This window comes from Callospermophilus lateralis, chromosome X (genome assembly GCF_048772815.1).
Source record: "Callospermophilus lateralis isolate mCalLat2 chromosome X, mCalLat2.hap1, whole genome shotgun sequence".
NCBI lineage: Eukaryota > Metazoa > Chordata > Mammalia > Rodentia > Sciuridae > Callospermophilus > Callospermophilus lateralis.
This window is the reverse complement of record NC_135325.1, coordinates 97,225,122-97,280,438: the sequence shown is the minus strand read 5'-3', so window position 1 is coordinate 97,280,438 and position 55,317 is coordinate 97,225,122. Positions and strand designations below refer to the sequence as shown.

General features: G+C 39.9%; 2 protein-coding genes across 3 annotated transcripts; both read right to left on the bottom strand.

Moving 5' to 3' along the window:
* Positions 1-13,546: 13,546 nt before the first annotated feature.
* Positions 13,547-15,675, bottom strand: LOC143638658 (testis-expressed protein 13C-1-like). The gene is made up of 2 exons (XM_077106497.1): positions 15,075-15,675; positions 13,547-13,596 (listed from the first exon to the last, which is right to left on the bottom strand). The coding sequence occupies exons 1-2, from the start codon at positions 15,673-15,675 to the stop codon at positions 13,547-13,549; spliced, it is 651 nt and encodes a 216-aa protein (XP_076962612.1).
* A 13,217-nt stretch (positions 15,676-28,892) lies between these two features.
* Positions 28,893-47,709, bottom strand: Atp1b4 (ATPase Na+/K+ transporting family member beta 4). 2 transcript variants are annotated; one of them, XM_077106807.1, is made up of 8 exons: positions 47,558-47,709; positions 43,508-43,775; positions 39,774-39,902; positions 39,409-39,513; positions 35,857-36,053; positions 35,144-35,200; positions 32,788-32,883; positions 28,893-32,084 (listed from the first exon to the last, which is right to left on the bottom strand). In XM_077106807.1, exons 1-8 carry the CDS (start codon positions 47,618-47,620, stop codon positions 31,923-31,925), a joined length of 1,077 nt encoding a protein of 358 aa, XP_076962922.1. In that variant the 5' UTR covers positions 47,621-47,709; the 3' UTR covers positions 28,893-31,922. The 2 variants fall into 2 exon arrangements, with proteins under 2 accessions (XP_076962922.1, XP_076962923.1); XM_077106808.1 differs by having other exon boundaries at positions 43,520-43,775.
* Between the last annotated feature and the right edge of the window lie 7,608 nt (positions 47,710-55,317).

Here is a 55,317-nt window from a genome sequence, read left to right as displayed (position 1 = left end):
TAATTGTTGTATTTATCTCTTATATGATTGGAAGAAGGAAAAGTCGCACTGGTTATCAGTCTGTATAGTCACTGAGATCTCATGCTTTTTTTTTCTTTTTGCAATCAAAAGTTATGTTTCCATTGGCTAAAAGCCAGGAAATGCTTTATAGTAGATTGATTAAGATCTATCACAGACTAACCTCAATGAGTTGCCAGCTAATTTGGGCATGAGTAGCACTTACTTAAGAAAAAAATATATTAGGACCATTGTTTCTATTTTTCTTTCCTCCTTTTTTGTTAAAATGTAACTGAAAGAAAAATTATGGCACAGAATATGTCTTTTTAAAGTAAATAATTATTTTAAGCCTCTGGATCCAATTATGAAAGCATTTCTACTGAAGTATAATTTTATATGTTGCAGTTACTTGTATTTTGCTACTTTGATGTTATTTGCAAAATCAAAGCTGTAAGAGAATTTAATGTGCTTCCGGAAATTCAAGAACATAATGAATTCATTTTCACTGGTGACAAACATAAAATTTGGTTCACAATAAGACTTCCTTTCCAATTTTCTAATGAGGATTATTAAAATCTGTGTTTTTCTTTTAGTTTTAAAAGAAGGCTGGTAGTGTAGAGGTAGAATACTTGCCTAGCATGAATGAGACCATGGGTTTAATCCCCAGTACTGCAATAATGTATTTAATAGCAAAAATCTGGAGGTTTTCTCTATTACCATTAGTGGCTACTATATTTTAACAAGAGTGTCTTTTTTTCCTTCCCTTCTGGAGTTTGAAATATATTGATGATTTCAGATTTGACATTTATGCTGAAGGATGAAGTAAGAAATTCAGCTTTTGTAAGGTGTTAATTTAGAACAGACTATTTTTTAAGGTTATGATTTAGAATTTTTTCCCCTCAGAGCCTTAACTTGTTCAGAAAGTTAATTCATCCTGCACTTTAAAAAGCCTTCTGTATACTTTTATCATGTGTCTCCTGTACTTTTCTATTCCCTGTATGAATAAGTTCAAATTGATATTTTTAACACATTGATTTCTTTTTTTCTCACAGCAGCAAGTGCTAATTCTAGAGGCTAGTGGGCCCTGACGTATAATCAGTCAATTGGTTGCCTAGCCAAAGCTGGACTGGGATTTGTTCTGTAAATTTGTTGATCCTGATAAAGACTTATATCCCTGTAGGGAACTCTAATGGCTCTGGCATCTGGAGTAAAATACTAGAGACCACTCATCCCTTTGTCTGTTTGATTGGTTCAGCTGCTGAGTTGCCCTTTTATTCGGAAGCACAGTGCTGTGGTTGTGCAGTACCCAAATAGCAGCTTTACACACCTGTCCTCAGCATAAGGCAGATGTTTATTTTACCAACCTATTTTATCTCTACAGTGAACTAAAAGCAGAAATTCTTCAAGATCTGCCTTCATTTCAGAAATTTTCAAAATTAAGGTTAAGCCTAAACAAACTGAGTTTAAACCTTAAAGCTAGTTTGTTATTAAATCCAAGAATTAAGTCCCAGTCTACCTCTCAGCACAATGTAGATGCTCACCACTGTATTGCTGCTGATGTCAAAACTCTGCCAATAACTGGAATTACAAATTTTTCTTACAAAGAAAAAGTTCATCAATATCCTTCCTTATGGTCTTATCTATTCACACATTTACTCCAGACTGGAGTAGAAAGTCAGATTGCTCAATTACAACTCCTTTCAAATTCTGTAGCTCTGTCTTGCAGATGCAAGTTCTCTGTTTGCTATGGCATATAAGAATGTTTTCTTTTAAAAATGTTCTCCTTTGAAAACATCTGCTTATTTGTTATTCGGTAAAAGGCATTTGGTTAATATAATACCATAAAGAATAGTGGCTTCATTTCAGTAGATATTTTTGAGATGATTTTCTAAAAGCCAGATTCATTATCCTTGCTAATTCTATGAATGGTATATTCAGATATGTTCAAATTATGAATTCATTTCAAAGTTTTCTATCTTTTAGGTAGGAGACTAGTATCACTGATTCTTCATTAGGTATCATGGCTTTTTCTGAGATAATTAGCAAACATGTTTAATTCCTTGATAATTAAAATACAGAATATTGGGGCTGGGGATATAGCTCAGTTAATAGAGTGCTTGCCTCATATGCATAAGGCCCTGAATTCAATCAATTCCCAGCACCACACACACACACACACACACACACAAAAAAAAAAAAAAAAAAAAAAAAAAAAACCCTAAAATATTTACCAAGGGTTCATTGCTTCAACTCCAATAAAATATAGGAGTCTCAAAATATATGAACTGAGCATTCAATTAGCTTTTCTCACTGAGTTCATTTTTTTGTTAGTACAACAGTGGATCAAACAGCAGGGCTTTAAACTCATGGATAGAATGAATTGTTTTTCACCTAAGCTTATTTGGGAGAACTGATGTTTGCTGCTACTTAAAGTTTTGTACATAGAAATTTAGAGAACTCATTAATACCTGAAAAATAAAGCATATTGTGGTACTCCTGTTTGATCTGATAGTGTGATTTTAGATTGATGTATTAAAAATAATAAAGATCATGCATTCCGTGTTATTATGGCTAACTCTATTTTAATTCCATATGCTCAGGTTTAAGAGCATAAATTGATTTGTATAATCTAAGTTCCTTAAAAAATCTATTCTCTTGAATTGTCAGTCGGAATCATGATCTCATAGGTCTTTCATCTTACTAAGTCCCATCATTAGGAAGACAGTAGAACCTCTTGTACAGACATTTCAAATATGGGGGCTTACATGGTCATGAAATTTCCAAGAAAACATTAAAAACAAAATGTGGAAGTCTAATGATTATATGAGTTTCATGATAAATATACTTTTAGCAATTGTCTATCTGCACTGATGACCTGTACTCTTGCATTTGTGGGACTAGTGACAGGGATCTCAATAGAAACTGTTTTTCTTGTCTCAGCTCCTTCATTGAATAAGTTCACAGCTCTGTGCCTCCCTTTAAGATTACTACTTGCAAGAAGAGTGGTTATGTATATGTTTCTTGTAAGAGTTACCATGTATCTTAAAAGGTCAATTTGAAGGTTCATCTTTAAGTTAAATATGTCTACTTTCTGAATGCTAGTATTGCCTTTAGAACTCCGAGGAAATGTTTTTCTTTCCCTTTTCTTTTATTGTCTGTATTTTGATGGCACTATGAATTTGGGTTGCTTTCTTTCAAGATGTATGTACAATGAATAACAAATTTTGATATACAATGTATTTTTAGGAGAAAGCAGCTATAGTTTTATTGAGTGGTCCCAGTGCTATGTACTTCACACACATTATTTAATAATCATAGCAACTCTCTGAGGTCAAATGGTATTCCCAATTTACAGATGAGATAACTGAGGCTTGAGTTGGTTACTTAACTAAAGTGACATAGAAGTAGCAAAAGTGACATTTGAACCAGCTTGGTCTGCCTCCAAAGACCATGCTCTTAACCACTATACATCTTGCCTTTCTAGGAAACAGTAGATTTATAAAAGCATATGCCTTACATTAAAACAGTTATAGAAATCTAGCTTCTGTACTTTACTATCTTATATGTAGTCACTTTATAAATGTTTTCAATATTCTTAAAATAATTTGAATTTTGTCCAACCCACTTGAAGGGCAGGCGGATGTTGTGGCAGCATGACTTGAAAAGTCGAAACCAAGGCCAGTTTGAACTGTACCTCATCAATAGTGTTGAACCCTGAGTGTCACTTTTTTCAGAGTAGCCTCAGCTTGTTATTCTGATCACATATTATTATCATTCTGCCCTCAAACTCTTCTGCACCATGAATCATTCTGACTGTGCATTAGTGTGTTTAAAAAGAGACTAAATGGAACTGTCTCTCCTCACATTCCTTAAATTAATGCCATCTCTATCCTTGCTCCCAGTCATCCCTTGGCTTCAAGTGCAGTGTAGACATGATACTCAGCAGCCCCTACTAGGTAGTTATGAACCCCAATACACAGTTTCTACTCAAATCTAAAGCCTTTTTGAAAGGGTTTCCAAAAAATTCTTACCTGGGCTAGGGTTGTGGTTTAGTGGTAGAGTACTTGCTTAGCATGAGGGAGGCACTGGGTTCAATCCTTAGCACCACATTAAAAAAGAGGTAAAAAAAGACCTGCCAGGCATGGTGGCACATGCCTGTAATCCCAGCAACTCTGGAGACTGAGGCAGGAGAATCGGGAGTTCAAAGCCAGCCTCAGCAAAAGTGAGGTGCTAAGCAACTCAGTGAGACCCTGTCTCTAAATAAAATACAAAATAGGGCTGAGGATGTGGCTCAGTGGTCAAGTGCCCCTGAGTTCAATCCTCAATAGCCGCCCCCCAAAAGTCCTTACCTGCATATTTCAAATTCTCCCTCATAGTCTTTACCCCCACCTTACTTTGCCTACTACTTTCTTGTACTCTGCACTTAAGCAATACTAGCCCCCTTGCCACTCTTCAAAGACTCTAAGGGTGCTCTCATGTCAAGGCCCTTATACTTGCTGTGCCTTGCCCCTGGAAAGGTCTTCCTCCAGCTCTCTTCATGGCTCTCCCTTTCACTCCTTTCACCCCAGCCAAGTTTCTTGTCGCATGAATATTCCATGACCACCCTGTTTAGGATAGCACTCCCAGCCACTTTCCATTCACCTTATCCCTTTTCACTTATCACTATCTGACATTGTTAATCTGTTTTTTTCACGTTTCCCACTAAAAGGTAAACTTCATGAGTAGAGTTGTTTCTTTACTTACTACTCTGTCCCAGTTCCTAGAACAGTGCTTGACACATAGTTCATAGGACAAATATTTTCTGAATGAATAACTCATCATCTCATTTAAAAACTAGACATTTATTAAGCACTTAATGCCTTATTTCATCAAATCTAAAATGCCATCAATTGTAAGATTAATACTGACAATTAAACTGTAGTCATGGAAGGCCTACTGATTTCAAAGATGTTAAAAATGTGGAAAAAAATATGCATTTTGGAATTGCTATGTACCAGGAACTGTGGAGAGTGTTGTACATGGATATCATCTACTATCCATAATTAATTATTGATCAATTAACTAATAACTGATCATATATCATCCAAGCAGTCCAGCCAATGCCTTTAAGCCTTCTTTTAGTATAACTGATTCTTGTGTCATTTGCAATTCCAAAAATAAGCCAAGTGCTATATAGTATAGCATGGTCGGTATGTCAAAACAGAATTTGAATCTTGGCTCTCTCAAATATTGCAGTGTTTTGTGACATTAGACAAGTTATTTAACCTATCTAAGCCTAGGTTTCCCCATCTCTAAATGAGAACACTATTTTCTATATTGTAGGATTTTAAAGAGAATTAAGATAGTGCTACCAAGTACACAGTAAGCAATAAATGTTAGCTTTTTAATAATATCAATCTGAATCTTTTTCCTAAAGATGATAAATATTAGATGTTTAGATAATATCATAGAAGAACAAAGTGGAGAGAGAGTGTAGGGCTCAGATAAAACCTTAAGGAACAGAAAGCTACTCAAACTAGGTTAAAAGAATAAACTGTTAAGTTACAGGGTCGTCTCACAGAATCTAGTTGAAGGAAGCAAATCTGGGACTCAAAGGAATAGAGAATTAAATTTTGAGAGAGAGTATACAGGTGATGACTACCAAAAAAGGTCAGAAAAATATGAATAATGATGAAACCACAGCTAGAATGGCTGTATAAAAAGACAATAACAAATTCTGGCAAAGGATGTAAAGAAAGGGGAATTCTCATATACTATTGATGGGAATATAAATTAGTTCAGCTATTATGGAAAGCAGTATGGAGGTTGCTTGAACAACTATCAATAGATCTACTAGATGATCCAGCAATTCCACTATGGTGTATATATTCAAAGGGAATGAAATCTTAATGTCAAGGAGACATATGACCTCCAATGTTCATTGCAACACTATTCACGATAGCCAAGAAATGGAAATAACCTAAATGTCCTAAATGTTCATCAGCTGATGAATGGATAAAGAAAATATGGTCCATGTACACAATAGAATGTTATCCAACTTATTTTTAAAAATATGAAATTCTGTCATTTGCAGCAATATGGATGGAACTAAAGGACATTGTATTAAGTAAAATAAAATAGACACAGAGAGACAAGTACCATGTGTTCTCACAAGCATGTGAAAGCTAAAAAGTTGATCTAATAGAAGTAGGAAATAGAATAGTGGCTACCAGAGCCTGGGAAGGATGTGGGGAATGGGAAGATAGAGAATGGTTAACAGGTACAGGGGTGCAGTTGGATAGGAGGAATAACCTCTAATGTTCTATAGCATAGTAGATTAGCTATAATTGACAACAATTAATTGAATATTTCAAGATAGCTAATAGGATTTTGGATGTTCTTAACACAAAAATGATACATGAGGTGATGGATATGCCAATTACCCTGATTTGATCACTACATACTGTATAGTAAAATGTATTAAAATGTAACACTGTATCCTATAAATATTTACAATTGTATGTCAATTAAAAATTTTAAATAAAATGTGTTCTTAAGATTAATAAAAAGATGAATAGTGAGTACTAACTTGCACTACATTTACTCAAAAAGCTGGAAACAGCCGGGTGCAGTGGCACACACCTATAATCCCAGCAGCTCGGGAGGCTGAGACAGGAGGATCTCAAGTTCAAAGCCAGCCTCAGCAACAGCAAGGTGCTAAGCAACTCATTGAGACCCTATCTCTAAATAAAATACAAAATCTGGCTGAGGATGTGGCTCAGTGGTTGGGTGCCCCTGAGTTCAATCCCCAGTAACCGCCCCCCACCCCAAAAAGGTGGAAACAAATATTAGGTGGGTATAAGAATACAACAGCTCATAGGGTAAAACAGTATATACACATATATACTGTGTGTGTGTGTGTGTGTGTGTGTGTGTGTGTGTGTCTGTCTGTCTGTCTGTCTAGTATTTGTTAAAGATGTTTTTTCAGATCAGTAGAGAAAGAATGGAATATTGAAAGATGATGCTGAGATACTAAGATACTAGATTAATTATTTAGTGAAGGGCTGGGGATGTGGCTCAAGTGGTAGTGCGCTCGCCTGGCATGCGTGCGGCCCGGGTTCGATCCTCCGCATCACATACAAAGATGTTGTGTCTGCCGAAAACTAAAAAATAAATATTAATATTCTCTCTCTTTCTCTCTCTCCCTTTCTCTTTAAAAAAAATATTTAGTGAAAAAATACATTTAGACACCTACCTCTCAACACCAAAATAAGTTCAAGTATGATTAAAGAATTAAATTTTTAAGGTATAAATATAATAGACTCAAATATAGATGGCTGTATATATTATTTCCAAGAAGACCTATGAATAAAAGGAAAAGAAATAACAGTTGAAAAGATTTTAATATGTAAAAATTAATATTTCTAGCCATTATAATGCCATCAGACACAAATTTAAAAACAAATGTAAAAACAAGAAAAAATACTTGTATCTTAAGTATGACAAAGGGTTAGGATAATACTCTATCAAATACTGACAAAACAAGATAAGATGAATATTCCATGAGTGACCTAGAATAGAGGTTTTAATAGCTAAATTATTACAGAAGAAATACAGATGGATAAGCAATGTGAAAAATGTTCTGTCTTCTTAATAAACAAAAGCAAATTAAAATAAGATTGAATCAAAGTGTGAAATATGATATATCAAGAACTATGTAATGTTTTGAACAACCAACAATAAAAATTAAAAAAATAAATAAAATAAAATAAGATACCTTTCAAACCAGCTATCATATTTTTAATGATATAATATTCACTCTTGGCCATGTACAGAGAACTGCATGCTAATATAATTTTGAGAGTGAAAATGAAAATTTGGATACAGTTAAAATGCCCAATTAGATAGAACTAGTTAACTATATTATGAAACATTGACATGACAGAATGTTACACAGTCACTTAAAATCACATTCTCAAGAATATGAGAACACTGTCATGTCTTACTGTTAAGTTAAAAAATGAACATTGAAAAGATATATGTCCCATTCTGGTTTTGGTAAGTAAAACTGTCTCTACCCCTGTCCTCCTCCTGTATTATAGTTTGGATATGAGTTGTTCCACAAAAGCTCCTCCTAATGCTGGATTATTCAGAGGTGAAATCATTGGACTGTGAGGTGAAATGATTGAACTGTCCATCCTAGTTTGAAAGGATGACTGGGTGGTAACTGTAGGTAAGTGGAGCATGACTAGAGGAGGTGTCACTGGGGTCATGCCCTGGAAGGGTGCATCTTCCCTGTGTCTCCTTATCCCCACTCCTCTGTCTCTGCTTCATGGCTGCCTTGAGGTGAACTGCTTTCCTCCAATGCATCCTTTAGCCATGATGCTCTACCTCATCTTGGGCCTGAGAGCAATGGAGTCAGCCATCTATGGACTGAGAACTATTAAACTGTGAGCCCCAAATAAACTTTTCCTCCTCTAAGTTGTTTTTGTCAAATATTTGTGTCACAGTGATGAAAAAGTTAACACCCTGCCTCTCTATATAACTGCTCTACCACCAGAAAAGTGTTTCTCCCTATGCCTATACTTTCCTACATGCTGGGTAGAGTTCACTACTGGAGGTTCCAGATTGGAGCCAGTACATTTGAGGCATCTATAAAAGAATTTATTCTTTTTTAAAAAAATTATTTGGGGCTGGGGATGTGGCTCAAGCGGTAGCGCGCTCGCCTGGCATGCGTGCGGCCCGGGTTCGATCCTCAGCACCACATACAAACAAAGATGTTGTGTCCGCCGAAAACTAAAAAATAAATATTAAAAAATTCTCTCTCTTAAAAAAATAAAAAAAAATTATTTGTATACATATTTTTAGTTGTTGATGGACCCTATTTTATTCATTTATTTATATGTGGTGCCGAGGATCAAACCCAGTGCCTCATACATGCTGGGCAAGCACTCTACCGTGTATCCACAACCCCAGCCCAAGAATTTATTCTTTATTCTGTCTTTTGTGTATATTTATAAGGAGAGGGTAGATTTTATGTGTAAAAAGTAAATACATCAAAGTACAAACAGCAGTCACATCCAGGTTTTCAATTTATGGGTGGTTTTAACTGCTTTTCATAGTTCTGTTTTACTGAATCCAGTTTGCTTTGATAATCAGAAAGTTCTTAGGACAATGATTTCTTTAGAGTGGGTTTTGAATCTCCTTGGTTCGTTCTTGCATTTTTCACATGAGTAAGAGTTGGCCCCAGGAAGGAACAAAGTCTCCACTTCTACCTGATATCAAGACAGTCTTCATTTGAAACATGTTTTTATCAAGAAAAAAATTCTGGGGCTGAGGCTATGGTCAGTGGTAAAGCACTTGCCTAGCATGTGTGAGGCACTGGGTTCAATTCTAAGCACCACATATAAATGAATAAAATAAAAATAAAGCTCCATCAACATCTAAAAAAAATTTTTTTAAAAAGTAAAAAAGTCCTTTGTTTTACATGGATTATTAGTCCAGTCACCTGGCCCTAATCCTGTATAGTCCTCACCCCGAAGAGATGCAGAAGCACACATTTTTGGTCTATTGTTGCGTTCTATGACAGGTAAGAGGTGCTTCTCATCCTTATACCTTTCCATATGTTGTCTGTGGATGCCTTTACAAGAAGGGTCTAGGTTGGAGCCAGTACCTGAAGTTGAGAGAGACAAACAGGAGTGGAATTGTTGATGGCAAGGGCCTCCATGGGGGTGTGGGTAGGGAACATGCCAACCGCCACATGTTTCTCTGCCTCTTAATTTCTGTATCTGAAGGTTTTGCAAGGCCAACACCCCTAGTAGTCATGTGTGCAATTCTCCTTGCACCACTTATGTCCTTTTCTGGTACCAACTCTAGCAACGAAGCTTGATTCTTTCACCACCTCCACTCACTTCCCTTTTCACCATAAGATTCTCTGCAACTCAAAGTCCTTCCACTATTTTCACAACTGTGGGTCAAGGTATTTATTGGCAGACACTGTTAACTGTTATTAATTATTAAGGGTAAAAAGTTAAGGCATTGTGCTATAGTAGAAAGAGCATGAAGTTCAATACCAGGCAAGTTGGGATTGGAATCCAGGCTTCACTAACTCTCAACTTTGGATGAGTGATTGAGTTGCATATCTGTAAAATGGAGTCAAATATCTTTCCTGAAGAACTTAGTGGGGGTATCTATTATACTTATAACTTATGTAGCTGTGGAGATCACTGTATGAGTTCATTTTTTGCAGTGTTACAATGTTATGCTTGAGGCAAGCAAACTTTATAAAGAAAATAAGTTTACTTAGCTCTCAGTTTTGGAGTTTCAAGGGCATGGCACTGACATCTGTTCAGCTCTGGTTAGGGCCCTGTTGGCTGCATTACATGGCTGGAGCACTTGTGTGAGGAAGAAATCTCATCTTGAAACAGGAAGCTAGAGAGTGACTTGGGCTCAGGCTTCTATAACAAATTGCTCTGGCAAGAACTCCAGGAAACCAGTATCCCCTTCTGAGCGTGATTCCCCCAGTGGTCAAAGGACCTCCCACTAGGCCACCTCTTAAAGGTTCCACCACCTCTCAATATTGCAACCCTGGGTACCAAGCTTTTAACACATTAACCTTTGTGGGGACAAACAACACCCAAGCCTTAGCAGTCACCAATAGGATAATAGCCATAAAGTCTCACATAGTAGACACTCAATGATATGAGTAGGCCCTCAGTGAATATCCATTATATCCATTACCTCATCATTACAGAACAGAACCCAGAGGGCAGGGAAAGGAGCCAACACTTGTGGGGGCTTGGAAAAATTCAGTAACTTGTTTGAGGTCACACAGCTAGTGAATAGCAGAGCAGGTGTCTGAACAAAGTTCTCTGGATTCAAAACCCAGGCTCTTCCAACAGACATTTCACTGCCCTTACCTTCTTGTGCTCAACCCAGAATTAAGGGAGAATCAGGCAGTTTACCATGAAAAATGTCTTCTCCCAAAATTGGGTAATCTCATCAAACTTTATAAAAGTTAACACACAGAACTACAGACATTCTAGTGGACATTAGAGTGTATTGGCTTATTTAGCCAACCAGAATGAGATCTAGGGTGATTTGTTCACATTACACTAGGGATTAAAGCAAAGGTCCTGGTGGGAAGGCTGGGTTGTGACTCAGTGGTAGAATGCTTGCCTAGCACGTACAAGGTGCTGGGTTCGATCCTCAGCACCACTTTAAAAAAAAATAAACAAATAAAATAAAAGTATTGTGCCCAACTATAACTAAAAATAAAAATATTTTTTTTAAAAAAGGTCTTCAAATTTCAGCTATGCCCAATTTCCAGCACTGCTAGAGACAGAAGAGGAGGAGCCTGAGAATTTGCATTCATAACAAGTTCCCAAGTGATCCTGATGCTGCTGGGCCATTAAAAACCACATTAAAATGTACCATAATACTCTCAAATATCATCTGTGTCTCACCTTCCTCAAATTCCAATGAACTATCAGTACGTACAAGAATATCACAAGGGCTGGGTCTGTAGCTCAGTGGTAGAGTGCCCGCCTCTTCATGTGTGAAGCTTTGGGTTCAATCCTCAGCACCACATAAAAATAAATAAAAATATTGTGTTCAACTACAACTAAAAAAATTTTAAAAAGGATATCACAAAAACATACCCTAATTCAGAAAATCTAGCTTTAAGATCTGATGTTCCTGATGGACCCTTTTGTCTATAACACTCCCCTCCCAAGTAACCAAGACCCTTTCAATATCACAACTCTGAGGAAAGTGAGAATGTTGGTAAGGTAGGATCACTTTTTATTCTCTTCCCCCATTCCTGTCCCTATTCCAAGTAGGTAGCCAGCATCTAACCCTTTTTGCCTCATGAAATTTTTATCTTGTGACCAGATAGTCTAGAATCAAGAGCACTTTGATAGGATTACACATAGGATGGAGGGGATGGTCATGCCTTGGAGGGCAGAAAGGCAGGAAGGAAATTTCTGTGCATGAGATATCAAGGGACATTGGAGAATCAAGGCTTCAGGAAAATGACTTTTGCATACAGAGGGAAGCTGTAGGCTTTAGTGATCAAGTTACACACAGAACTACAGACAGGTAAGACAGACAGTAACTACCTAGGCTTTAGGGATCAAGCTTAAGCGGAAGCAGCACCTTCCCACCTAAGTCCCCTTTCCCCCCACATGCCCCACCAGTCCTGCAGCAGCAGACATGCCCACCTGAAGGGACCATGTAGACTTGGATAGTGAAGGCCTCAAAGAGGTGCCTCCAATTCTTGGGTGACTGGCAAGAAAAGAAGGGGCCCTCTAATAGGAAATGAGATTGAAATTCCCTTCACCTCACTCAGATGGAAGGAAGGATTTAATCTGCCATCTCTCACAAGCCTTCTATACACACTACACAGAAGACATGAGACAAGTATAAACTCTTTATTACTAGTTAGGATCAGAAAACACCCAACAATGGTTGATCTTGGCAAGCTGTGCTGGATCTCCAGGGGACCTCTGGGAAACCTGTTCAGAATGGCACCTCCCACTCCCTGGGCTCTACCCTGGCTCCTCCTTGTTTTGCAGCTGTCTTGGTGAAGCAAAGAATCTGCAGATAACAGTGGAAGGCAAGGGGCCCAGGGGCATTCTGGAGCTTGCTGGCCTCCTTCAGTTCTATTTATAGTCCAATTAGTCCTTCCAAGAGAAGCACCATACACACATAGTACAGCAGCCCTGAAGTCTGTCTTTGGAATGCATTTTGTTCTTCATCCACTGTTCATTGGAAAGGAACCTGGGATGGGGATAATCGGGGGCTGAGGACTAGAGTATGTAGCAAATACGTCCCCCAGCACTGTCTTTTTACAACACAGTCCAGTGATCTTTCAGGCAGGCTGCAATGCAGCCAGGAAAAATAGATGAGTCTCAAGAAAGGAAAGCAGCAGAGGATCAGAAAAGCCCTGCCTGTCTTTTTGCCAGGATACTTTCCTGATTTTTTGCCACTGCTCATTCATCTTCTTTGGGATTAATGTGATAAACAATTGCTCACTCAAGCCCTTTCATGAAATGTCTATGACATGCCCCCAGAACCACAAAAGTGAAACCTTTTTTTTATCCCAAAATTGGATCTTGATATTATTTCAATTGGGTTTATCCAAAGGTCACATTTCATGCAAGACAAAGGGGACAACCTGATCCACATATCTCAAATTAGGCTCACTTTTGTCATCTAACCAATCTCACCCAATGGATTATAATGTGAAAACTAGATATTAACATAGTTATAGTTTCTAACACATACTAGGCCAACAGTAACTTTTTGTTCAATAAACTAATGAATGAAATTAAACAAATTTGCTACAATCTCTAAGATTACCATTCTTCTCTCAATTGGACTCTGCAATGTCAATCCCTTTTCTTCAACAGAAGGATTGAGTTCTAACAAAATTGGTCTGCTCTGTCTTGTTCCAAAATGTGTGACAGAATGTGTCCTTCTCCATGATGCCTTCGTTCTCTTTTTAGCTCCAGCCAGTTGAGGTCATAGGTGAAGGCTGCTGAGAGCCAGAAGTATGTATCATGAGGAGTCACACACTGGGAGCCAGAGCTTCTTCAGCTTCACCCAAAGTTCCTGGAGCTTAGAGACACAAAGAACAGACACTATGAATGTTATAAAAACAAACTGAGAAAAAAAATGTGAACACTGCTCTAATCTACAGTACAACAATAACATTGTCAGGAAAAAAAAAAAACAACACCAGTGTTCCTAGAACATAATGTATCTTATGTTCTGAAAACATTGTTATTCCCAGCAGAAGACCTGGTGTTATGGAAGAAGGAGGTTAAGGAGAGTACAGAAAGGAGAAAAAGAGAGTGTTCTACAATATTAGCTTCTTCAGAATGTAAACCAACAGCAGCCATCCAGAGTCCACCTGTGAACTTAAATGCAATTGGAGAAATTTTCCTTTCAAAGATTAATTAACATATTCAGCAGAATCTCATATTTTTCAAAAATAATACAAGTTATATACACACATGTATGATATTAAACTCTTTCTCCAATTTGTATTAATGTGTTAAAAATGGTTATTGCAGGTTGGTGATGTAGGCCAGTGGTAGAGTGCTTGCCTAGCATTTGGAATGCCCTGGGTTCGATTTCCAGCACTGAAATAAATACTAGTACTGCTTGATGGTGGGATAATGGAATTTTTGTTTGTGTTTCATCTTTTTTATGATGTAAATAAAGGAGATCTTTTTATTTGAAAGGGGCCTCCAAAAAATGATTTATCTTTGGAATATATCTCCATTCTTTTTCTACCTCCTTGAATTCAGTAGGGAACTTGTTTTGGTGAAGACGTCCCATCTCACTGGTTATCTAGATTTTTCTTACATTTATAGCAGGCCAAATATCAGGAAAAATTAATCATACTTTACATCTCAGGCAGTCCCAAACCCTCCTTCTGATGTCTGAACAAGTTTCTCCTCTTGCTGGGATTCAAAGGCTTTCTTATCTTTTGGCATTCTGGCCATCTGTCCCTAAGGCTGTTGTTTCCTTGGCTTCAGTTAAGCTCAGAGAAGTCTACAGAAGTGAGGCCTCACAGGACTTTCCTCCTGGCTTTAGTACCCTGAGGCTTCACAGGACTACTCCCTGACCTTGGCTCCTCTGATCCCACCACTAAACTAAGGCCTGAATGAGCCGACTGTAGGCCAGGTGAATAGATGAACCCAATGGGCATCTGGACTGCAGCTCCAGCCACTTCTATTGAGATTACTCTGGGTGGGGAGGTATTGGTCCTGGGAATGCCAATGGGAATGGTGTGAAGAATGGCACTGGGACTGGGTGGGGTGGTGCAACACCAGTGATCTCAGCGGCTGGGAGGTGGAGGCAGGAGTTCAAAGCTAGCCTCCGCAATTTAGAAGGGGCTAATCAACTCAGAGAGACCCTGTCTCTAAATAAAATACAAAACAGGGCTGGGGATGTGGCTCAGTGGTTGAGTGCCCCTGAGTTCAATCCCCAGTACCAAATAAATAAATAAATAAATAAACAAAAAATAAAGAATGCATTGACAGAGAGGGGTTGAGCAACCTGGGCCCAAGTACAATGGGGTGCCATACCTGTTGGGGATGCCATCTGGGCCTCAGACTCCACATCCTGCGTACCCTGCGACCCTGTGGCAAGCGCCTCTCTCCGTCCCCCTGCATCCACAGGCCATGCCCCAATCCTGTGCTGCTCATCTGGCGACTCAGGAGCGACTTCCTGGGACAGCTCCAACTGGCTCAGCCTCTCACGCAGGGCATCGCGCTCCCCCAGCGCTTGCTTCAGGTCATCTCTGGCACTATGCAACTGAGAAACCACGTCGTCCCTCTCCTCACGCAGCCGCTGCAGTTCCGAGGCCAGAGCCCAGGCGGTTCCTTCGCACTCCTTCACCTGCCCCCTCAGTCGCCGGACCCGTCGCGCCTGCTGCTCCCGCTGCCTCGCGGCCACTCGCACCCCAAGGGCCAGGGCACTCCAGGCGCACGCCCTCTTAATGGTGCGCGGCACCTGAGGGTCGGCCACGACGGACTGCAGGTTGTCTTCCACCTCGTTCCAGGGCCGTGAACGGAAGGTCAGGTAGAAGTCTGGGTTACCACCATTACTGAGCACCTCTTCGTTGATAAACACCACCACCTCGCTGTGGCGGAAACCGCTCCTGGGGTCTCCGAAGTCGACGGCCATGGCCACTGAGGCCTAGTCAGCAGAGCTGCGGCCTCTTCTGTAGTAAGCCTTGGGCTACCAACTGGCCCGCCTCTCAATTCCTCTCTCTGTGGTGTTTCAGTCCCTGCCCAATCCTATAGCCTCTTCCTTAACCTCCTACCCCCTCCTTTCTCTTCACAAAGCCCCAAGCCTTAAAACCAGTTCTCTCTCACATCAACCCCTTAGGCGGCTAAAGCGTCAACGACTTAGCACGTCACAGATAATGGATACTGAGGCTGGCCGCAAGGCCTGTTGGGACCAACATTCCTTGGCAGAGCTCTTCCTGTCAGTCGACTAGTTGGGCTGCTGCTCTACTGCTCTACGGGGCAAGCTAGATGGGGCACTGCGGAGAGTGCAGAGAGGACCCCTGTTTCTAAGAGTTTCTGAAGGACAACACGCAGCCACATAGTATGGATTTCTAACCTGGTGAGGTAGGAGAGTGCACGGGTGCACTCTTTGGCTCAACTCCCTCTCCCATTACTCTCAGTTGCTCTATCAAACCTTCTATACAGTCTCGAGCTGTGTGCACTGTTCCCTTCTCATCTTAAGCAAATGACCTTGGAGTCTTGCTTGTCAAGAAAATCAAGGGAATGAGCTATGAAGGCCTCCAGCTTTCCTTGCTAAGCCCTATCTCCAGTGCTCCAGATGTCAGTACTTCCTGTTCTATTTTCTCAGGGGTTTTATTTCCCTCTTGACTTTCCTGCATTTCCCTCATGTCCTGTGTTACTAGATATGCCATACAGTAAATCTGTTATAGTTCCTTCCATTCTTAAAATAATTTTCTCCCTCTAGCCCATGTCTTGCTTTTCTCATCACCACCTTTTTTTTTTTTTCATTAGGAGAATTGTCTGTGCTATGTCCACTTCACTATGTTCCCTCCACCATTCAACCTACTGCACTTTAGTTTTCACCCCCAATGCTCTAGTGAAAATTCTAAAGGTCTTCAGCAGTTCCAACTTTAGTAGAAACACTAGTGGATACTTTGAAAGTTAGTTCTCATATCATCTTTTAGCAGAGTGCAGTGGTGTTGAACATTCCCTCCATTACACTCTATCCTGGCTTAGTTTCTGCAACATCAAATTCTACTGATGTTCTTCCTTTGCCTCTGGCTTATCTTTCTCAGTTTCTTTGAACTCCTTGTTCTTCTACCCAAGGCTCCAATTTTGGTTTTCTCCAGTATCATCTTCAGATCCCTCTTCTTTTCATTCTCTGTGTTGTCCTTAGATGTGCTTATTCACTCCTATAATTTAAAATGCTACCTCTATCACAACTCTGTATTTCCAATTTAGACTACTTTCTTGGTTATCAGATCCATAATCTTTTGTTCCTTTGGCAGATAGTTATTGAACACATAATAATTTTGCTTGAAAAAAGTGGTGAAAAATATTGAAAAATCCCTAACCCTCATAATATTATATCCTGTTGGTGAAATAATAAATGAAAAAAGCCAAACAAGTAAGCAAGATATTTATAAATTGTTATGAGTGCTGAGAAGTTAATATACAAGGTGATGTGAAAGATTGGGACTCCACAGGGGTTTGAGATTGTTGTGTGTACATAAGAAGTTCAGAGGAGCTACAGTTGTAGTTCAGTGGTAGAGCACTTGCCTAGCTGTGTGAGGCACTGGGTTTGATCCTCAGCACCACATAAAAATAAATAAATAGGTCTGGGATATAGATCAGTTGGTAGAGTCCTTGCCTCACATGCAAAAGGCCCTGGGTTCAATTCCCAGCACCACAAAATTAATTAATTAATTAAGGGTATCATGTCCATCCACAATTTAAAAATTTTTTTTAAAAAAGGTTAGAGAAGGTCTCTGAGAAGATGACATATTATATGAGATCTAGAATTCCAGTGTCAAAAGTCTTGGTGCAGAAAAAGCTTCACACATCCAAGGAATAGAAAACAGCTGCCAGTGAGACCAAAGCATGATAAGTTAGGGAGAAAGCCAGGCATGATGGTATACACTCTGTAATCCCAGCATCTTGGGAGGCTGAGGCAGAAGGATCACAAGTTCGAAGGTAGTTTCAGCAATTTAGGGAAACCCTGACTCAAAAAATTAAAAAAAGTGCTGTGGATGTAGCTCAGTGGGAGAGCACTTCTGGCTTCAATCCCCAGTAACAAGCAAATACACACACACACACACACACACACACGAAGAGAATGGAATGAGATGCTATTGGAAACAAAGGTGTCATCTCACATGGCCTCAAAAGCAATATTAAGGTGATTTAATTTTATTCTAAGTGTGAGAAGCTGAAACTATAGTGTTTCTATTGGTAGTATCATTAGATCTGAAAAAATTTACTCTGGATTTTGCATGAAAAAGAGATTATATATCATACAAAATTACATATAAGAGGTTGTGAGGGGAATGGGGAAAAAAATAAGGAGAGAAATGAATTACAGTAGATGGGGTAGAGAGAGAAGATGGGAGGGGAGGGGAGGGGGGATAGTAGAGGATAGGAAAGGTAGCAGAATACAACAGTTACTATTATGGCATTATGTAAAAATGTGGATGTGTAACCGATGTGATTCTGCAATCTTTGTAATGTTTTGAATAACCAATAAAAAATAAAAATAAAAAATCCTGTTAACAAAAAAAAAAAAAGAGAGATTATATGGGGTCCAGAGCTACAACCTGTAGTAGCTGTTTGTTTCAGAGACATGGTCTGTGATGTCTCATGGCAACCAGGATGGTAATATCAAGTAGAACTTCTGGGACATATAGTTCTGGAGCACAGAAGAGAAATTGGGTTGGAAATATAAATTCGGAAGTCAGTAATGAATTAGTGGTGTTTACCAGTCATAAACCTAAATGAGAACCACTAGGGAGAAGAAAGTCATAAAGAGATAAGTAGAAAACAATGGACTCAGTCCTGGAGCATTGCAAATTTTAGAAATACAGAGTTCAGAGACACAAAAATGATTCTGTGTTAATTCCTATGTGACTGTGTGTGTGTGTGTTTGTGTGTGTGTGTGTGTGTTACCTTTATTTATTTCTTTTTTTTAAAGAGAGAGTGAGAGAGAGAGAGAGAGAGAGAGAGAGAGAGAGAGAGAGAGAGAGAATTCTTTGATATTTATTTATTTATTTTTAGTTATCGGCGGACACAACATCTTTGTTTGTATGTGGTGCTGAGAATCGAACCCGGGCCGCACGCATGCCAGGCGAGCGCGCTACCACTTGAGCCACATCCCCAGCCCCTATTTTATTTCTTTTTTTATATGATGCTGAGGATCAAACCCAGCGCTAGGCAATTGCTCTACCATTGAGCTACAACCCCAGCCCCCCTATTTAACCTTTAAAATCAGATAATTATGGTGATATATGCTATTTCAACCACAGAACAATATGAAAAGCTCTGCAGATTATTTTGTGTAGCCATCTTAATAATCAATGACAAAAATATATTCTCCTAAAGAATGCTATTGACCCATTTCATTTATAAATATTGCTGCAAAGAGATTGCACTGGCATTTCTGTGTCACTTTTGGTTAATGTAAGAGTAATTCCTTGTTGTGATTTATTTTTTTAATTTTCTTGCAGTGCTAGAGATTGAACCCAGGGTCTTGTACCTGCTAGGCAGGCAAGCACTCTACCACTGAGCTACACCCCAGCTCTTGTTGTGGGATTCTTGCATTATACATGAAGTAGAATAAGATTTGAAGATGTATTATGATAAGTTAAAAATGCAGGGGCTGGGGATGTGGCTCAAGTGGTAGCGCGCTTGCCTGGCATGCGTGTGGCCCGGGTTCGATCCTCAACACCACATACAAACAAAGATGATGTGTCCACCAAAAACTAAAAAATAAATATTAAAATTCTCTCTCTCTCTCTCTCTCTCTCTCTCTCTCTCTCTCTCTCTCTCTCTCTCTCTCCTCTCTCCCCTCTCTCTCCCCCTCTCTCTCTCTCACTCTATCTTAAAAAAAAATGCATATGATAAGTTGAAGATGTTTATTCCATGCCATAGAAAAAGATGGACAGTTCCCCAGTTCATTTTTGTGAAATCAACAAATTTTGATAGCCAATAAGAAAAATAGTGTATAGAATAATATAGTTTACAAATACTGACAAATATAGTTTACAAATATCTGCAAAAATTTTACATAAAATATCCAAAAAGGTACTGTACCAATGTTCCTGTGGCAGATATTCTTTGTTAAATCAATAGAAAAGTTTTCACTTTCATGCTAACATAACCACTACATTGCCCAGACAGTGATGTGGCAAGTCCTCCATAGTGTCTCATGGCAAATTTTAGCCAATCTTGTTCCCATTTTGTCAGTGATGGGCTTAGAGTTGGGCATGTAACCCTGTGATGGCCAATGAGGTCTATCAGGAAACTTTCTAGGGGTTTAAGGAAAATATTTTCCTTTGTGATTAGGTAGAGTACCAATAGAGTGAAATCCTTTTACCATGAGCTGCCATGTTTTTTTTTTGTTTAGGATGCTGGTATGAAGATGTGTTGTTTGTAGCTTCAGTAATTACCTTGAAGCCATGAGAAGAGACGTGGAAGATATATTTTGACCATCATGCAGAAACAGGGTGAATCCCCCACCCAATTTTTTGTTTGGAGGTCAAGATTGATGATAGTATATGCACACTGATTATGAAAATGTTTCTTTTTTTTTTTCCACTAGTAGGGTTTGAACAGAAGGTAACTCTGCCACTGAGCTACATCCCCTGCTCCCCTCCTTTTGGTACTGGGCATTGAACCCAGGGATGTTTAACCGCTGAGCCACATCCCAAGCCCCCCCCGCCCCTTTTTTTGAGACATGTTCATGCTAAGTTGTCCAGGCTGGCCTCAAACTTGTGATCCTCCTGTCTCAGTCTCCTGACTAGTTGGGATTACAGGCATGCAACACTTCATGAGGCCAAAAATGTTTATTACTTACATAATGAAGATTCTGAAGAGAGCAGCTAGGCCTCACAAGTTAGTCCAAAAATGGCTTAAGAAATCAAGGAGAGGAGATTTGCTTGGAATTTTAATTGTGGTTATGGGTGGGGTTGGGATGAGGGTTTCTATGTGTGGATAGGGGCTAGTATAGTTTGAAACTGCTGCTGACACCAAAGGAGGAAACATTAAGGTTTTCTTATCAGCTTGCCCAGATATGGTACTCAAGGGGAGAGTGAAGGGTGAAGCTTAAAAGCTGTTAGTAGTCAAAAATAAAAAAATGGAGTCATGGGGCTAGGGGTATAGTTTAGTGGTTGAGCATGTACTTAGCATGTGCAAAGCCCTGGGTTCAGTCCCCAGCACACACCCTCCCCCAGTGGAGTCAGATTTTTTCATTATAATTTACCTCTGATGTCTAAGTGATGACAAAAATGTACCATGCTTCATTTAATTGAATTTAAACTTATTTAAATAAACCATTTTGGCACTATATGAGGCCTGCAGCCTGCAGCCTGTAAGAAAGGTAAAGGTTCCATTGAATTCTTTCTTCATGAACCCAGTATTACACATTCTGTGAAATTAAATTAAGTACCTTGGTCACTATCAGTAGTGTCTGTAATTCCAAAGGGGATAAGGAGTATCTGGGTGACCTTGATTTATATTTTACCCAAAATATAAGTCTATGAAGCAGTAGATTATTAGAGTTCTTAACTAGAGGGAAATCTTGGAGTAGAAATTATTATTGTTGCTATCATCTAGATCAAAGAGTTAGATAATTGGCAATGGCCCAAATAGTCTATGAAATGGTGCAGATGGGACTGATATTCAGTTAGGAAAAATAGTGTTAAGAGACCTGCATGAAGTTTGGCTGATTATGTTGACCCTTGGGTCCTATTCTTTATCCGGGATGTCCTTTTTAAGGAATGAAAAGTTACTCTCAAGTGAGCTCCATATGGTGAATAGCTGTAAAGTATACATACATACTGTTCACTCAGTTTAGTTCAGAGAGCTCCTCAGGTATCAAAGGACCTTTTGGAGGGGTGTCTTAGTTCATTTTGGGTTGCTATAACAAAATTCCCAAGACCAGATACTTTATAAGGAAAGAGGTTTATTTTGCCTTATGATTTTAGAAGCTGAAAAGTCCAAATTTGGATGGCCACATCTGATGAGGGCCTCAGGTTGTGTCATAGCACGGTAGGTGCCACCATATGGTGAAAGCACCTGTGAAAGCAGTGAGCAGACACATGCAGAAGTGGTCAAACATATGAGGTATCCTTGTTCATAACAGCCTACTCTTGTGATAACTAATCTAGTCCCATGGGACCTAATGCAGTCCCACAAGTTAGACATTAATTCCTTCTGAGGATGCTGCCACCATGACCTAGTTATCTCCCCGTGGACTCCACCACCTCTTAATACCATTACACTGGTTGGAGACTAAGCATCCAGCACATGAAACGCACATGAAACTTTGGGGGAATAATCCGTATCCAAACCATAGCAAAGGATGACCTCCTCCAGCACCATGACATCTGGCAAGGAACTGAGGACAAGGGAGATCACACCTCCTACAGGTAGGATATGCCAGAGGCCCTAGGTTTGATTTCATCCTGTAGTAAGGAGATATGGTGACCATGGCATGTTTGTGAGGTACTGTTTATTTATTTTTTAGTTGTGGATGGACACAATACGTTTATTTTATTTATTTATTTTTATGTGGTGCTAAGGATCGAACCCAGGGCCTCACACGTGCTAGGTGAGTGCTCTACCGCTGAGCCACAACCTCAGCCCTGTGGAGTACTGTTTCTGTGACTAATGCACAGTGAGCATCTGGCTGTTTTAAGGGCAATAGGCTCAAGGGCATAATAAACCTGTATTTATAGAAAATTTTAGTATGCAGCCAACAGTTGCTGCTCTAAAGACATACAGTATATAAGATCACATGATGATCAGAAAGCAGAGAGAGTGAATCCACTTGCTAGATACAAAATATAAATTTGCTTATGAGTTACTGAGTTGCTGAGTCTGGCTTCAAACTTGCAATCCTACTGCCTCAGCCTCACAAGCAGTAGGGATTACAGACATGAGCCACTGTGCTCAGCTGCTTGTTCTATTGTTTTTTAATTTTTTTTTAAAAATTTCTTTTGTAGTTGTAGATGGATAGATGCCTTTATTTTATTTGTTTTATTATTTTTTATGTGGTGCTGAGGTTTGAACCCAGTGCCTCACGTATGCTAAGCAAGTGCTCTGCCACTGAGCTACAGCCCCACCCCTGCTTGTTCTATTTTCTGTTAAGTAACTGCACAAGATTTTAGAGATTGTGTTGTTCAGATTTAGAATGATTCCTCAAGTATTATTGTGATTTGAACCCAAGTATTGGTTAAAGTTGTGAAGGTTTGTCAATTGCTGCATTTCAGCAGTATTAATGTTAATTCAGAAGTTATGTTTTAGAGATGCAAAAGCAATTCAGCACATTTATCTTTCTATTTTAAAATTCTTTTGTGTTTCCAGTTAAATCAAATTGTAGGTCTCTGTTTCAGTATTTTTTTTCCTCCTCTGTATCCATATTTCTCCCTCTCTCCTTCCTTGCCTTCCTGCCTTCTTTTCTGCCTGCCTTTCTGTCATTATGTCTTTTCTTTCCTTTTTGTTATTACTGAATATACTCTAGGAAGGTTCTTTTTTAAAACATTTTTTTAGTTATAGATTGACACAATACCTTTATTTTATTTATTTATATGGTGCTGATGATGGAACCCTGTGCCTCAGGCATGCGAGGCAAGCACTCTATCACTGAGCTAGAGCCCCCAGCCCTGTTCCTTTTCTTTTGAGTCAGGGTCTCACAAAGTTGCCCAGGCTTGCACCAAACTTGTGATCCTCCTGCCTCAATCTCCCAAGTAGCTGGGATTACAGACCTGTGCCACCACACATGACTTCCATAGAGAGAGAAAGGAGGGAAGAGATAGGGAAAGAAATATTGAATGAATCTAACAAAATCATGCTATACACATATGTAAAAGTACCAAAGGGAATATCTCCTTTATATGTAGAAGGTATGTATCAAAAATAAATGAATAGGGCTGGAGATATATCTCAGTTGGCAGAGTGCTTACCTTGTATGTACAGGGCCCTGGGTTCAATCCCCAGCACCACACACACAAAAAAAAATGAATAAGGGGGTGGAAAGAAGATCAGTAGAGTAGAGGAGAGAGAAAAGGGAGGAGGGGAGCAGGGAAGGAAGAGGGAGAGGAAATGGTGATGTAAATAAAATTTCTTGTATGTATAATTATGTCAAAAGGAATCCAGATACTATATATAAATATAATACTCTAATAAAAAATTTTAAGAGATTATGAAAGTTTTATTTCTTATATAATGAGGCTTCCTGGGGCAACCAGTGAAAGCATCCCAAGATGATGTGAAAATGGCTTGAAAGAGTGAGGAAGGGGAACTTTGCAAGGATTGGGATTTTTATGGTGATTAACGGGTGAGCTGAGGTTAGGGGTTTTTGTTTGTGATGGCATCTGCATGGATTGAACCCATTGTCAATACAAAAGGAAGGAGAAACAAGGCTTTCTGATCAGCTTGCCAAAATGTGAGGCACAAGGGGAACAGGGAGCAGTGCTCATATCAGAAGTCACACTGAAAAATATAACGAGGTTCTCTGTCACATTGCAATAAAAATATCAGAAAGTAAGAGCATGTGGGGCCTTCTTGATGTTATTCAACCTCTAAAAATGACCTTGGAATCACCTGCTTCAGAGTTCTTGTGGTGCTAAATAATTCAATGTCTTTATGGTTGAAGATATTTTTATCTGGGCTCTCTGTTACTTGCAGCCAAAAGAATTCTAAATTGATCCATTGTCAAAGATATAACCAATTATTACCATGTTGGATATATTCAGGTAATACAAAAGTGGGTCAATAGAAATCTATTAATGTAATTCATAACAAAAATAAGTTAGAGGAGAATATCATAGGGTCATATTAATAACATAAAATAGCTTTCATAAAATTTAACACATACTCCATTATAGTTTGGATATGAGTGTCCCCCCAAAAGCTCATGTTCAGAGGTGAAGTGATTAGATTAATGAGCATTGTAACCTAAACAGTGGATTGATGTATTTGATGGATTAATAATTTGAATAAACTACTGTACTGGGTGATAACTGTAGGCAGGTAGGGTGTGGCTGGAGGAAGTAGGTTACTGGGGACATGCCTTTGGGGTTAATATTTTGTCCCTGGTGCCTTGCTGTCTCTCTGCTTTCTGGCTTCCATGAGCTGACAGCTTTCCTTTGCTACACCCTTGCTGTGATGTTTTGCCTCGCCTCAGGTCCAAGGCCATAGCACTGGGACCATGGACTGAGACCTCTGAAATCATAAGCTGAAATAAACTCTTCCTACTCTAAATTGTTTTTGTGAGGTATTTTGGTCACAGTGATGAAAAGTTGACTAACACATGCTCCTAATAGAAACACAAGGTAAAAGAGGAGTAGAAAGTACCCACCTAATAAGAATTATAATGCGGGCTGGGGATGTGGCTCAAGTGGTAGCGCACTCACCTGGCATGCGTGCGGCCTGGGTTCGATCCTCAGCACTACATACAAACAAAGATGTTGTATCTGCCGAAATCTAAAAAATAAATATTAAAAAAATTTCTCTCTCTCTCACTCTCTCTTTTAAAAAAAGAATTATAATGCATTCTGCTGTCATATATAAATGAAAAAATTAATAAAAAATATATTTATTGATCACTTACAATGCATCCTGTATGGTATTCAGATCAATAAAGTTATGTCATTAAAAATCTCTTATTCAAAATTTTAAAAAAAGAAAAAATAGAAAGTACCCACCTAAGGTGATGGATATACATGAATCAAAACATCACATTGAGACTGAGGCTGTAGCTCAGTGGTAGAGTGCTTGTCTAGCATGTGTGAGGCACTGGGTTCGATTCTCAGCACCACATATAAGAAAATGAATAAAATAAAGGTCTATACATCTAAAAAAATTTAAAAAAACATCACATTGTAACTCTTATATATGTACAAATTTTATATGTCAATCAAAAAAGTAAATTTAATTTTTTAAAAGTCAAACAAAAAGCAAATATTTTGAAGAGTAAAACACTAAAAAATGTTTTCAAGATAATCAGGAATGACATTATATTCTTTGAAATTCCAATAAGTACAATATAAAAGAAAATGGTATAGCATAATAAATACTCAAAAAAGAGTTATTATTTTTTTCTCATGTGAAAATGCAATGACAGTAATAAATATTTATATAATTAATAGAATTGTCAAGATTGCAGGCTATAAGATTAAACAAAAGAAATTTCCTCTAGGGCTGGGGATGTGGCTCAAGCAGTAGCGCACTCGCCTGGCATGCATGCAGCCAGGGTTCGATCCTCAGCACCACATACAAACAAAGATGTTGTGTCTGCCGAGAACTAAAAAAATACATATTAAAAATTCTCTCTCTCTCTCTCTCTCTCTCTCTCTCTCTCTCTTTAAAAAAAAGAAATTTCCTCTATTACTAGCTGAGGAGAAATAGATATGGGGAAAATATTTCATTTACCATGATGATTAAATTATAAAATACTTTATGTGGTAGGTTTGTAATGGGTAAACTTCTTTGGGTTCAGCTACATTCCCATTTCCTTTATGTTTCCAATTAGGGTGAGAGATTATTGTGGGAGAATTGGAGGACAGAAGGAAAGCAGTGGCCATTTTCAAGAACATGACAAGAAAGTAGTCTTGGATGGAGCTCTCTTTGTTGTAGAAGGATGACAGAATGAGGCTCTCATCTACCTCCCTTGCTTCTGTGAGGCATGGAACTATCCATCTTGGCTTTTTTGGTTTATAGCTACAGGCTATCACACCACTCAGTTGCAGTGTAGAATTGGCTCTCAGAAACAGAGTGACCTACCAGTCATGTCATCTGTCATCTGACTCCAATGGTTCAAGGTCCTCCTGGGGAATAAAGATGTGGGGAGCTAACACTATGCTTATATTACTTATGCTGTCTATCTAAGTAATAAACTTACTTGGGCATGTTGTCGCCTTACTGGCCAAATCTCTGACAGAGTAGCCAGCCAACCTAGCAGCTGCTTCTGCTAGAGACTGACCTCCAGAGAATTCCTCCCATGTTTCCATTGTATAACTGCAACTCCACCTCCTTCTGACAGTGAGATCAAGTGACCAAGTTAAGATGGTGACTTTTCTTGCCTCCTGGTCCTTGGACACAAAGAGATCAAAAGGTCCAGGTGGCAACCACAGATTATAATTCATATGAATCTTGCTCCATTGGTTAGAGCAATGGTTCTCAACATGGGACAGTTTAGTCCCATAAGAAATATTTGGTAATATCTGGTTCAGTAGATGGTTCTAGCATGGTACCAGGCTGCCATGAGTCTGCTCACAGAGCCTCCACTTGATGACTGTGGTAGTTATTTCCAATTTAACTCTCCAGACACCCTCTACCCTTTTCCATCCTGCTTTCTTACTTAGGAGGCTGACCTATATGAACCACATCAATAGGCTTCTTTGCCTTCTGGGTTTTGGCTAGATTTGGCCAAGGAAAATTACCAGCAGGAGAGCAGAAGGAAAGAGGAAAATTAAGTTGCAGTATTTATTCTTCTGTTTTTTCTGTATTTATTCCTTTCCTACAAGATCACTTTGGGTTAGCTTAGCATTTCAATAAGGTAACCACTCTTCCCAAGGCAGCCACCTGTAATGAATCACTCCTTCTAGGTTCTGGTAACTATTTCTAGTTTCTGTAACTTAGGGTCCAGGGATGGTAAAAACTCCTACTGCCCTACATTTCTGTACTACTTGTGATTCTCTACATTTATGCTTTTATAGATAATCCCTTGTAAATGAACCCTCTTCCAATTATGGTCAAGTGTGCTGTTTCTTGTTGGGACCCTGACTGATGTTATGACCACCCAGAAGCCTGCAAGGAAGAACATTCTGGAGAGTAACCTGCCAGATTGAGAGCCCATTATATATCCTTCTTTTTAAAAAAAATATTTATTTTTAGTTGTAGTTGGCCACAATATCTTTATTTTTTTGTGGTACTGGAGATTGAATCCAGTGCCTCACACATGCTAGGCGAGTGCTCTACCACTAAGCCACAACCCCAGCCCCTATATATCCTTCTTAAACATTTTGAATTTACCTATCAACCTTCTAGCCTGCAACTAAAAGAACTTTGTGAGAAGTAGTTTTTCAACTCCTTTTTTCTTCCCTGTTGCTTCCATCCATCCTATCTATTCTCACCCCCCCCACACACACAAGAACCCAAGTCTCTATCTTCTACTTGAATAAAGCACAGTATGAATCACATTTTTGTATGATTTGGTTAAATTGTTTTATTATGTATGAATATTTTAAGGGGAAGTTAGTAAAGAAAATGACTCTAATGAATAACCTAAATGGGAGAAATATATTGGGATCACTGGAACCTCCCAAATCAAACCATAACATCCTAGTAGATCTTAGGCCAGGGTAGCTTCCAAGGAAAGAAGGGATTCTTGCTGCAGCTTTGGAGTTGAATAAGAGAAATATTTGTTTTATTATTATTATTTGGTACTATGGATTGAATCAGAGGTGCTTAGGCACTGAGCTATATCCCCAGCCCTTTTTATTTTTTTATTATTTTTTAAATTTTGAGGCAGGTCTCACTAAGTTAAGTTGCCAAGGCTGGCCTTGAATTTGCAATCTTTCTGCTTCAGGATCTTGAGTTCTGGGATTTCAGGCAGGTGCCACAACACCTCGACTAGAAATATTTGTTTTTAATTGCAGTTGCCACTAGAGATTGGCTCTGGGAGACAGTTTGTGGCTGGATTTGCCCTGAAGTCTCTTAGCCAGGCTTTAATGAAACACTTGCAGTTTCTCTTTGGTTCCATTCCTCCACCTCACAGTTCTTCTTAGTGTTCATCTACTACACAAACAAACAGAACAATTGGTGTCTAGACTCAACCTTGATGAGGAAAGGAAGCCTGCCCTGATGAAGCAATCTTCCGAGAAACTGTAGCATAGAGACCGCAAAAGGAAAAATGCCCAGAAATGAAACAGCTTTCAGTTTTACCCTTCTGTGGGTGAAACCCCAAGAGTCAATAAAGAGTTGGGATGAGGGATCCAAACAGTCTTCAACTAATAGGTTGTCAATTGTCAAGTTTTCCATCCACACAGCTGCCCAATATTCCTGTGGGAAAATCAGTGATCCAGTGTAGAAAGAGGAAATCATACATTTCTTTTTTTAAGTCAATTTATTGTTGTCAACAACTCCCCAAGACAATATAAATGTTTTCTACGTGAAGATCCCAGCAAATAGATGCCTAAGAAAGATTACTTTAGGATAATGATTTCTGAGGGGTGGAGAGTGAAAAATCATAACCAAAGTTCAGCATGGACAAAAACATGAAGGCATTTGAAAATAGTATTTCTCATTGATGATCAAGTAAAACCAAGTACCTTGCAAGAGATGGTATACAAATCAAATTCTGATACAGTGCAATATGGGAGTCTATTTAAATTAATTAACTAGAAGTTTATTGAGCAGTTAGAATCTAACATTAATGAATATATTCGTTAATCCAGTTCTGTATAAAAAAGCAAATTTTCATGTCCTAGCTGACAAACTATCTTAGTACTCAGTTACTTTTAAATTGTGGACATGATTGAATTCATTGAATGAGAAATACTATATGGCAAAAGATTCATAATTCCTTGTCTAATAGTCAACTTATTTAACAGGATAATGTATTATGTATAAAATATAGCACCAGAAGTTGAATTCCCGTGAAATGTCAACTATTTTAACTCAAATTTGACATATGTTTCAAAATGCTTAGGATATCATTCATTGATTTTTAAAAAGATGGTACTTCCTGGTAAGCAGCAGCTCAGAGTAGAAAGAGCACTGGACCTGGAGTCAGATGCAATGCAAGTTGTTCACTCTAAATGCTCTCTAATATTCTTTCCAGATTTAATGTTCTATTTTCTTTTATTACTGAATCTTGAGTTCCACTGAGATACTTTTTAAATAGTGTTAAGTTGTTGTGTTTTACATTTTATTCTTATTTTTAAAGGTAAACTTTGAACATTGAATTTGTTATAGAAATGGGTTGAGAGGAGATAGTTTCCTGGTTTTTTTTTTTTTTTTTTCCCTCCATATATCTGTTGTTGCGTATATCTTCTATCACTTGTTAATAGCGGTCAGTCCTCCTCTACTCTGTTAATAAAACTTGGAAAGTGTCTGGGAAGGACATTCTGAAGAGCAATAGCAGTCCTTTCTGCCACAAAGCCAAGAGAAATCACTATGTTAGGGATGAAATTGGTGTAGTATGTTTACATAACTGGCTCAAATTCCCAAGATTAAATAGCTTAGGATTTCTTAAGTGAGTTCACTTAACCAAATGTTGTTTTTGTTCTCAGCTTTCCTTCTCTCCAACTTTACATGTGTTTGTATCTCCACAACAATGTCTGACCAAGAGAAACCATAAACCTAAAATGTCCAAAACTGATCTCAACAACTTCCTCTTTAAACCTGCTTCTCTCTTATACCCAGTCTTGATCAACAACATCACCGTCTCACTGGTTTTAGCCAAGCTCAGAAACTTGGGGTAATTTTTTGTTCCTTCTCCCCATTCCCTGAATGGGTCCTGCTCCAATCTACCCTTCATGTTGTGATTACCCAAGTGCTCTTCCTAAATTGCAAATGTGATCATGGAGCTTTCCTGATAAAAATGCTTTGAAGACTATTTTACACCTACTGAATAATATTCAAAGTCTCTGAACACCTCTCTAGCTCAATCTCCTGTCACTCCCTGCCATTTCCTTCTGATCTCTTTATAGTCTAATTTACGGTGACCAAAACATGAGATGGTCTTTTCACGATTGTGGCTTTGCATGTGAAACTTCCTTCTACTTCTCACCTGGAGATAGTTCTTTTTCCTCATGTTTGCCATAACATTTCCACATACTCGTTTTATAACTCTTGTTACACTGTCTCATAATTCATTTTCTACTTGCTTGTCTTCACTACCAGACTGCCAGTTCCCTGTTTTGGGAGAAAGTAAACATTGTAGAGGAGATTCACATGCTGGATGCTTCTAAGTGGCATTTAAGCTTGCTTTGGACCCTGAGACACTAATGATATTTTCCCCTGCCTTCTCTCTTTGTCCCAGCTCTCCCCCTGGTGGAGGTGTTAAGCAGCAATGGAATGGTCACATGGCCAAAGATAAGACAAGGGAATTGGCTCATCCACAACATGGATGAACATCTGCCTCATGTCATTTTAAAAGTAAACCTAAAACTGGCTAATGAGCCTTGGCTTCAGGGTGGCCTGACAGGATCTTTCTGTCTTGCCATGTATGTCAATTCCCAGAGCTGATTTCAATTCCCAGAGCTGATTTCAATTCCCAGGGCTGTAGTTGGGAATCAACAAACCCATCCTTGATGGTCTCAAAGAATATCTTACATACTGTCAAGTAAATAGCCCAAGAAGAATTAGTTGATGGAGATATTCCATGTTTTCTCCTCTGCCTGGAGCTCAGCCAAACATATTTTCAGGAATGTATGCCTTTGGACAATTATACCATAGAGCATGGAATCAACCACCAATTGCATCCATATGCTAAGTGTTCTCCCCAATTGCAGTGGGTCCCACCTCCCAAAAAAAGTCCCACAAAAGGTCTTCTCGATCCCAGAACAATATCCAGTTATTACTGCTTTCTATCCCAGTTGAAGATAACCTAGTTTTGAATCAGTATTTAGTTGCCTGTGAGAGTCAGTTTCTCAAGCACCCCTGGATAAGGAGTTCTATAGATATAGTGGCCCTAGGTATAATCTGGGTTGGTCTAAGTGGTGATTCCCAAGATAAAACTTTGCCAGGCATATAAAAAAGAGAGGGAATTAGATTATCAGCCTGGTTGGGGGGAATCTCACCTTTAAAATCAACTGAATTTTGGGAAACATGATGAATTTATAAGCATTGTAGACATTCTCCTGAACATGGCTACTAGGAATTTATCAGATACTATGTTTACACTACAGTGAGGTTTCTAACAGCAAGAATGAATTTTGTATTAGGTGGAGGGAAAGCAAGTTAATATGCTCTATTTGTCATCAGGAGAGACTACCTTTAAAAAATCAAACAGCTCCCACAATATCACTTCATACATATATCAAAGGCAAGGAAAGATGACCTGCTATCTTAGGCATCCATCTGGCTGTGTCCTAACTGAAGAATAATAATTCAGGTGCTATCAGGAATAGCATGAAATAAAACAGGAATAGAACTGGTGGGAGTGGCCCCCTGGAGTTCTTAGGTTTCTATGTTCAAGGTAAAGATTACCCTACCCACAAAGCGATCATTGATGACATCATTTATGATGCCTTTGCCTTTCAGTTGGCACTGTACAGGCACCTCTTGGTTCTTCACCACGTCTGTAAAGTGCATTGCTACCAGTGGGGAGGTGTAGTTAACCTGTAAGGGAAAGAACAATTAATTTTAAGTGGGGGGAGTTAGTAGAAGGGGAATGATCAGATATTCAGTACAGGATGGGTACTGAGTAAATCTCATGATGCCAAGTCACAAATGGCGATAACTGACATGCTTTCCCTGCCTTAGGAAAGTGTGGGGAAATTACACATTTTTCTCATAAATTACACTGTCGGGTGTCTGATTGTCCTCTGGGGAAAACCAATTCTTGACTCAAATGATTTGATTTTCTGGGTATCAGACCATGAATCAGACCATAACTAATATCCATCAAGTCCCTGTGCTGGAGATGAAGCCATCTCTGCCCCAAGGCTTCAAATGGGAGAAACAAAGAAGTGTGGTTATTTGGGCATGATTAAGCACAATGGTGTCTTAATTTGTCTGCTCCTGGCTCTGTCACTAATTAGCTGTGTAACCTTAGGCAAGTCACTTCCTCTCTCTGAACCCCAATTTTCCCATCTGAAATCTGAAGTGGTTACACTACACAATATATGAGTTTTTTTTCAGATATAGAATGCCATATATTTGTGATATGAACTTGTAGAGGGAGCTCCTGGTTATGGACCTCAGCTATTCACCAGTCTGTTACTACCTGTTGCTCCCTAATTCTAATAAATCCCAGACAGCTCTTCCTTTGTATCTGAGCCCTTTTCGACTGCAAAGAAGGAAAGGGATACAGCTTACTTACGTGAGTCAGTTTGCCATAGTAAGGGTAGTAGCGAAGGTCAAAAGAAGCTGACTCTGGGTAGTAATTGATGGATCTGATGTCATTTTCATCACCTCTCTGTAAGCAAAAGCAGGTATACATGGGATGCTAGATTATAAAGTGAGTTGGAGTCTGGGCTAAAGGGATTTATGTCCCAGGTGAAATTACTGTGTGACCCATAATCAACTGTCCCAGAAAGATTGCAAAAGAATGGGGCAGAGGTCTCTCCTGACCTATCCACAGAGGACCATTTCCAGAGAATGGCTTCCCTTGGCTTTTCAAATTCAAAGAATATTGAACAGAAGGTCTGGGATGAGGAGGCTGAAGGCACTCCATGTGGCTCTGTTCTGGCTTTTAGAGGACTCAGACAAAAAGGCTTCAAAGGCTCTTAGTACCTGATGCTGCTCTGGAAAGAAAGTCTACCACTCTATCCCTTCTCTAAAGAGTCACACTGGGCTTGGCAATCAGTCTTGACTTTGGAGCTGAGGAAGTTATAAATTGGAACACATTTATTAAATCTTACTCCACAACTTGTACATTGCAAGCTTGGTTCTATGATTCTTGGTTCTTGGAGTCAGATCAGAGAACACAGCAACCCAATGCATAGACACACAGCCTTCATTTGGCTTATCTAACCTTATGTCTCTGATCACATTCTCTGTAGTGCTTAATTACAGGAGGTAGAGTCAGGAGGATGGAAGTGAGAGAGAAGTAGGTAATGGAAATAATTAAACAGGGCTACTCTTATAATAACATGTCAGGTAGGGGGCTGCCCATCTGCCTATACATTAGGCTTACCCTAAATAGCAGAGGTCTGGGGGATAATATGAACAAATAGTGCATCACTACTAGTGAATTACTCATTAGGACCATGTGATTACTTCTTCCAGCATACTATAATTATCCTTGGTATAAACTGAGGTCTTCATAATTTATTCTAGTCATTACTTCATCCTGCTCGATTTCCACAAGTGGATGTGGATTTGACCAGTATTGATTGTTATAGAATGTATAGAGACTCTTAATATTTCTTTTTTTAAAAATATAGTTCTTAGCAAGGTTTGATGTAAGCTAAAAACAAATGAACAACTTCCATTTGGGAACTTGGTTCAATTAATAAGCTGGTTTAAGGGCTGGAGTTTATCTCAGTGGAAAGCACTTGCCTAGTGTGCTCAAGGCCCTGGGCTCCATCTTTGCACAGAAAAAAAAAATGCTAATTTAAGTCTGCATTGGTCTTTATGGTTTACTTACATATTCTTCTAAAAGCAGTAAAATTTATTTTTCATGAATGGCCTGTGGAATCAATTCTAGTAGTTGGTAGTAACACCTCACATGTGTAACTATTTACACGCAAGTGCATACATTTGAACAGAATGAATGTCCTTCCTACTTTGTTCACCAGGCAAATACTGCCTGACCTTTCGAAGCTCATCTTCAGCAATACCACCTCCCATCTGGAACTGACCTTCCTCTTTTAAATGTCTCCACTGTACTTTTCATTGTACCTGTGATACTTCATTGTCTGGATTTCAGTACCCAACACCTAGTGAAATACCGCATTTGGCAATCAATACATGCTTGCCAAATGTGGGATACTGGCTGGATAAATACTGTCTTTTGCTGTTTTCTCACCTGCCACCATGAAGAGTGGAGTTTTGAGTTTTACTTCTAGTACTGAGAATGGGATTACCTGGCCACTCATATTTGCCAGACAACTGTCCAAGGCTGGGAGAGCAGTTGATGTCACTTTACAGGAGGGAGCTACTGCCAGTTTAAGAAGCAAATCCAAGATCTAGGGCTTTTTCTTACAAAGGAGCTAATTGGTGCAGATGAGATAGGAGTTAATGGTCCAGTTAATTAGCATATTAATGAAGTTCTGTTTATACTTCCCTTGTAGTCATTTGTTATTGCAACACCCAATGCCACTGGTCATTGCTGCAAAATGTGAAATTCAGTTTTAAAATCAGGGACTAATGACTCTAATGAAAGCTGTTTGTTTAGTTCAAAGAAACAAGTAATTAGAGCTAAAAGCAAAAGTGTAAACAGAATTCCAATTAATGACTTGGCACATTATTGTTCCCTGCTGTGGCTCCTAGCTGAGGTTCAGTCTTTGGCTTTCACAGGTATAAATCATGACACACCAATTCTCTCTTACACACACATATGCACTGCACACACATGCTTTGAATGCTTTCCAGAAAAAGGAAGACCTGAAGGCACTAAGAGAGGTATAGTTATGAAAAATATGAACACTTTCCCTAACATGCATGGAAGGGCTCAACTACTTTTTTGGATGAAATAGATGTGCTAACAATGCTTACTCAAAAGGACACTTTACCTGAACCTTGCAGGAAACTTTCACAGGATCTCCAAGCTCAGGACGAAAGCCTACAATCTAGCAAAACCAAACAAACAAAAACAAACAACAACAGAAAATAGTAGTTTTTTAAAAACAGATTTAACAGTAAAAATTGAGGCTTTTCTAAACCCCCATTGAGTCATCTTTCCTCTGGCATAAACTACATCTACTTTGCCCCCTCAGATATGTCATGAACAGTGGAAAAGGCTAAACATCTTCAGAGTGGATCAGCCCAGCTGACTCCATGTTGTATTTGTGCCTGAGGGAAAATTGCAGATAACCATAAAGATGTAAAGAACTTTCTGGTTCCAAAAGGAGTGTGCTGGGTAAGGTTCTGCCACATCTAGGATATGACAAGAGAAAGGGAAAATGCATTTTTTTCAATGATACAAGAACCATCCCTGCCACACCCCCATTTCAATCCTCTGTTCCAAACATCTCAGGACTCTATTCTTGACAGACGCCATCAATGGGGCAGGTTTAGGAGTGGGTTTGAGATGTGGCAATAGGAACTGTTCAGGGAGAGAAAGGAACTGATAGCTTCAACTGTTTGGTTGCATTTCTGATGCTGTTGATAAAATGGCCAGACTTGCAGTGCTTAAGTAAAGACCAGAGCCAAAAACAAATAGTGTTCAGAGCCCTTCTACACAGCTCATTCACTTATCAACATCAGATATCAGGGGTTAATATACCCGGTTCATCTTTAGGAGGATGCAAGGCTGTCCAGTAGAATATCCAAAAGTAGGGTCCTCCAGACCAGAGCAGTTCTTTAGGAAAGAGCGCTTAAATTGGCAGGCCTTCTTGTCCTCATCCTCATCGCCATCTTGAATGAAGTACTGCCCTGGAGGACAATCTACATTCATTTCCTCTTGAAGACTGTCATTATAACCTAAAGCACATGTGGGTGGCAAAGGGTCGCGTTAGACAAGTGCTACAAGAAAAGGCCATGCTTTTAGTCCTCTCTCCCTAATTTCTTTTCTCTACCTTGCTTATCCCCCTGTGAAAACCCAAGTCTACTGTCATTCTTCTGATCTGCCATGAGCTGCCCAAAGGCCTTCATCAGCAATATCCCTGGGCGGGTGGGGTGTGTGGCTTCCTGGCTAGTCACCTCAGCCCACTTGATTGCCTGCTCCCTTTGTTTCTCATTTGCTCGGAATTTCTGGATATCTATCTCAGGGTCGCATGTTGGCCACATGATAACTTTTCTCTATTTCTTTCCATATATTGTAAACTTGAAGGGGTAGCTTCTCTACTTCTGGGAGAAGAATGGGTATATAGTTGGTAGATTTTGGAAGACGGACTGAGTTGTGAAAAGGCATGGCACATACAAGGAGGCTAAGTTCCTAGGTTAAATTTCCTTAAGTTCAGCTTAGGAAATGTCTCCTTTCGAGGTCAATGAGAGGTACCTGATATAAGAGAGTGAGAATTATGTGTTGTGGAACAGAAGGAACATGAAAGAAGAGGAAAAGAAGGAGGAGGAGAAGGAGGAGAAGAAAATAAATCATCTTCTCTTTTTTAACAGTGGGAAGATAGCAGTGCAAAATAAGAGCTTAGGTTGAAGATAGAAACCAGTGACAACCATAGTGTCTCCACTGAGAAGGTGAAGGGGTGAGATCTTGCCTCCTGAGACCCAAGACACCTAGGTTAGTGTTCCTTTGCATTGGATGGAATGTAATAGGTGTCCAAGAAATACACATAAGGGAAGAGAGGTATGTGTTCACTCTTTCAACCACCAGATACTAGGAAAATAGGCTTTGCAAATCACTGCATTATTTCCAATTTGGTTCTAACTGATGGAATCCAGTTAATCCTGTTAGACATAGCCCCCATGTATTCATGTTCAAAGTAGCACAGTTTTTCAAAGGAGATTGTGCAGTTATGAGCCACCAGAGGCAAAACTCAAAATGAAATGTTGGATCCATATCTAGACAGGTTGTGACTTGGGTTTGGTATTACTAAGAGACAACTGGGAATTTTAAATCTATTCCAATTATGGCTATGCCTTTATTTTTCTCTGACAATGCTACATTAAATTCAAGTCTTTGTTTTGCTCTTTTTTTTTTTTAGGAACAGGAGCTATGCTCAAATAATAACTTTCTAAATAGAAACTGCAATCATGTGCTCATTGTTTCTCTTGAGGTAGTTCCATTAAAAATAATGTGACATGGGCATGACCCTTATTGCAAAATCCCAGTCCTCATGAGAATGAAACTGATACTCTGGGATGTCTATTTCAGAGATGTGTTCCTTTTTAGCAGGACATATTATCTACTCTTAGGAACAAAACCCCCAATACTTATCCTAACATTCCCTGCCTCAATTATCAGGTCACAATTGGTATTTTTCCATTTACTAGCTTCTCGTCAGCTAGTAAATGGGTTTCCTCAGCAGAGATTCTGGTGAAATACATATTTGCAATACATATACATATTTGCAATCACAAGCATTTTGAAAGAAAAGAAGATATTGTGCTAGCTATGATGCCCAAAACATTTTTGTGGCTAAGAATGGAACTATATGGACTCAGAAAGAACCCAGCCCCCTTCATTCTATAGGTAAAGAACCTGAAGCTCAGTTTTACCCAAAATAACACCTGAGCATTATTGCTACAAAGGTAATTTTCCAACTCCTGGTCAGATGGTAACAGCGTAGAGTTGTGAAAAAACATACAGATCACCTGCAGATTCTGTTAAAATGCAGATTCTGATTCAGTAACTCTATGGTGGGACCAGGCCTTTCTAAGAGTCCCAAGAAATGCCCATGCTTCAGATCCCTGGAAAACCCTTTTGAGTAGCAAGGGCATCAAAACATGTAGGTTCAATCACTGGCTCTACTTCTAGGAGATTTTGATCGAGTTACTTCCCCTTTCTGAGTCTCAATGCACTCATTTGTAAAACAAGGACAATGGACTCTATTATGCAGGGTTAAAGCTGAATGACAAAATTCATTTATTTCAAATAACACTTCATGGTACATAAAATTGTTATCCTCCTAATTCAGTGTACATTCTTCTAGGCACCCTCACCCCCCACTTTAGCCAGACCAGATCAACCAAACCAGTTTGACGCACTTTTTTTCTATGAAGATTGGGTGTAGCAACACAAACTCCACTGGGCTCCTCGGACAGTTGGGTAAATCCAGAACCTGGGTTTTCTGGATTTAACTTTAACCAAGTTGCTACAACCTCAACTTTTACCATGTGTTGGGACTCCCACAAAGCCATTATTTTGTCCCTGAAATGTCTGATAACATAGAGATAGGCATCTTCAAATATTTGAGATCAAAATACTGGAGTGATGCCACCCAGAGATTATTCCTCTGACTCCTTTTTGGAATGCTGCTAAAGACACTTGTTTTCTCCCTTCTAGACAGCCCATCTCCAATAAACAAATTCTCTTACCATGAGAAAGCATAGGAGGCAGGAATTCTCCAGCTCTAAAGAACATTTTCCTTTACTCCTCACTATCTCCCTCCAGATTTTTTTTTTTCAGTGCTTGGGACAAAATCCAGGGCCTCACACATGCTAGGCAAGCACTGTACCACTGAGCTACACCCCAGTCATTTTAATTTTTTTTTATTTTGAGACAGGGTCTCACTAAAATGCTGAGGTTGACCTCAAACTTGTGGTCATCCTGCCTCAGCCTCATGAGTTGCTGGGATTACAGGCATGTGCCACCATGCCCAACTCTGAGTCACCTTTTATAAGTGATCACTACTAACCACCTGGATATGCTTAGAACTTAACTAGGTTCTGTGTAGTGTTCCTGAACATAAAGCATATTTTCTGCCTCAAAGAGCTTATTGTCTAGCTGCGGAGTTGACCTGTGCGCTCTTAAGGCAACATATATCATACACTAGAGCAATTTCAATAGTATGAAGGGTGCTGAGGGGGAATGTAAAGTAAGGAAAGACCATGATAGACTGGGGTTGGTTAGTAAGCCTGGAATTTCTGGGTTAGGTGAATTTCGAATTATGAATTCCCACTCATCATTTTTTTTTAAGAGAGAGTGGAGAGAGAGAGAGAGAGAGAGAGAGAGAGAGAGAGAGAGAGAGAGAGAGAGAATTTTTTAACATTTATTTTTTAGTTTTTCGGCAGGCACAACATCTTTGTCTGTACATGGTGCTGAGGATCGAACCCGGGCCGCACGCATGCCAGGCGAGCGCGCTACCGCTTGAGCCACATCCCCAGCCCCCACTCATCATTTTTCAAGAGAGTTTTCTGTTATTCAGAGGAGTTTACTTACCCTGAAGAAAGCCATTTAGGCTAATCACATAATGCTGCCAAGTGTCAGGTTCAGAAACGTTGAAGTTGAAGTTAAGGCTATGGGCGAAGGGTCTGATCATAACTCCTGGCAATGAAAACAGGTCTTGGATATATTAACCCATTCTTGGATAATTTTTTGTATTGATTCCCATGAAACCATTTCCCCCCAGGCAATCAAAATGAAAAGGACCATAATTTGCCAAGTACCATTTTACTTTTACTCTTAATAATTGAATCTCTAAGTCATTACCGGGAAGAACCAAAGTTAATTGAGGCTGAACATGCTGTGCAAGCAGATTTCTGTCCAGCGAGTCCTGACAACATAGGGCATTTGGGCACACTCACCAGGAGGCTTCATCCGCTCAGTGAAGGTTGGCATGTAAGGAGTGATGGTCAAAAATAGTGTATACATGCAGAGGGTGATCACAGCAGCCAGGGAAGCATAGAAGAAGAAGTAAATGACTAAAACCAGGCCTGCAGAGCAATTAAAAATGACAGTGGTCAGTGCTCACCAACAAGCCTTGCCTCCCTACTTTGGACTCATGATCCAGAACCAACCCAAACATGAGATGGCTTTTTTTTTAATTCCCCAGATTCTGTATGTCCTTGCTTATTCAGATTTTACCAATCTGGAACCGGTGAGGATTTTGCCAGGAGTCTACCTTCATAGTGTCTCCGGATGGAAGGGCTTGCTGGGCACATGATGACCATAAACAAGATTACAGGGAGTGGAGTTTAAAGTACTGCAGAGGGCAAATTGCTTGAGAGTCCTCTGGGCAACAGCTGATGTCCTAAGTACAAATCATTCTTCACTATTCATTAAAGCAGATGCCCTGAAGTGTCCTAGCAGCTTGGTTCCAGTGATTATATGTATTTGCAAGTGATGAAAACAGCATTTCCTTTCACAGCATTTCAAACTTTTGATTAATTTCCATTGGACTTGCCTCTAATCAAGGCAAAGTGAGGTTTTATACTAATTATTTCAAATCTTATTCATCTTTAGCAAAGTTTAAGTGGCTTTGCTTTTCAAAATTAAAAAAAAAAACTAACATAGGGTGGGGAAGGGAGGAGGAGGAAACAGTATTTAATCACTGACACTTGCTGTCCGTGAGCTTGGGCAAATTATAGAACCTCTCTGTACCCATTGTTCTCCACAGGTAAAATGAGGATAAGATTAGCACCTAATTTATCTCCTTATCTATATCCCTAACAATATCTGAAATTCGGCCTTTCTTACATCCTAACCTGACTATATCACTTCCCAGCTCTGTACTCTTGGATGTGCTGTTCTCACTTTTCTGGGCCTCAGTTTCCTTATCTGGAAAATAAGGATAATAATAGCACTTAGTTCTTAGCATTAGATAATGCATATAAACAGTATAGTACAGAGCCTGACAGATACTAAGTGTTCTATAAATGGCAGTCATCATTAAAATAGGCCCAACTGAATCATGAACCAGAAACTAGAACAAATCACATAACTTTGCCATACTCCAAACTGAATTCAAATGTTTGATTTTTAAATGGAACCCTAAGCTAAATAAAATTAACTGCGAGAGAAAGAAAGAGGAATGGGGTAGGGAGAAGAACCCTGAGTAATCAAACTAGAAATAGAAATGACCCTTTATGTTTTATAAAATGAACTAAAGCAGAACTGGAACGTGAGCACATTGATTCAGTTGGAGTCCCTGGAGAAGAAACAACAGTGCCAGTGTGCCTGTGACACTTGGCTGTTGCCCACAGGCTACCCTAATGGTATATACCCTGTGCTTCCTCCTCCATTCCTCCACCCCCATCCCCATTTTGGGAATGAATCAACAGCAGGAGCCATCTAAGAAGAGCCCATCTGGTCCTGAGTCCCCTTCAGGGACTTGTTCATTGTTGCAATTCATGAAAATAGTATGATATTCTGGCAAGAGAATGAACTCTGGTGTTTGAATCCCAGCACTGCCACTTGGTTACTATATGACTTTAGATATGTTACTTACCCTCTCTAAGCCTCAGTTTCTGCATCTGTAAAATGGGGATAATAATATTACTACCTCATATGATTCTTGTCAGTATCCAATAAATAACATATAGGTCCTAAGAATATAGGTTGCCCAGCTACCAAAGGAAAAACCCAGAGTATATTAATAGGCTGGGTGAATATGTTGAACATGCTGATGTCCAGGCTGGAACAGGGTTAGTAAATGCTCAAGTGGACATCCAGCTCTCAGGAAAGAGGGCAGCGAGGCATGTGCTTTATAGTCTAAGCATTAATATTACCGTTTGCCTTTGCCTACGAGTAGCTTAACAGAAGAAGCTGGATTTGCTGGGCTCCCCTTAGACCTGCTACCCTGGGGTCTGGCTAGGGCCTACTGTGCAGTGTCTCTACTGCCTTATCTTCTCCAGGTACTTGAAACTTCCTCCCTCATCCCCACTTATTGGTCTTGGGTTATCTTCCACAGGAACAATTTAGATCAACTCATCTGGTGAAGTTCCAGCAGCTGGCTATTTAGGGGTTAAAGCATGGTTCCTCCTTCCAGAATCACACTTGCATTTCACATGGCCTGTTTTCCAGTCATCTTTAGGCATGAGAGAAACAGCTGTGCCCCTTTGCAGCCCCAGTGAGTGTCCAGCATTTGTCTGCAGCTTCCAGAATGTTGGAATGTCTGTATAATGGTACATTTGTTCGAGTTGAGAGTTCGAGGGATGGGCAGGGGTGGAGCTGGGAACTGAGGAGGGGTGAAGGGAGCTGGGTGTTGTTCAGAGCCCCACACCTGCTATTCCTAATTCCAGGAAGCAGGGCTGGCTGTTTTACCCTCACTACGCTGAATTAGCCACATTAAATACAAAAGAGAGAATTCTCAGTCACAGGGGCCTTTGGAAGGCATGGCCACCAACCTCAGCAAGCTAGACCCTTGGCATAATAAGAGGACTCTTATTTCATTCATAGCGTCCTCTATTTTTTTTCTCTTGTGGATTAACTGAGTTCCAAACCAGCAACTTCTCTGCTTCTGGGTTGTGTAGAGTGTATCAAGTGTGAATTTTACTACAAGTAAAAATCTCCTGAGGAGAAGGTCCAGCAATAATAGTTTAAGTGAGTAGGACCCCAGGAAGCAGTGCTGGGGAGGTTGTGAAGTAAAAATAGTGGGATCATGTGACAAAAAAGAAAAGCTAAGGAACAAAATTCTGCTGTTGAGCAAACAGCATGGAAGCTCAGCCCTAATCTTTGGTAATGATTCCATTCAATCTAAATCCCCTGTGTCTACCATGGGAGAATAAAGCACTCCCAAGCTGAGGCCAGGGACAGGCATCTTAGTTCTTCTTCTCTGACATTACGAGATGAAGTGATAAGGCTTTATAAACCTTTGATCAGGCTGGGCGTAGTGGCACATGCCTGTAATCCCAGCGGCTCTGGAAGCTGAGGCAGGAGGATCGAAAGTTCAAAGCAGCTTCAGCAACTTAGCGAGGTGCTAAGCCACTCAGCAAGACTCTGTCTCAAAATAAAATATAAAAAAGGGCGGGGGATGTGGCTCAGTGGTTAAGTGCCCCTGAGTTCAATCCCCAGTACCAATAAATAAATAAACCCTTGATCAGGTTAACAGAGACTTGGGTCATATCCTAGAGATAGGTCTTCTGCATAGTACTTTCAACTTTGCAATTTTAACATCTTATTGGAATAACACGCTGATCCTGTGAGAAAGACGAGGCAGGGATTGTTTGCTTCATTTGGCAGGTGGGGAGACTGAGGCTAAGAGAAGGTAAATGATGAGCCCAATGTCACATGGATAGAAAATGACAGGGCTGGGACTTTAAAAAAACCCTAGGCTTTTTCAACTCATTTTCACTGTCTCTTTGCATTGCATATTAAGCCCAGTGGATTTCAGTTACACAATCAAGTTTGTTCATCTATTTGGAATTTGTTTTGCTGGATCTGTCCACAGTCCAGACATTTCCTTAGGTATCAGTGCTTTTATGTGAAATGTTAAGAAAACTTTGCAAACAAGTCCATCCAGCGTATGGTAAAGAAGTCCTGGACACCACACCAAAAGCGAAGGACACCAGACTGGGGCATTGGGACAAATGGGACTTACTCCAACTCTGACCTGTTCGGGCCAGAGACATCCTTCTCTCAGGGTCCCACAGGTATTCATTCATGATCTGCAATTTCCGCCACCAGGCATTGCCTGTTGGCTGACCCTGACCCTCTTCCTCCTCCTTTTCCTCCTCCTCCTCCTCCTCCTCTTTCTCTTCCTCTTCTTCCTCCTCCTCCAAATCAGGCACCATCATCACCCGAGCCTCTTCTTCTGCTTCTTCTTCTTCATCTGCTAAGTAGTTCTGATTCACTTCATCCTGATCATCCTGGAACAGAGACAAAACAAAATCTCTTTTTTGAACAAAATTTCCAATGGCACATCCCATCAGCCAAAAATAAGTGGGAACAACTCAATATTTGAAAACACTTCAAATTTCCATTTTCCCCAAAACATCCATTGTTACAAGAGGTAGATTTTCTTTCTGTTCTTTTGGAGGAAATATTCTTTCTATGACCCATATTGAGTAAGTATTCTTTCCATAGAGGTATAAATTTTATTCTCAGCTTTAGGCATTTTGGTTCTTCCCCTAGGACATCTCTTGTCAATACTTTGTCTCGAGGCCTTGGCCTTACACTTAACTTTGACCTGTCAGGGAAGAGTTGAGTTCACAGTGGAGAATGGTGTAGTCTTAGACATTTATGTCTATGATGGCAAATTCTCAGTCCTTGCCTGCTTTGTCCTAACACCCTGTACACTTTCAGCTGCTCAACCTCACCATCCCAAGTTGTTCCTAAAAATACCCTGGGACAGGCATCAAGAGAAGAAGCCAACTGCTATACCCCTCCTCAAACCTTGGACTGCCTTCCCAACAGAAACAAGAGATGGGGATTTATTTGCTACTTCTCTAACTACTGCTCTAGCTGGAACCCCTTCCTACCTTAAGCTAGACAGACAGACAACCTGAGAGCTAGGGCCCCAACAGATAACTTTCCCAGTTCTACCCCTACCCCATAACCTAGGCAAAAAGCTGGGCACATAGGAAGTGCTCAATATCTATTTGTTGATTGACTGATTGCAGCCATTACTTAAGATATGAAATTGTAATCTTCTCTAAGTGGTTCTAAGAAACTTTAAAAAATACAAAAAAAGGAAAAAGAAAAACCCAGACTTCACCAAGTGGTGTTGAAACCACAGGCTGGAAGCTTGTATCTTTGCTCTTTGGGAGTTTGCCAAGGCTCACTGCAGCAGCAGAAAATGAGGCCACCCTCCCTTTCTCTCTGCTGTCCAAGTCTGAAGACTGGCAGGGACTGTGCACCTGTTGGGGTTGGATATGTCAAATGCTAGAGGCCAGGGGCTCCTTGCTGCCCCCTCCCTGCCTGATTCCTCAAAGGCCACTTAGAGGGCACTCAGCTAAAAAATGCTGCCTTTGGTGAGGGAGTTCAGCAAATTGGATCATTCAAAATCAGCATAAGTGATAAAGAATGACAAGGCTCTACTCTCACCATTCAGTCTGCCCAGCACTATCTAGCTCTTGATTATAAGCACTCTTGAATTGCTCTCTAATTTGTTCAAATGTATAGCTCTATATCATACAGCATATCAAAACTGACAGGGACATCCAAGATTTGCTTATCCATTTGAGGCCAAGAAAGGGGACAGGATCTGCCATACAGCAAATTCATAACAGAGTAGACAGTCTCAGAACCTGTGTCTCGATACTCTAGACAATGATGTTTCTTCTCCATCACATTAAGCATAAGTGCCTAGAGGTTGCTTAGCAGATTTATGAAGAATGATAATGTCCTGGGTTCTGTGATCCCAAGAGATTGTAGGCACTTATGACCAAGGATTTCTGATTGTAATATGAATTCACAGTATAAGGCTTAGGAAAATAAACTTTATCTGTCACTCAATGTTGAATGGATTAATAAATGGTCTTAAATCTCTTTCACTTGTGTGTGAACGTATTACACATTTGACCTCCCGAACTACATTTTGAGCAGCTAGGGGGAGGGTTTATATTTTCTAACTTCTTGCTGTCCATTCACAGTGTGAAGCCCACAGCTATGTACCCAGTGAGTATTGATTAAATATCAATGATACCTGCCTGACTTAAGAGTCCTGATGTAGGACTCTGGGGAAATACGCTCACAAAGCTTGTCACCTTAACCTCAGCAATCATGTGCACTAGAATGGGTCGTCATCATAGCCCCTAGAGAGTTTACTACACCTGAGAATCTTTGAGAATTTGAAATGTAATGTTTCATCATGGATGAATTTATATTCCCTTTATATTTTCAGAACAACCTGTTTTTCTTGTTGCTTACATCTGCCTTCCACCTCTAGTCTACAGAGGAGACAACTGGCCATGGCCTCAACCTGATCTTATTTGTAGGTATGAGCTCTCATGATAATCCTATTAAAACGGCTTGTCATTAAAGCCTTACCCTCCTGGGAAGAATTAATCTTCTCAGAGCTTACACCACAGATCTTACACCACCTGAGCCTTACTTTAGGAACCTCAAATATCTTTTTGATATTGTACACATTATATAAGAGGGGCCTTCCCCAAAAGTTCATCATTAATTAAATCCTGTGTAAAATTGTACTTTCATGCAACTATTTAACAAAATTTGGTAAAGAATCATTTGGTTATGAGAATGTTTACCCACAAGGTTCTGTTTTTTTTCAGTTTCCTAAAGTGCTGCTATCCCCATGTGATAGAGTATGTGAGTGTGCTGGGGTTTGGTAGTGGGTGTGTGCTGAAGCCATCATGTTTCCCTAAAAGGGAAGTCTGAAGGACAGGGGGTGGCTCCATTTTGAGCAATCTAAATATATGAACATATAAATAAATATATAAACATGACCAAGGATATGACCCAAAGGATAAATTTGTGCCCTGCATTGAGTAACACCCTGTAAACACTTGAGTGGTTGATTAATTTAAAAAGAGAAATTAAGCATACAATTACATCAAATAATTTTTAAATCTGATCAAGTATTATAAAGAGTAAGATCCTCTGATGTACTTAAACCCCAAGTAATTGAAATTATCCACAACTTTAGCAGCATTACATGAAAAAAGAAGCCAAGTAAAGAATGGTTAGATATGACCTATAGACCATGACTGCTCTGAGAGCTGGAAGGGACTTTGGGGATATCAAAAGAAAGATTCTATAAATTGTGGTTAGAAAGTAAATGGGGACCCTGAGTAGTTGATGTGGGGTTAGAAGAAGTCATGTCTTCTTCTTCTGGCTGTTGACAGTCTTCACTTAATTCCCTTGTTATATAAATGGTCATATCCAAATAAAGATGGATTATGTTTTGTTTCCTCCTGCGGATCAGATCATAATAGTCTCTGAGGAAGACTTAAGAATACCCTCCCCCCAAATGGGGCGTAAATTAATGATTTAGACCAAAGTAAATGCAAAGAAACTGGTGGATCAGGGGCTAGGGAGTGGAAAGAGTATGAGATTAGAAATGAAGAGACTCCTTCTCACTTTGGTTCCTCCACTAACTTGCACATCACTCTGCCATGCTGAGCCCCAGCAGCCTCCTTTACATAATGATGGTGTTCTGGAGAAATGGTATCTAGGATTCCTCTCAGCTCCTATCAAGGATTCTATGATTTTAGTTATAGTTTGGAATCTCTGCTTTAGAAAAAGAGCAGCTGGGTTCTAAGAAGCTACCACCCAAAGAGACTGAGACAGCTGGGTAGGCAGTGCCTTTCATTTCCTCTTCTCCTTCCCTTCTCTCTTGGCTAAATTTTTTTTGCACTATCAGAATGAAATCTCCACTCTCAGACTCTAAAAGGTCTGTTCAAAATCTAGGCCTAAGAAAAAAACTTTAGAAAGCCCTCTTATTCTCTGGCATCTTCCCCTTCTCTTATCTTTGTTCTACAGGAAGAGGGGCTTCCTCCTTCCATTCAGCAATTTAGGGTGCCCTGGAGGGCTGAGACTCACTGCTCCTTCTAGAAACCCTGCCTTTCCTTAAACTTCACTGTTTCTGCACATTCCAAGGAGAGGCAGCCTTAATCCAAGACCTATACAGCCCCCAACCCACCCTGTTAAAAAGTGGCAGCAAAATATTCTGCTCCCTGGGACTCACAAGTCTGAAGCGATAACCGTAAGGAAAGGCCGGAGCCCTTCTGGACCGGAGTTGCCTTCTCATAGCTGTTCTGTGGGCAAAGACGCCGCGGAGGCAGCAAGTGGGTCAGAGATCTGGAGCTTCTGCTGGTACAGGAGACACTGCTTGCTAGGGACACTTGGAGCCTGGTAAAAGTGAACCCTCCTGGCATGAGCCCTTCCCCAAAATAATCTAACATGCCCCTCTCTCATTGGTTGGCCCCTTCCCCGAATCAAAGGAAAGCCCTTATGGAAAAGCAAGCTCATCATTACAGGGAGGGGGAGATATTCTGGGTCACGAGGATGAGCAACTCACCCCCCCTTCGTGTGTCTTTCCACCCCTTGCTCTTCTCCAGCTCCTGAGATATAATGGGCCCAATGGAAATCTTAAGTCATATTCTTCTCAATTGAGAGTTGGCTATCAGTGTGTGCAGCGGGTGGGGCATTGGGTGGGAGTTGGGGGGTGAGGGGAGATGGCCAAGAATAACTTGCTTTTTTCATAAGGCTGATCTCATGCAAAAGGATCTAGGGTGTCAGGAAAGATTCCCTTTGCTCTCTCCCTCCCCCTCCCCATACACACTCTAAACCACCTACAATATTCCTTATTTGTGTCAATTCACGAGCTCCCTAAAATGTGGATTATGCTTTCTGCTTTTAGAAGCAAGGCTCCTGCTTTACCTCTTCCTTACCCAAAGAGGGTCTTAGACATAAAAAGCCTTTTTCTAGACCACATGTCGGAGTGGCCCCATCAGTCACTGCCCCCTCATACACACACCCCTTGGAATCCTGGCCAAATTTCTGTAGTGGTTGAGATCTATATTTATCCCTTAGCATCAGGGCAGGGAACAAGCCAGAACTTTGCAGTGTCAGTTTCCCAGACATATGTAACTACTGAAGCCAACGTGGGATCCAACAAAAGAAAAATTAGTAGAAACAGCCAAGAACATTGTATAGCATTTTGGGTCTGTTTGGTCCATTCTGCTGGAGCCTGGGTGGCTAAAAGGCCTGGGTGGAGTCTGTGATCCTTCATTCAAAATCACCCCCTCATTATACTCAGGTGGCTGAGGATGTCACAGAAACTGAGATTCTGGACATATTCATAACCAAGAAAAATAGCACAATCACTTAAATTTAATAACTAAGTCTAGGCTATTCTGATGAAAATGGCTTCAATTGTGGTTAATTTTTTTTAAAAGAGCTACATTTACTATAACATTAGTAATCAGGACTATTCCTTAACCAAGTCTCCTCAAACTCTTCTTTCAAGAGAAAGAAACCACACATAAAAGGGGAAATTCATTCCTCTCTTTGGATTTTAATAAAAGCAAAATATATTCTACAGGATATGAGCGCTATCTGGTATGAGCTCTATCTCTTACACCTTTTCTACTCCAGTATTTTTGTGATTCCTGATGGCAAATATGAAAATTCTGTTTTAAATATATTTTTATTAGTTATTGATGGACCTTTATTTATTTATTTGCTTATATGTGGTGCTGAGAATAGAACTCATTGCCTCACACATGCTAGGCAAGTGCTGTACCACTGAACCACAACCCCAGCCCAAAATATGAGAATTCTGAGGTCCTTGGAAGCCTCAAAATCAAATAAAGAATAAGTTAACTGGTCTTGTCTTACTAAGGCAGAAAAGAAAGCATGATCATGATAGTAACATTTTAAAAACCAAGAGTAGAGGGACTAATGGGGACTTGGAGTGACATGACTTCAGGTAACAAAATATTCCATTCTCCAGAATCTTTCATTCCATAGCATTCTGGGCAATTGGTGGCTTGATAGATACTTAATATATTTGCAATGTATTTCTACTATAGTCCAGACGGCCTTCTGGAATGTCAGCTGTTGGGTGGGGTAAAATAACCAAATCCCATAGAGTGCCAAAAACAAAAATCTGTATGAGTTCATGCTCAAAAGGCTCTAATTAAAGGAGAACCCATTCCTGCCAATTTTGAAAAAAGGCAATATGCTTAGCAGTGCAGCGGAATGGAGCCAGAAGTGGCCAATGGGGCAGCAAATGGAGCAGTGGCTACAAAAGCAAGAGAGGAAGGAGAAAAATGAAGCCTTGAATATGACAGCAGATTTAAAGACAAATTATCCAAGCCTCTAAAAGTACATGCCCATTCCTTGGGCACAAGTATTAGCTGCTTTTATAAGCACTTCGTCCTGGTTGCCTGCTCCAGTAAAACTATATGGTTGGTGAGAGTGGCAAATGGGAACAGAAACAATCTTATAAACTGTTCCAGTTCCATTCCCAGTGGAAGGAAGAGATGGTAATACCCTTCAGAGAATCTGACTTTACCATGAGATGGGCTAGTTCATGGCATCTGTTCTTGTGGGCTATTTCTACCAACGTGTGTGTGAACAGGAGTAGTGTGTCCCAGAATCATCAAAGAGCAGTTATGAATTTTCCTTACCCCAGGGATTGGCTACATCCTTGGGAAGACTCTGGGCATGTGCAGTGGAGCTTCAGAGTTGTTTGCCATTGGATTTACCCAGGTATTGTTGAGTGCTTTCTAAAACCCCAGTCTCTTCTGGCATTAGTGACCTGTGGATTCTGAAACCACTGGGTAAGGAAGCTCTGGGTCAGGTTAGGGCCTGTGGCTACCCATAAATGCTGCCCAGCAAAGGGTATCCTTTTCAAAGTGCATTGAGGAGGAAGAACTCACTTGGGATTACAAAGATCAGGGAAGACTTCCTGGAATAGGCAGGATTTAGGCTGGCCCTTGAAGGGCAGTCCTTCAAGCTGGAACTGTTACTGCCTGACTTTGATGATGCCAGTCTGGTCCCCAGTGCCCAAAGCTCCCCCTCCCGAACAGCTAGCCTCTGAATAGTGGCCAGCAGGCATAGCCAGCAGGATCACTGACTAAGGCCAGAGGGTTTCCTTGACCTGAATGGTCGTAGATAATGGCCCCAGATCCCTATTTCACTAGGTTCCAGGAAGAACCCTTAGCACATCACATTCCTGAGCAGTTTCCGTCTGTCGAGTACAGTTGTAAAGTGAGAGATGCTTTCATTTCGAGGGATTGAAGGCCATGGGTTTGTGACTGTATAAGCTTAGACCCCTAGGGAAAAAATGAGGACTTGGGAAATTGTGAGGTCCTTGTGGAAATTCAAGCCTATTTCCAGTAGCTAAAAGGCACTAATGAGTATAATGCAGGCAAGAGACGTTGGTTCAAACAAACAACTAATTGGAATTAAGAGAAGAAGTGTGCAGAGGCCCGTAATGAATGGATATGCTAATTGGTCTTCTTTGCTAGCCCCTTGGGCTTTGGCTGTGACATAGACTAGCCTATTAGATGCCTGCTCTGTAATAGCTGCTGAACGCTGGGGCCCTTTATTGCCATGGTAACATTGATGTCTAGAGTCTAGCTGAGCCCCGGATCTCTTAATTTACTACTCAGGCGGCTACAATTCTTTGGGTTTTATTATTCTTCGTGCCCCGGGTGCCAGAGTGGCAGTGAATCATGCTTATTCATCCTCTGCACCACCCACAGTGTCTTTGAATAAGTCAGGGTGTCTCTTACTGTGTGTGATGAGCAGATTATTAAGTTAGAGCCTATTTCTGCCTTAGCTAGACCGGTGCCTCTCAGAAACCCAATGCACCCCTCCAACCGCTTACTTACCTGCTGCCTTAAATGGCTTTTGGCAAGCAGAATGATGGCACTGCAGTGGACCAACAGGGGCCCAGAAACCCAGAAGCCTTTGCTTGCTTGGTAGGCAGAGAAAAGCAGTGCAATATGGGGTGGTGGTGGTATCAACTGGGAGAATTAACCTTAGAAACACCATCAAAATGGAACAGTAAGGGGGAAGAAGCATTGTAGCAGAAAGTCCTGACTGAGAACTGTGATGCTAGTTTTAGTTTCTCCAGGACAAGAAGGTTGAGCCTATTTGGAAAAGGACATTCCTTGTTCTGAGTGATGCCAAAGGAAGGAAGCAGCCCCCAAAGGCCAAAACATATAGGAGAGATGGGTTTCACTTTATTTAATAAGACCCTTATTTTAAGAGGCTGCCCAGAGAGACCAGCTGCCTCTGAAAGTTAGTAATCAACTTGTCACTGGAGCTGCTCAAACTTTGGTATTGCAGTATAGAGATGCTCTAAGCATTCACTGTCAGGGGACAAGGAGGAGGATGGAGGGCTTTGCCAGATGACCTCTTAGTACTCTTCCAACCTTGAAATCTTTGTGTCTACATATAATGCTGTTTACTTTATCAAGACATATGCTAAACTTGGGTGATACTTTATATGTACATGTGCTTGGCTCAATAGCACATATGCTAAAATTGGGATGATACTCTGTGTGTGTGTGTGTGTCTGTCTGCCTGTCTCCTACATAAATGAAACTTTGCAACAGGTGCAGATATGTTTTCCTAATACCTCAGTCACTAAGAAATGGGCAAACTAAAGACAGATTGTTCAATAAAGCTCCAAATTACAAATGGCTCTTTTGAGCAGAAGAGAGTCTTGGGGTTGTTGGTTTTTGTGGTTGGTTGGTTTGTTTTTTCATTTTACTGCAGCATTTGCAGCACTGCACTGGGCATTCTCATGGGAGAATCAGCAGACTACAGAGATAACTGTGGGCTACACAAAATTTGAGCACATTTAAAAGGCTTTTTTTCCTGTTTGTTGGAGATGGAGGGTGTAGGATGAGGGTGAGAGGTCTTCTTGCGCCAGCTAGATTCTAAGAAGTAGAGTTTTTCCCTGTGACAGCCTGGACAGAGATCTGTAAATATAAGGACAGTCAATCAAGTGTGCTAGGCACAGAAGGGGCTGTTAGGCAACACTGGTCTTTTTCCACCCAATTCTGCAAGCGTGTTTATTATCAAGCAGCTGCATTTTCCTGCTCCGAGGACAGCAATATTAATCCAACCTGAACTCACTCTGGATTCAGCAAGCACTAGTCAGAAATCACAGTGGCTCTCAGCTGCCTCTTAAATCAAAGTCAAATTCATAAGCAAGACCTAAAGGTCTCTCCATCAGCAGCCCTGTTCAGTTATTCACTTGTTGTAAGACCACAGGAATGCCAATTGATTTCTCTGTTGCACCCTCTCCCCCACCCCCTTGAAAGGCCAGTGTCTGATTCCTCACTCTCCAGAATACTGTGAGCCTAGAAATCTTTGGAAGGAAATGGCAAGAGAATTCTCAAGTCAGGTGGAATTATTGCTTATTAAGGATAGGGCTGGGGTTGTGGCTCAGTGGTAGAGCACTTGTCTGGCATGTGTAAAGCCCTGGGTTCGATTCTCAGCACCACATAAAAATAAATAAGTAAAATAAAGGTATTGTGTCCAACTACAACTAAAAATAAATAAATAAAAATAAATTTAAAAAAAAGAATAATGGTATAATGGTTTGAAGCATGTGCTCTATAATTAGACCTGGGTTTGAATCCAGTTTCCTATTAATAGCTCTGTGACCCTGACCTCTATAAGCCTCAGTTTTCCTATGTGTAAAATCATTAGACTGGTATAAGGATCAAATGATTTAATTTATATAAAGTACCTGACCTACTTCACTCAATAAAGGTGATGATGATAATGATGATAATGATTATTAGCACTTTATCATTATATGTGTTACATGGATGTTGTTAGTAAGGTAGCTCCCAGAACACATAACTTCTCAGGGCTTTTCTTTGTCAAGACAGCACTTAAATCAATGGATTCTAAAAACCATTTAGGGGAAAGCAGGATATTCATGCAGTCTCAAAGTATTACCCCAAAGATTATTATTTTCAAAGAAAAAAATTCACTTTTACAATAAAGAATCCAGCAGATATCCACCTTAGCTAAGTGATCAAATACAGCATCACTAATACCAAGGCAATGGATAATGATATATGGGCTACCTACTGTGATGCAGTGGGACATCAACAACATTAATTCTGTGTAGTCTTGCCAAAAATGTTTAATCTGAATGTAATCATGAGGAAACCACCAGAAAAATCCAGATTGCATTCAAGAAAACTGATCTAGATTCTTCAAATAAATCAGTATCATTGATTGAAAGGAAAAAACCTATTGCTCCAGAATCTAGATTAAAGGACTAAAGTAAAGATAATCAAATGAAATCCACGATTTTTGATTGAATACAGATAAGCTAAGATGTTTTGGAGGCAATGTGAGAAATTTTAATATGAGCTCAATGTTAGATAATGTTATTCTATCATATTAGCATGTAAATCTTTTACATGTAATAATGGTATGATTATGCAAGAAAATGAAACAATGATTTTGTTCTTAGGAGATACATGTTGAAGTATTTAGTTGTGGAGTAGCATGACTGCAATTTAATTTCAAATATATATAAATATATATATTTGTGAGAAAGAGGATGTATGCAAATGTCAAATGTTAACAATTTCTAGGTGAAGTTTATTCTGGTATTTATTATAGCTTACTTTCAGTTTTTTTAAAGAGAGAGAGAGAGAGAATTTTTTAAAATTTCTTTTAATTTTTTTTAAATTCACTTATTTTTTATTAATATTTATTTTTTAATTATAGGTGGACACAATATCTTTATTTTTATGTGGTGCTGAGGATCAAACCCAGTCCCTCACACATCTGGTAGGCGAGTGCTGTGCCTCTGAGCCACAATCCCTCATTTACGTTTTTTTTTTAAATTTTTATTTTTTATTGGTTGTTCAAAACATTACAAAGCTCTTGACATATCATATTTCATACATTAGATTCAAGTGGATTATGAACTCACATTTTTACCCCGTATACAGATTGCAGAATCACATCGGTTACACGTCCACATTTTTACATAATGCCATATTAGTAACTGTTGTATTCTGCTACCTTTCCTATCCCCTACTATCCCTCCTCCCCTCCCCTCCCATCTTCCCTCTCTACCCCATCTGCTGTTGTTCAATTCTCTCCCTTGTTTCCTCCCCTTTCCCCTCACAACCTCTTATATGTAATTTTGTGTAACAATGAGGGTCTCCTTCCATTTCCATACAATTTCCCTTCTCCCTCCCTTTCCCTCTCACCACTCGTCTCTGTTTAATGTTAATCTTTTCCTCATGCTCTTCCTCCTTGCTCTGTTCTTAGTTGCTCTCCTTATATCAAAGAAGACATTTGGCATTTGTTTTTTAGGGATTGGCTAGCTTCACTTATGTTAAGTGAAGTGATGCTCTAATGCCATCCATTTCCCTGCAAATTCCATGATTTTGTCATTTTTTAGTGCGGAGTAATACTCCATTGTGTATAAATGCCACGTTTTTTTATCCCTTCATCTATTGAAGGGCATCTAGGTTGGTTCCACAGTCTAGCTATTGTGAATTGTGCTGCTATGATCATTGATGTGGCAGTATCCCTATAGTACGCTTTTTTAAGGTCTTCAGGGAATAGTCAGAGAAGGGCAATAGCTGGGTCAAATGGTGGTTCCATTCCCAGCTTTCCAAGGAATCTCCATACTGCTTTCCAAATTGGCCGCACCAATTTGCAGTCCCACCAGCAATGTACAAGTGTACCCTTTTCCCCACATCCTCGCCAGCACTTGTTGTTGTTTGACTTCAGAATGGCTGCCAATCTTACTGGAGTGAGATGGTATCTTAGGGTGGTTTTGATTTGCATTTCTCTGACTGCTAGAGATGGTGAGCATTTTTTCATGTACTTGTTGATTGATTGTATGTCCTCCTCTGAGAAGTGTCTGTTCAGGTCCTTGGCCCATTTGTTGATTGGGTTATTTGTTATCTTATTGTTTAATTTTTTGAGTTCTTTGTA

Coding starts and splice junctions, on each gene's coding strand:
- LOC143638658 (XM_077106497.1), bottom strand. CDS start 15,675: ATGGCCGTCGACTTCGGAGACCCCAGGAGCGGTTTCCGCCACAGCGAG. Junction 13,597..15,074: donor CCAGATGGCATCCCCAACAG/GTATGGCACCCC, acceptor TGTGTCTCTAAG/CTCCAGGAACTTTGGGTGAA.
- Atp1b4 (XM_077106807.1), bottom strand. CDS start 47,620: ATGAGAAGGCAACTCCGGTCCAGAAGGGCTCCGGCCTTTCCTTACGGT. Junction 39,514..39,773: donor TGAGCGGATGAAGCCTCCTG/GTGAGTGTGCCC, acceptor TTTCATTGCCAG/GAGTTATGATCAGACCCTTC. Junction 35,201..35,856: donor TCCTCCTAAAGATGAACCGG/GTATATTAACCC, acceptor TGGTTTTGCTAG/ATTGTAGGCTTTCGTCCTGA.